Here is a 72089-nt window from a genome sequence, read left to right on the forward strand (position 1 = left end):
TTCTTATCCGGCTGGAACAGAGCTCCTTACTGACACAGCTAAGGTCTGTCGCCGTTTTGCATCATATCTAAGGGATTCCTCTGTTCGGGCCGAGGAAGTCTGATTTCATGATGATGTGAAAAGTTTCACTTGTCATGGAGTTCTTTCTGTTTCATTACTGATTTTTGTGGAATTTGTTTTTTCTTTTTTCATTCTTAGTTATATAAAGCAGCGTTGGGCAATGTTTTTGAAGAGGAAGAATGGGGACCAATCGAATGGTGCGTCCTGGCTAAACATTTTGAACGCCAAGGGAAATCACCATATGCATATCATTCTGTAAGTTAATGATATCATAATTTTGCTATTCCCAATTTTACATTTTATACGAGTTTGTAATGCCTTATTTGTTTTATACTTAATGCCATAGCAATTTTCTCTTCCTTTCATACATAGAGCAAAATCCCTTATTTTGAGGCTACTGGTTCCAGCATGTAAATCGTTCAGATGCTAGATTTCTATATGACATTAGAGAAAGGGTGTTGCAAACTACTCATGTCTATAAAGGTCTAGGATGTTTGAAACCCGCATTTTGCATTTCTTAAGATAAGGAGAGAAAAAACACTAGGTGATTTCTTCCCATCTTCCGAAGCCTTGGCGTGCATAATTCCTGATACTTGTGCTGTTGGGAGATAACATGTACCTGGTGAAATAATTGAGGTGCGCACAAGTTGGTCTAGACACCACCATCATAAATAAAGAAAAGGAGAATGAAACTTATTATCCCAGCTTATCAAATTAAGAGGAAGCTGCACTAAGTTGTCCCATTAAGTATAGTCATAGACTAAAATCTTAATAGCTCATCGTGTATTCCACATTGGAATCTGGAAAGTTACATAATGACGTGAACTAATCCTGTAGAGTAGGATTTGCTTACTATGTTCTATCTCAATGTCTAAGTTTTTATACATAAACGTATAAGCACACCTCTAATCTTATTTTTTTCATTTGCATGACGGTCAAGCAATACATGGCACACCTCGTTTCTCATGGACAGCTAGATGGGAGTGGCTAGCGAGAGCGCATGCAGTAGCAGCAAACACCTCCTTTACTGACGAGTCAACACCTCTCATCTACATCTTGAGCAGCCTTAAATCAATGCTTGAAGTAAATTATGCAGCTGCGGCTTTGTTAGTAACTTCTTACGCCCTGACATTTATTGGCTTTACGGAACACATTTTATACAATCCAAAGATGCTGAAAATGTTATACTTTGAATACTCTTAAATCAAGATTCATATTAGCGGATCTTTTTGTAATTGAAACTTCCCTAATTTCTGCTCCTTTTATAAATTGAGGGTGGTTATTCCTTCACTGCCAGTTTGGTTTAGAAAATAAAATTCTGCTCGTTTTACTTTCCATGATATCTGCCATTTTAGGCATCGTCCATGCAGAATTTATATGATATCATTCGCTGAGGTTTTTTCTTTTATTTTCCTAGACTAGATGGTTTTTCTGCAACTGCATAATTTTGGTCTATATTGATAGACCAAAATAGCCCTACAATATTAAACAGAAGAACTCACAGGGAAAAAACATAATTGTAATAACTTATTTTTTAAACTACAATAACTTCTATGTTTATTTTTTTAAAATATTTAAGATTTTAAAATTAATACAATCTTGTCCATTGAATTCTTATTAAAAATATATAGGAAGGTTTAATAAAATCAATTTCGTAAGAATTCTCCATATTGGCAATACATTACAACTCTATAATATTCAATACCAAGAAAAAATAGTAATGTTAAACGGACTGCATAAAGCGTTAAAATTGAGAAAACAAATCCTCACGATAATATATAATTATTTTATATTTCAATTGCTTTCCTATTAATAATATTTTTTATTGTTAATTTTTCATGCAATATTTAAAAATATACCCAATTATTAAAGAAGAACTAAGAAAATTTTTAAGAATATAAATGTGTGAGAAAGAGAAAAAAAAAAGTTTGGTAAGAGTCAATACCACTAATGATTTTGCAAACATAAAGATCTAAAAGTGGAATATCGATCTTTTTTCTATTTGAAAATAAAATTTATGGTGGATAAAATTATAATTACGGTTAAATATTCAAACATGAGATGAACTAATATTTATAATCCGAATCAAAAGAAAATAAATTATTTTTATGTTAAACACAAATAATCAAATCTTTCAATTAATTATTTAGCAAGAGAATCCAATTAAAATCATTTTTTAAACTCATCATATAAGAAATTATATTTCAAGTTAAAAAAAATCTTAGGGTACATAAATTTATTCCATAAAAAGAGTGTTAGATATTAAAAAATTAGATCACAAAGTAAAAAAGATTAGTATAATATTAAGAAGGTCATACAAGTGTTTGAGGAAGCACAATGAAAGCTAAATCCTAAACAAGAATAAGCTTTCAAGGTCGAAAACGAAGAAGAGCATATAATAAAAGATGATTTGGTTTTTCTAGAACACTTGGCTATCAACCCCAACGGTAATAGTAGTGTATTTAATAAGAAAAATATTTTCATCATTAGATTAAAACACAATTTGTGAAATTACATGATAGAAATTAAAGAGCTATCTTAGTTAGCAAAAATAAATATGTTGATCAACTAAATAAAAGGTCGATTGCTAAGTTTTATGGTAAAAATAAAATATTTTTCAGTTTTGACTTAGCAAAAGATAATACCAACAATTACTACCAAGAAGAATACTTAAATACTTTAATACCAAATGGCCTTCTACCCTACATCTTTGCTGCCAAGTTCATTATTTCTTACATATGTTAGTGTCATCATATATATAATAGACTAAATTAAAATTGATCTTCCATTGCATATAGGTTGATTTTGAAGAAAAAATATGACTGTCATGCTATTGAAAACTCTGCTGAATAGCTTATGTGATAGTACATATATGGTATGTAGAAGTTTTGACAATAACGTCATACATGCAGAACTTACGATACCGGTCAATGTGCTTTTAAGTATGTGTTTATTCCCGAATTCAACTTTCGTCTTCCGAAACTAAAAAATATCCTTTTAAATTTGTGTGAAAATAATTTTCAGTATGTTTATGTTTTGTAGTTATAATAAATAAAGCACATGAACAAACATCCTAAATATTAGAGTATATTTACAACAATATATTTTCTTATACGAATAACTATATGTTGCACTTTCAAGAGAGATATCAATATCGATAATAAAAGTTCTGGTTAAAGAAGAGCAACCAAAGCATTAGAAGAAAACATACACAAAAAAATATTATCTATAAAGATGTGTTTGGTAAGATACCATCACATTAGATACCTTTAAACTACAATACATAATTATCTACTTAACATGACTAAAAATTGATCATTTGTATCAGTTCTGATGATGTCCTTTCATTTTGAATTCACATATTATGCTAATGCAATAATATTTTTTGGCATTTAGATGATTGTTGTATTATTATATATAAAATTTATCTCATTAATTAAATTTTATTGTTCCTTCACATAAATAAATATTTAAACTATCATGTGTCATTATTAACGTGCAACACACGTTTATAGATACTAGTTATTATAAAAGTACGGAGGCTAAAAAGCTAAGTGTTGATTGATCAAAATATCTCTAAATTTAATAGACTTTTATACCCTTAATTATTTGTGTTAATTTTCATAAGTCATAAAATTGGGACAAAAAGGAAAATCCAAAACATTAAGACAAAGTGTTGTAATAGAATTGGGATCACGTTAAAGTCTAAAGAGTCCAATCCTAGCTCCTATAGTGTATCAATGTCACATGAGTCTATTTGGTTAAGGTTTGTAGAAATATTTGTCTTTATGGCTGAACGGCAGCGTGTCTTTACTCCTTGTAATTAATTATGAATCTGATATTTCTCAAGTATAGTTCTCTTCTGTGTATTCTTTGTTTCGTGAATGAGAAACTCTCTCATTGAACAGTTCGAATCAAGTGTTTCCACTCTATCTTTTAACAATATTTCAAAAACAGAGAAATATATCAATCTATACTCTATTTTTTATGTAACATGTGTTGTGCCTTTTTTGCTCTAAACCTTTAAACTAATCAAGATCTGAATCTAACAGTTTGACAAAAGACATCATAAGCAAGACACCAACTATTCAAGAAAATAAGTCATAGAATAGAAACATCAAAAAGAGATGCACTATCAGCGACTTCTGGAATAGTCTCATGGACGTGGTAGAAGGTGAAAATCTACCTTTTTTTTTAAAACATTGGATTCAGACATTAAAAAAAGTCTTTGGTATGGAAAAGTCATTTTTCATACAAATATTTTGATGAAATATTTTAGTACTAAAAATAAAAAACAATGTCCAACTGTTAGTTAAAGCAAGTAATATGGAGTTAAAAGTTATAGTTATAAGAAAAATAACTTCCGTCCATAAGTGAGAAAATTCAATTTCCCATTTTAAATGAAAAATATTTTCTATGATAGAAAATGACTTCTGTTATACTAAATACACTAGTATTAGAATCTGCGCGATGCGCAGTTAATATTAAAGAATATTAATTATTTAAAATTATCATTTATATTTTTAGTGTATTATATTACGTCGTAAATAAAATTTTAACTGACATTTACTTCTCGGTACAATATTCATTAACTAAACTCTTGAAATATTTTTTGTATTTTGAAGTTTATTCAATTGTTCTCAGTAATTGGCAATTTTTTATTATAGCTAATTTTATTTTTTCTTATTTTTGTTTTTTTATTTTAAAATAATTTTAAAACTTCAACTTGAAACTACTCCCCAATTTGAATGCACTATAACTGATTATAAGATATCTTATTTATTAATTCAAATAAATAGAGTAACCAACCAATTAATTCAAAATTTAAAATTCAAAAGGTTTTTTAGTTAGAAAGGTAGTTTGTTTTGTCCTAATGCTACTTGGCTTTTTGTGGTTATGCCACTTGTCTTAATATTGTGCTTTTACCTCTCCTTTTATTATATATAGATAAGCATGTAATTTCATAATTCTACGAGTTGGTTCTTTATTAGATCTCATGCATGATTACAACAGTTCATCATTTTAAGTAAGTTATACAGTCAAACATCTCTATAATAGCATCGTTTGTTCCGAAATATTTTGACTTTTATAGTGAATAGTTATTATACACCTATAACAGCATTTGGCATTTGAATATATTTTGGTTGTTATAGACAAAAATTATCCAAAATATAATATATTTTTTTTCTTTTTTAATATTACATATAAAGGTAAAAAAATATATAAATTCAAAATCTCAAAAGATATGAATATTTCACGAATTAAATGCTAAAGAAATCTAATACATTATTAAAAAAATTCATAACTAAACGTATAAATATTTAAACTCTAAGGCACACAATTAAATCTTTCAAGATTGATGGAAGAACTCCATAATTATAGCTTGTTTCGTAGATTTCAGTCTCTTACTAGCGGTATAATGCTTGAATCGGCGAAGATTTGCATCCAAACTTTCAGCAAAAGGATATCCAATTATTTTTCCTTGAAGGCAATCTAAAAGCTTAACAATTGAATCTTTTAAGTATCTTTTGGCATTTTTCTCATGAAAAATATATCATTTGAATATCTTCAAAAAAACATAATAATAATGTGCATATTTTCATGGAATGTACTGTTATCTTTAAGATATATATTTCCATTATAAGTTTTATATTAAAGTTATACAATATTTGATTAAAATATTTAGAATTATTATTAATAATAATCTTAGAAAATCTACATGGCTGTTATAGAGGGGTAATTTTACAAAGAGTGTACTGTCATAAAGATGGTTGTTGCTGTTATAAGTAGAAAGTTGTTATAGAGAGGTAAAATATAACATAAAAAATCGATTCTGAGATAAACTATGCTTTTATAGTGAATGACTGTTATATAGAGATACTGTTATAGAGAGGTTTCACGGTAGTAAGTGGTCTTTTATTCTTGTTCTAAAATTCTCGCATTTGTTGTGGAAGCTATTAAGGGGGAGTTGGAAACTATATGTCCATTGAGCACATTTTACATGACACAATTAGCATTAAAAAAATGATTAGCCAATGTAGGAGTTGAAATGGGAAGATAATTTAATGGTTTCACAAAAAAAAAAAAAAAATCAGTATTAGGTAAGATATATACGACCACATTATATATTTGTACACTATAAATTAAATATAAAAGTTATCTAAGTAACTTAACTAAATTTGATCATTTATGCTGAGGTTCAAGTGATATACAATAATTGTATACTAATATCACTACCGGTCTTAGGGGAGGGTACTTAAGGGGAGGATAAGGGTACTTAGAGGTATTTTTAAATTAAAAATTTAAAAAGTTAATATATATTTAAATACACATAAACTTTACGGAATGAAATAAATTCAAAGCTATGAAGTGCCTTTTATTTTATTTAATACAATGTAAATATTAGATTTCTAATACAAGTGATAGTTATTGGTTTTTCGCCCGAAATTGATAGCACGTGTTCTTCTGCATCCCTGCTGTCTTCGGTAGATAGTATTTCATTATAGGCATCGTTGTCTTGTTGAATTATTCCTGAAAGGCCAAAGTTTCTTCTTTCCGCTTTAATCTAATATTTCAACGAGTCTTCATTTTCTTCGTCATCGCAAACATCATTTCTAACAGTTGTTCTAGGAGAATCTTGAAAAGCAGGATTATACGTTTCTTGTATTTAATGAATAAATCTAGACTGGTTAGGATTTGTTTCAAAACGGAGACCCATTACCCTTAGTCAATCTATTAAATACTTTTTTTTATCAATTTAGGAGCCATTTTTAATAATAAATAATTAAAATAACAACAAATAGCAACACAAGTATAATAAAAATAAATGTGAACCTTAATAATAATGCTAGAACGTTAATTACAATTAGAGTGAGATAGAAATAGAGAATTAGAGAGATATGAGAGTTTTGTGTGAAAATTAAAAGAATGAAATGGGATATTTATAGTTTTAAAATAGGGCCAAAGGTATATTTTAATAAACTCAAGGGTTAAAAATATAAATTAGGGGATAGGGGATGATAGGAGGCTAGAGAGGCAAAAATAGCCGTTTTTGGCTATTGCCAACGATTATTTTAAAAAAATAATAGTTGGCTAACGGAAAAAGAAGAAGCTATTATTTAAAATAAAATGAAAATGTTAAGGGTATCGGTTTGGTACCAGTACCGATACCGATTCGGTATCTTAAGAGGGTACCAACCAGACCGGTTCTATTGGTACTTTTTCCGGTACCCTCCCACTCCCCCTTCCTTTTGCCTAAATCCCCTGCCCCTACCCTCCAACAGACCGGGACGGAGCGGTACTGGTACCGGTACAAACAGAATCGGTTCCGGATACTCCTATCCCCTTAGACAACCCTAGACACTAATAGGAGGATGACAAAAAGAAATTTTGACAACATAAAGATTCTTTTAAATTAGTAGTGAGTTTTAATCTGTAATTGCAGGTTAGTTATTATCTTTTATTAAATTAGAATTAATACTTATAAAAGATTTACATGTAATTATCAATAAAGTAACTCGATTGTATCTTATACCACCTAAGTGCATAAAACTTAAATGCCATAAAAATAGATTAATTTACCGATCCTTCAATTTCTGGGCAGTGCTTTTCTCGAGTTAATTTAATTCTTTCTGTTTTTCTCTCTTTCTTTTTATTCTTTTTTTTTTTCCCTTTCAAAATACCGTTATCACCGCCAAAATTTCGTTACTTTGTCAGTTATCTTCTGTTCGGTTTTTGCATTACATGACAGTTAAATATATTCCTTCTCTACAAAAGGAACATATCCATAAATTCAGTTTTACTCTCTCCCGCTTCGTCTCTTTTCTGCATTTCTCACTTCTTTCTCTCTTTTCTGCATTTTTCGTTCTTTAATCCGATTTAGTAAGGCATTGCTGTGATAATGGACGACGAACAGAAACAAAATCTGTGAGTTGATACGTATTTTCTACATTAACTTTTTTCTTTTCTCTTCATTTGGGATTAATGCAGTTTCTTGCTCTGTATCCTAACTCTGTTTTCTGATCTTTTCTTGGTTTTCAGTGTTAAGAAGAGAATGCATAATACTGAAGCTAATGTTGATCAGTCAAATATTGGTTAGTCTTCCTTTTTAATAAATGTTAGTAATTTGAATTTGCTTTAATGGAAACTGGCTATTTCTTGAATGGGGCACTGTTGTTTCTTGAAATTTATCAATATTTTCGATCAATTTGGTGATTGCTATATATGAAATGTACATCATGTTGTTCCTGATAGTTTTGCAAATGAAATGAGGTCACTTTCTTTAATTTCTGCACACGTTCTTGAAAATGAAGTCATTTTCATTTTCTACCGCAAACAACCTCTCTACCTTCAAAATAGTGTTTGTTGTTATTATACACGTTCTTGAAAAGTTTGGTCATTATTGTTTTAGAAAGATATGAACAACTAAATTGCTACTTCAGTAACAATTTCTTTGTCATATTACTGTTTGAAGATTTCCTAAAATATTCTTTTGAAACTCAATGTCTTTCTTATTCTGAACCCCTGCCATTTTCTTTTTCATTAGAATGGAGGTCTAGCTCGCGAATATCATGTTATTAATTGGAACAACGTGTTTGTTTTGATAATTAAACTATAGAATCATGATTAATAATATTATCGGTGATATTGTTTCAGTTATATATGATCCTCGAGAGGGCTTTCTGCCCGTGTGGTGGCATAATGTCTATGGGACTCGCAGCACTGCTATGGTATTACCTGAGGAAAATTTTCTTAAAAGTTTACACTTAGATTATTTTGATTTGTATGCAATGTTGTTAATATTTCTTAAGTTATATTTCATGTTAGATAATTGTGATTTGAATGCAATGTTGTTAAAAAATTTCAGGTTATACAGAATGCGACACCTAACAACTCTCCTGCAGTGGCCTCCTATGGTCCTAACACTGTGGTATCTATTGTATCTTAAGTTATTTTCATGTTTCCACTTAGATAATTGTGCCGTGGAAACAGCTTCTTACAAAAAAACAGGATAAGACTGCGTACAATAGACCATTTGTGGTCCGGCCCTTCCTCGGACCCCGTGTATAATAGGAGCTTAGTGCACCGGACTGCCTTGCCACTTAGATAATTGTGAAGTGAATCTAGTGTTGTTAATATTTTTAGGCTACACAGACTGTGCAGAATGTGGCACCTTCCTATGATCCTATGCCAAGAACATCTGATGCAGGTTTGTTTGCATATTTGACATTTTGTTTTTAGAATCCTTTTCTCTTGATAATGTCTAACATATGAAGTCACCTATGTAGTTAGAATTTGTATATTTTGACACACCAATACATTAAAAAGAATCTCTATTGATTTCCAATGGAGTAAATACATGTTGACATAGCTAGACTTATTTGAACATAAAAATACCACTTTAAAGATTGAACTACAGACACATTCTTGTCTGGCTATTAATTTGGGACTATTCAATTGTTCAATCATATTTGGATGTATGTGGATCCCTATCCTGGTGATTAGCAAAGTAATAAAGGGAATTTCTTCATGTATTTGGAATCACGATAACAATGTTGGGTATCACTCTTTCCTTGAGCAGAGGGTCTATCGGAAACAGACTCTCTGACTTCTCAAAGTAGGGTAAGGTCTGCGTACACACTATCCTCGCCAGACCCAACTCATGAGATTACACTGAGTTTGTTGTTGTTCTTGTCGTTGTATAACAATTAATGTTGGATTTTGCTGATCTATGAAAGTATAGTACAATTTTTGTTACTTGTTTAGTATCAAACTAATAAGTACGGATATTCTGTTGTTAGGCACTTCCAACCAATCCAGAAATATGCAGACAAAACCAACTCTTAATCCCCCTATAGCTAATCCAAAAACTTGTGATGCAGGTTTGTTTAATTATTTCAAACTTTAACATTTTGTTTTTAGAATCATTAACTGTTTTAGTGATAAAGTAATACTAACTGATATTCTTGTTGTTGTTTTAGGATCTTGAATGCACCTACTGATCTACCAGTTGACATGACATGGATTGAGCATTTCACTATTTACTGATCCAATTGAGCATTTCACTGCCTTGTTACTCAGGATTTATTGTTGAATACTTTCTTAAGCTTGTCCTGTAGAAAAACTTTTAGTACAAAAAATTTCTTAAGCAACATCTCAGGCCTATCACTATAAATACATACAAATTTTTTGGATATTATCATCTCATATACGTAACACTATGAAACCGTGGATTCTGGCAATACCGTGTAAGTAAGTAAGTAAGTAAGTATGTACGTACGTATGTGTGTGTATGTGTGTGCATGTATGTGTGTGTGTGTTTTTTAATCACAAAGAAGGAAATGATAAAATGCACGTTGAATCTCTTATAATTAACATATTAGCATTTCTTCCCTAGTACAATCAAACTTCGCTATAACAGCCTCGTTTGTTCCGATATTTTTTGATTGCTATAGTAAAGTTTGTTATAGACGACATATATTATAACATAACATAAATATCGGTCCGAAAAATATTTGACTTTTATAGTGAATAACTGTTATATAGAGACATTATAGAGAATTTTTACTGTATTAAGAAAATAGTGAGCTGTATATTTATATTTTCCATCACTTTTTCATCTTTTTCTATTGCATTATTTCAAAAATTGACCTTTAAAATTTTGATAGTACGCATAACTTTTAGATGGTGAAAATTAAAAATTATAGGTAGTCAAAACATAGACCCCATTAATGATAAAAGTATATTTTTCAAGCAAATATCTATATAAACTAACATATATATAATAGTTTAAATATTTATTTTGGGAGAAATGTGTACATCAAATAAAACTTTGAATTACTTTATCAAATTAGACATGTACGTGCCTAATTTGTACGCCTACGTACAATAAATGGAAGAATGCAATAAGAGAATTGTTTGATTTATATAAGGTAAAATCTTAGTCGATTTTAAAATCCTAAATATTAGTATTTCTTACCTAGTTCAATAACGAAAAATTTAGTTGATTTTAAAGTCATAAATATTAGGAAATTAACTTAAATATAATTTTGTCCAATGTAAAATCTATTTAAAAGGGTAAAAAAGGCAAACGATATTTCGTTAAGGGGTTTCGTGTTTTTAATATAGTATAAATAGATATAGAACTTGTGGTACAATTAGGTAACCACATTTACAACAGTAAAAACCTAAATTATAACAGTAAAATTATTATTATTATTCTATCAGTATTATCAAGGGAAATTTCCAACCCAGAAAAGGGTACCAGAATTTCAAGACCAACATCTCCTTTTTTTCTCTCTTAGCTTTTAATTGAACATTGCTTTACCGGTCAAACCTCTCTATAACAGCCTCATTTATTCCAATATTTTTTGGCTACTATAGTGAGGTATTATTATAGAAAATATATACAGTCAGACCTCTCTATAACAGCATCCCTATATAACAACACTTCCCTATAAAAGCCAAGCTTTTTCGGAACCAATTTTTATGTTATGTTATAATATATGTTCTCTATAACAGCACTTCGCTATAACATCCAAAAATATTCGGAACAAACGAGGTTGTTATAGAGAGGTTTGACTGTATTAGTATAATATAACATACAAATCGGTTCCAAGAAAAACTTAGTTTTATAGTGAATTAACTGTTATATATGGATATTGTTATAGAGAGGTATGATAGTACTATGTGAGCTATACAAACACATGAACTTGGGTGAAAGGAAATATATGACCAATTCCTAAGTGCTTGAACTAGACATAAGAGCCAATTTCTGTTTCTGTAAAACTGAGAAGTTCAATTCAGAACTTCTTCAGAAACAGATGATACTTAACAAGTTAACTTTCAACTGAAGAAAGAAGGGGAAAAGTGTGAACATACATCATAAAAGTAGCTCAATTAGTTATGCTCATTGCATCTGAACCACAGCACAAAAATACTAGAAAATGTTGTTACAGAAAAGAAAACAAATGGGATCGAACGAATTATGTAGTAACCATGTTATAGCTAAACTGTTTACCGTTCACATTACAACCAACCATGATTCTAAAGGAGTACATACGCAATTGCATTACAATCAGTGTCACTTACCAGAAAATATAGCAAAAACTTGTCCATCCAGAATTAAAATATTCAAGCATACAAAGCTGCTGGCTTGTTCGATGATCTACTAATCCCATTTTGATATGGCTTGCAGGTTGTATCCTGAGGGAAATGCAGGTATTACGGTAAAAGCAGCAAATTCTACAGTGTCCTATTATCATGCGCACCTTTTATTCTCCTATATTTGCAATTTATGAGCAAAATACAACTGAAAAATACCACCTCCGGTCCATATTATCTGCCTTCTAAGGTTTAGCATATACAATAAGCAAAGACATTTAATAACTTTAATCATAAGAATATTTAGAAATGTTCATGTAGAAGCTCCTCTTTCATCTGCGGATAGACTTCTTTGGATCTTATCTTAAACTATCATTTATCTCTTAAGCGCCTCACTTAATTAAATCTACACTAATTAGAACAGTAAGAGTGGATTTGGAACCAAAAAGATTAATCAATGCTTCTCGTTTTGTTTAAAGCATCAAATATTCGTTTCTTGGGGCACGATGGAGTACTATCAAAGGAAAAAAATATACACAAGATTTTAATCCATCTGCCTAGCCTTCATCCTTCCCCATAAGGAGAAGATCCTGCCCCATAAGGAGGAGAAGAGGGGAACAAAGAGGGGACAAGTAGGATATTTAACAAGTTAAAAAATAAATAGGAGCATTTCAAATATCAATTTTCAAGTCGAGCTTTGAAGAGCTCGCATTTTTCTTATGTATTGTTCGTTCAAACAAAGAAAAATAATAGAAGTCTTTTCTATTTGGAAGTGTGTTAGGTATAATTCCTATACTTTGGCTGAGTTATTCGTAACTGCGTATTTACAACACATGCTTTAAAAGTTCAATTAATTTAGATTGAGGCACAGTTGAATGATTAATTGATTTTTTTTTTTTTTTTTGAAAGTTATAGTATACAGATCAGAAAACACTTACCTCGCAATCCCATATGGCCCCAACACATTTGGAAAAACTAATACTAGAACTTCTTAGCATGCAACGTTCGGTATTCTTTGGTGTACAATGGCCAGTCTCCCTATGACCTTCAACTGTATTAGCAGTGTCCAATTTCTTTGGTGTACAATGGCTAGTCTCTCTTTGACCTTCGACTGTATTAGCAGCATCCATTTTCTTGACCTTAGGGGAACTCGGGGGGCTTGGAAGGCATCTATGAGCCACAGCAGCTACAACTTGCCTTTCAAAATCACTATTCTTGTCAGTTTCCTCATCTATTGAAGCACAGACTCGCTCTCTGCATAATTTATGAGGCTATTCAGGTAAGACAGATTCATTAAACTATTTACTATATAAAACAGAAGAGAACATCAAGGACATTTCACCTGGGCAAGGAGGCATATCGTCTTGGAAAGAGAGTACTTCCACCTCTACCACTGTGTCCCTCGAGATGGTCAAATTGTTGTTTGAAGCAATCAACCCCGCTAAAAATGTAGTTTTTCAATTAGCATAATAATTCAATATGAAAGGCAGTGCAATCACCAGAAACAGGGAGGACTTCAGAAGCAAAAAGTAGGCGAATTGTGAGAAGACTTCTAAGTAAAAGGAGAAAGCACAGGAAACCTCAGATATTTAAGTCCCGTGATTCCTGTTTTCGAGAAGGATTTAGGTCCCATGATTCTGAAGGTAAGTACTATGAATCACTTCACTATCCTTGTTAGACTTGATTAACCCTTTCCCCTAGACTAAGTAATGCATAAACAAATTACTTGATTTGTCCATCACTCCTTTTAAGTATTAAAAGTCAGATCATGATAGCGATACCCAAAAAATGTAGCAGCTTTACAAATGTCAGTGGACAAACATTATTGTTACCTCCAAAAGTAAAGCAAATTTCATTATTGAATTGATTGATCTTGCCAAATGACCAGTCATCTTTGAAACTCAACTAGGATAGAAATTCTATGGTCAACCTCAAGAGGTTCTTTAGTCAAACTCTTCAAAAAGAGAAAGAAGCTATTTCCTTTCAGATCATGACTAAGGTATAATCACCATATTTACTGGTACAAATCTTTAGGAGAAATTACCTTAAAATGGTAACCAATAGTCTTACACATAGTATATTGTCGTCCTAACTCCCAACTGTTTCAGACTATACTCAAGTAAGGGTTTAACAACTTAAGTAACAGTTTTTACATGCATACAAGGTATGCAGATGTGATTAAATGCAGGCTATGCTTGATGTTGATCATAGAAAAGGTTGGTAATGCACCCCTAATTGGAAAAGATATGTGTTATGTGCTTTGGATCCAAGGAATGATAGAATTTGGGATTCATTCCCAAATTCGCATTTGCTCATCAGCGAAGCTTCATTGTGCCAAAACAACTTGTAGATGTAGCAGTAGATGGCAGATGCTACAATAGCTGAAACTCTATCAGTGTTAAAAACTAAAAATACACAGTTTCAAGCATGAATCTTTGGTCTACGGCCTATATCACTTGCAGATATGGCAATTCACTGGATATATAAGGGGAAAGATCACATCCTTACCACGATTTGTGTAAGTGATAACTCGATCACTATCCAGTACTTTAATTATCTGCAATGGCAGTATTCTAATAACTTCATTTTATGCAATGACATTATTAGCCATTCATTCAACACGCTGAATATTTTTCTCTAACGAGTCACAATTATTCCATAAGTCCATTCCATCTACATATCACAACAAAAGGTCAAACCTTGTGCCGAATGAAATCAGAATCTAGAAACACTTGTGACTCTCATTAGCAGCAGATTTCTCCTTTCGTATCACCATGAAGTATCCATTAATCAGATTATATGCATCAAGCATCAGGTGGATATGAATTGCCAATGTAAGAATAACATGTTAAGTTTGCAAATGAAGAATAAATTTTATATGAGAACATTAGTACGCAATGATGCAGACTGAAGGATATGAAAGTAGAATCATTGACTTCTAATATAGGTCTGTCAGTCCTTCTCCTAAAAGGTTCAACTAAGTTTTAATTGGAAGTACAAATACACAGATCATGAATTTCTAGTTAATGCATAATAGCATATAGGTGTTACAATAAGTTTAGAGGAAACTGTTTTTTTAGGTGGGGTGGGGGGTGGACACAAATTTCACCAAGACTATGATGAAATGAGTTAAATCATCAGAAAAAATGGTGTTCGAGCCATAGCTAGCAAGAAATTAATATATACTATTTAGAGAAAAAAGTTTGCAGTACCTTGGATACATAAAGTGAGTGTGATCATTGCCATGAAGATACTCCTTCAGCATCTGAGGGTGATATTCCAGAATCTGTGCAGTTGAGAACAATGTACGCTGTTAAGTAGTAGAAGAAGGTGCAAATGAAGGTCAAGAAAAGATGAGATTGATTGTTAACTCATATACCTCCCGGTAGATGAGCTCTCTAATATCCTCTTTTCCAAGTTTTCTTCGATCAAAGTCGAACTCAAATTTCGAAATAGTCTGAGATGATGGTTCCTGTTCCTTGTTTGCCAAACCACGGAAATATGGATGTGCTAGCGCCTGAGGGGATTAATGAATTGCTAGTATTAGGACAAGATAAGTAATATACAAACTAAAAACAAATGCTTAATGACACTGTTACATCCTACCTCTTCAGCAGAAGGGCGATCTTTTGGATCAAATGCAATCAAACGCTCAAGTAACCTTAGAGCTAGTGGATCAATGTGCGGGAATTTCTCTGAGAGAGGGATAGGTGCCTTCCTCTTCATGCTGCTTAAATATCTCCTTGCTTTTTCATTTTTAATCTGCAGATATCAGGAAAATTGGAAACAAAATATATTCAAGATTTGTTACTAGATAATATGTTTATCAACTGTAACAGATGGATAGAAAGAACAAACCCTTGAAATGGCTTCAGTGGACGGCGAACCAAGTAAATCAGTTATGACATCCAATTGGTGAACCGCATTCTTCCCCGGAAATAATGGTTTTCCTGTAAGCATTTCTGCAAATATACATCCTATACTCCAGATATCAACTGCTGGGGTGTACTGCAATTAAGTCTTTTGTCTTAGAATTTGTACAAATTTCTGAAAGATCGTTTGCAATAATAAAGTTATCACAAGTGTAAAACAATGATGGCTTACCCACCATCTCCTTAGGCATATGTTAAGTTCAAATTAGACCACCAAAACCTAATGTTCGTCGGCACAGTCTAACCATGATTAAAATCTTGTCAAGTGTGCTATCCACCAGTACAGTTTTCATAAAAACTGATCTTTTCCCTTTGCTTGGAAGAGTAAACTTGTCAAAAACACAGAAAAGCATATAAAAGAGGATATTTCCATTCCAATCTCCCAAGGTCACACTTTCCAATGAGCCTAGCTTCCTATTTCCTCTCTCCCTACATTCACAAAATTTCCGTTTTGGGAGATCCCAAAATTTTGACATACTTAAATTAATAGGTGTTCTATATGATTGTTATTTCTTTTAAGCAATTCAAATTAATCAATGATGTGATATTCTCCATCAGACCACTCTGTCAACTATGTCCTTAAATGGGTAAAAACAATCAAGTAGAAACAGGGCAATTCTAAGGGATTAAAGCAGTACCAATATCAACAAACTTAAGCAGTAAGCATCACATTTGATAGAACTAAAGAGACAGAATTTTTGTTTTATCAATAAGTGTCTAACTTTCCAGAATTTTGTTCGTTTGAAGAGGACGAATGAACACTAAAGTCTAAAATTATTCACTTTATTTCTCTATCAACCAATGCTAGCAATAGAAAACTGAGAGATGAAACTGATACAAGGTAGAGTGGGTATGTCTGTGACCTACAAATTTGGATATGGTAGACAGATACTACTACCAACTAAGTTGCTCGGACACGGGTGCGGGTATCCGACATCTAAAGGTCGGATCCTTCGAGATGTAAATTCTAAGATTCGGGGATATGGATCCTAGTACCGATACGGGTGCGGGGATCCGGCTAAAAATAATTCAAAAATATAAAAATATCTCTAAATTATGAGAAATTTTGTGGAATACTTATGTATAGCATGTAAAGTGTAGATTTCTTTTTTATTTTCAAGTTGTAAATAAGTAAAGGATTGATTTCCTAGATAAAATATGTTATTTTCTTCAAATTTACCCTAGTTTTGGTTTTGATTTCGGGAATCAAGTTGTATCTCGTCTCGAATTTTTTCGTCCGCGGTGGTCAAAGCACCAAAAATTGTTTGACCAGATCCGGTACGGATCCCATACCCACACCCATACTAGTGTCGTGTCGACACGGGTGCGGCATCTAAACTGCCATGTCGGAGCAACTTAGACTACCAATTAATATAGAGATATAAAAGAGAGGCAAAGACATCAAGAGATTCCTACTTGACCAAGAAGTTTGCAACTCTTCTTTTTATAGTAGTCCTGCATCCCCCATCAGTTTACGGAAAAGATAAAAATGAAAAGCATTGAACTACCTACATGCTATTCAGAGGTGAATCATTAAAAACAGTGAGGAGAGAGGATCTCTTTTTTCATAACCAGAGAGTTACAGCCTCACATCTACTATTATGGACAAACTATAAAATATATATCATTTTGGTCTCTGCAAATAGCAATTGCTAGGTAACATAACAGTAAAACCCTGGATGTCTTCATATCATTTTTGCTTAGAGAACATAAAATCGAGTATAACATCAGAAAATAGAGTAAGAGGAAGCATTGGATAAAAGTATTTTGCCTTAAACAGTTGAAAAGGGATTTCTATAATGGTATGGCATCTTGATGCATCAATTCCAACAATTAAGTGAACATTACACTCTCAAAATGACTTAACATAAAATAACAGACTTAAAAATGAAGATTGCAAACAAGAAATGAGGAAGCTAAGGAACAATGACACTAGTTCATTAGATGATGAACATTGGAAAGCAAAATCCCATGCTAAGTAAAGAAGTTTCACAATATGAAATTTAAGTTTCCAATTTTAACATAAGAACACGCACCTGTAGCAATCAGATGTATACAGAGTGACAAATAAATGTATAGAAACATGCATATTTACCTGTATAAAATCATACTTACTTTGGAGAAAAAGGAACCACAAAGTTCTGGAGCACGGTACCAACGAGTTGCCACGTAATCCTTTAGAGAAAAAGCATGAAGCATTTTACTTGGAATTACAGGGGTAACAAATTAACAACTTAAAGAACTGTGTTGGTTAATAATTTTCTATATTATAGTGATGTACAGAAAAGAAGAGAGAAGAGCATTCCATCTTTGAAAGCACAAAGAATCGGGCACTTCTATCACAGGTTACTGACTTAACACTTCACTGTCAGACTCAAATATTTTGAGTGGCTATTTAAGTAAAGATAGACAAAGAAAACGTTAGAGTAGAGAGATGAAGCATACAGTCCAGAAAACAGCAGATGGGGTATCGCCAAGTGATACCCGAGCAAGCCCAAAATCACAAATTTTCAGCTTGCAATCTGCATTTGCTAGAATGTTCTTTGGCTTCAAATCTCGATGGAACACGTTTGCTGTTAAATCAACAAATGTGAGAATGAGTCATCATATGTAAAAAGAGAAAAGGTCTTCAATTTACCAGAAAACAGAAAGAGAAAATCACAACCTGTATGCATATACTTTAAACCTCGAAGAAGCTGATACATAAAGAATTGATAATGTTCAGGAGTGAGACTGTCATTTGCTTTAATTACATGTTGAAGGTCACATTCCATCAACTCAAAGACAACATATATATCCTTGAATTCCCTCGGACATGGAGGCAACAATATATGCTTTATTTCTACAATATCTGGGTGCCGAAGCAACCGAAGGAGCTTTATTTCTCTAAGGATGCGGGTGGCTTCCGAAGCATGCTCAAAAACATCATTGATCTTCTTTATTGCTACCTTTTCTCCGGTATGAGTATCAATTGCTGCTGCAACAACTCCATAACTTCCCTTTCCAACAACCTCTTGGATTTCATATTGATGGGCTTCACCATATTCAGTGAAGAATTCTTTGAAATCCATCACCTGCAGATTTATGAGATACTATTAGAATCTAAGTTGCTCGGAATCGCGTGCGGGCGTCCGATATGGGTGCGGATCTAGAAGTGGGATCCTTCATGATCTAAATTTTAAGATTTGGGGGTATGGATTCAGGTATGGTTACGGGTGCGCGGATTCGGCTAAAAATATTCAAATATCTAAAAATAGAGTTATAAAATTTGTCTAAATTATGAGAGATTATGTGAAAAACTTACAAGGTATTGACATAACAATTTCTATATACAAGGTGTTCCATTTACTTCACTTTCTCTGTAGCTTTTGTTTTGATTTAAGAAATCATTTTATATGTCCGGAATTTCTCCATCGAGTTTGGTCAAAGTACCATAAATCGGTTGACCAGATCTGGTGGATCCCACACCACACCCACGTCGTGTCGACACAGGTGAGCAACTTAGATTAGAATTCCTCTTTAGACAAACAGGCAAGGTCCATAAAAGATGCAGAAGGATATCAATATCTCACACTTTCTGTATAACTATAAAAATAAGTCTGGAGCGAAATCTTCTCCTTTTCCTCTTGTAACTATGATCTAAATGCCAAGCTCTACCCCACACATTAAACAACATATATTTTTGCAGTGCAACAAATCTAATTTTACAGTATATTCTTACACTGTGTCACAAAAGTACATGGAACAGATAGAAGCTAAGGATATGACATGGATCGTAGGAGCATTCCGGATACAAAACCAGGTGCTATGCTAAAAAAATAACTGAGTTCAGGATTTAGAGATTGAGCCGAGGGTCTATCGGAAACAACTTCTCTATCTTTATAAGGTAGGGGTAAGTTCTGCGTACACACTACCCTCCCCAGACCCCATTTATGGGAATACACTGGGGTTTTTGTTGTTGTTTGTAGTTCAGGATTTAGAGAACATGAAAGTAAACTAGCTTCTGATATGAATGGAATCTTTTAAGGAATTTAGAGAACTTTTGGGGAATTCATGTGTATGGATAGCGAGTGAACAAATGCGACTTCAGTAGCTACATTGATACACTACAAATCAATTCAAACATATCCTCCTCGCTTCGGCACCCCCAACCAACAAGAAAAAGAAAGAAAAACTAAATGATGACGAAGAAGAATAAGAAAAGTTACCATTGTTTTGGTACTTAGACTTGTAAAGAAGATGGATGCCGTTTAAATCACTTTCAAGACCTGCAATGCATCAAATGAAATTAAGAACTAAATAACAATTAAGTACTCCAGTTGCTAATTACTCACTGATTAAAAAACCTGAGTGCTAATACAACAGATATCTCTAAATATCAGCTAATTAATCTTTTTAATGAGCAAAAATTCCAACCATAAACATTTCTATTTTATTCAACCACATTCCAAATATTCAGAATATAGTCAACAAGAAAATAAAACTAGAATCATGAATCAAATGATACCTCTGTAAATCATCCAACTGCATTAAAAATGAACAAGTAATTCTAATATATATACACATAAATCAAAACAAAATTAACAAGCAAAAACATAGAAAGATTAGATCTTGAATGAAAGAATTCACCTCTATAATAGGTCTCTGAAGAGAGCTAAAAACAGCTTATTAATTTGATACTCCTTTTCCAAGTTCCAAGCTTTAAGGGATTGACAATTATATATGTATTACTTATAATTCCAGGAAAAGGTACAAGTCTACAGAAATGAACAGGTAAAACCAACCCCAGTTGAAAACGTTTTATATTTATGGCAAGTTGATTAAAGAAATATTAAAAATAAAAGTTGAAGAAAAAGCCAAGATTGAATATGTCAGCTGTCTTTATCAAAAATCTTTCCCCACTAGCTGCTTTTTTAAAAGAAAAGAAATAAATAAATGGGCTTTAGAGTGAGGGGAGGAGGTGTTTAGATTTAAATAAAAAAAACATGGGGAGAAATAAACAACGAAATGGGCGTACATACATCGTTCACCACCCAATCCAGCATATAAATACGTAGTGATGTTTTGGTTGAACGGATAAAGGATATTAACTTCCGTAATAAAATACGTATTTTGTGTTTGATTAAATTATTAATTTTAGAATTATTTATACAATCAGAGTTCAATTGTAGAATATACAAAGTTGGACCGAGGATATCTCATGGATTAACTATTTTATATTTTATATGGGATAAGCTAATTCAACAGTTTTGTATAAAAAAAGATGGGCAAATATATAGACGGCCCTTTAAACTTGGCTCCAGTTTTCATTTTGACACATTAATTTAGCGTTTTTTCTATTGAACACTTTAATTCTATTTTGGTGTATACCATTTAAACACAACACATGTCCGGCCAAAGGAGCGTTATGTCCACACATGATAAACGCGTGAATGTTATTAATATTTGCTTAGGTGGATATTCTAACGGTAAAAATAAAATATACCCGTTAGACCCACTTTAAAACACCCGATTTTCCCATTTTTTCTCTCAAGAATGCCCTAAATCTTCTTTCGTCTTCTTCCCTTGCAAATTCGTCATTTCCCCCTTCTACTGAAGCTTAGGTGACCAAGCTTGAATCTTGATCTGATTTCTTCCTCATCTTTCTCGTTTATCAGTTCCATATCACAAAAATCAATAACTTCTCGCAATGGAATAAAAATTTGCCACTGTGGATTTAATGCGCCACTGACTATATCATGGTCATCTGCAAATCCAGGTCGCCGATTTTATGGTTTTATATTGGTAAGTCGATCGTATTGTTTTTGTTAGACCCTTGAATTTCTTAATAAAGAAATTTGTTTTTAATTTTTTTTTTGCCGCATTTCTTTTTGAATTTTGTAGGGTCGAGGTGGCTGCAAATATTTCAGATGGCATGATGATGAAATGCCTGACCAAGCTAAGAGGGTTATACGGGGTCTGTTGAAGAGAGTCGAAAGAACTAAGAAAACAGTTGCGCGGTTGAAGTGGTTATTTGTTGTGGTGGTGGTGCTGTTTCTATGGATTTGGCTTTGGTGATGCTGGTGGTTTGAAGAACAATGTAGTATTTTTATGATATGCTGGTGTTAATAGTGTTGTAGTTGCTGCTATTAGTTCAAGAAAAATGTAATATGTTGGAAGTAGGTACTAGGAATTTGGCCTTTTGTTAATGTATACTATCTTGTTATGAATGAAATGAAAATGACCAATTTTTAATGCAAATTTAAGTTCAGCTGCACTTCCATAATGTGTTATGAATGAAATGCAAATTCATATTTATGAATTGAAAACATAACTGCCTAAACATTCTATTGCATAATGTGATGGACTAGCATTACATCCAAGCTCAAAAATAAAGCATTATTTTGGTCTATAAATTATAAAAAAACAGAGCATTATTTTCTCAAATATATAACTGCCCAAACTAGTAAACTCTAATAGAGCATAACTTCCTAAACAAAAAACTGGTAGTGACATCTTAGATAACATAAATAAAAACTGGTCTGCTTCACAGTGTAGATGCAGCTGAACTTGTTTGACTTGAAGAACCTTTTTTCCTTGCTGCACTCATTTGCTGAAGTTGTGAACTTGTCACTGCATTTCTTCCTTTAAACTTCAATTCGGGGGGCTTAAATCCAATGTCTATGTTAGTTGCAGATGTATCCTTGAATGTCTCACCTGATATGACTCTCTTAGATGATATACCAGGCTGTAAAATATAATGAATTAGTAAAAAATAAAATAATTCCAGCCCACAAAACTGCATTATAATAAACTATACACCCTTACATTCAGGATAGTAGTTCCAGTCATAATGTCAGTGAAAATCCTAAAACCAGTATGCCTTGGCCTTTTATGTCCAATGGTTGCTGCATTAGTCGAGCCTCCTCCTAGTATAGTTCCTCTTCTTTTTCCCCTACATAGTCCATGGCCTCTTCTTCTTCCTCTTCCTCTTCCTCTTCCTCTACCAATCCCAGTTGATTGGTTGTTGCTTTGTCTTTTGACAACACTTGTATCTTCACATATAGAGGATGGATTGCTTTGTTGAGATGGTATTTCCTGAGATGATCTTGGTGGAGGTGGTGGCATATTTTGACTTTGTTGAGTAGCACTTCTTGGAACATGCTGACAGAAGTAAAAGAAAAGAATATCAGAATTGTAAAAAAAGAATGTAAAGACAGAATTATAAATATCAGAACTTACCCCTTTCCTGCATCCAGATTTGTTGTGTCCAGTTTGTTGGCAGTTTGAACAAGTCATCTTTACCCTTTTCTTTGATAGTTTATCATGCTTTTTTCTTGGTTCATCCTTGGCTTTTCTCCTATATCTCTTTGGTCTACCTGGCATAGGTTTAGGTTCCGGGGGCTCTATAGATGGATTTGTTGAATCCGACCACATCTTCATATTGGGAATTGGTTGAATGAAATGCTAGTAAGCTTTAAGGAAACTTTTTTTCCTATACCAGTGGGCAACATAATCATCTGGGTCCATTTCTGTATCATAGAATGCACACACTGCATGTTGACATGGAATGCCCCTCAACATCCATGATCTACAAGTACATGTCATGGTCCTAAAATCAACAATGAATCTGTACACACCTTCATCAACTTCAAACCCATGTTCTGCATTCCAAATAACCTTACACCTCCTAGAAAGGGTTTTGTTCTCTTCCAGTATCATCCTAGCCATTGGTGCAATGTCAGTAACCCAAGTCTCAGCAAACCTCCTCATTTCAATGGTCATATTCATGGTTTTATGTCTAATTTCTTCCAACATAGTTATAACAGACTTGTGCCTAGGACATACAATCCAAGAATTGAATGTTTCACACATGTTATTCTCAATGACATCGCACTTTGAATCTTCTCTAAAGTATGCCCTACACCAATACTCTTTATCATACTTCAACAAGTTTTCACATATCTTATAACCAAGCTTATTCATTGCTTCCAGTTCTTCCTTGAATTTTACTTCATAAGATGCTTTGGCATATCTCCAGAATTGTTTCCTCCTTTCTTCACCTCTCCAGTTCTTGGACCAGTTAGACCAAATGTGTCTAGCACACATTCTGTGTTCTTCCATTGGTAGTAATTCTCTTATAGTTGGTACTAGTCCCTACAAAAAATAGTAATAACTGTTAGTGGACAGTATATATAAAGCAGGAAAAATAAAAATTAAAAGTTGATTATAACTTTACCTTTTGCATATCTGACATAACAGTTAAGCCAACACCATCTCCCAACTGTAAATCTGCAAACAAATATGTGATGAACTTGCTCCAGGATTGTTTTGTCTCTTGATCAACTACAGCCCATGCAATAGGAAACATTTGATTGTTCCCATTTCTACCAGCTGCAACAAGTAACTCACCCTTGCAGATTCCCTTTAGAAAATATCCATCAAATCCTATAATCCTTCTACACCCTTCTAACCATCCTTTTTTTAAAACATCTAAACATAGATAGAAGTAGACAAACAGATTCTTGTTAGGAATAGTCTCACTATCTGTTCTGATCCAGCATGAACTCCCAGGATTTGTTTGCTTAATAATATCAGCATAATCAGCAAGTCTGTTAAATTCCATCCTCCAGCCACCCATGAATTGACTTATCACCCTACACTCCTTCCAACATACAAACCTAACTTATCTCTGACCAAATCCTGAATCTCCCCACAACTTAATATCTGGCTGGAAAATAATCCTATCTTTATACTTATTGGCAATGTACTTAGAAGTACATAATTTGTTCTTATTTTTGGTGTTGCACTTATGAGCTGGATGATACTTCTTCACAATAAAGTCACATGAATCTCCATAATTGCTTGCATACAATTCCCAGTTACACTTGACTCCTTTACACTTACCTCTAACCCTATCCTTTTCATTAGGCCTAATTGTTAGTTGCACTTTGTTCTCCACAGCATATGAGACTACTACTTTTCTAAACTCTACAGCATTTTCAAATACCATACCAAGCTCAAAAATAGCAAGGTAACAGTCAGGGTCAAACCTTACCTTTTTGAGGTAAGTCAATACCTCGTTCAGCTAAAACATCTAACTCATCTGTGCTATCATCACTTCCAATATCAGAACTGGTGTAGTAGTCTCCATCCCCTCCTAATTTTCCAGCAAACCTGTCCTCCTTAAATGGTCTGCCAATATCCTCAAAGCCTTTATCTATTCCAGCTTCTCCCAGAATAATCTCTTCAGTTGGAGTAGGTTTCTTTCTTTGTTTCTTCTGTTTTTTCTTCTTTCTTCTTTCATGCCTTAATGAAGTGAGCTCTTCATTCACATCACTATCATCTTCATCAGGAATGTTATCTAATTCAGACTCACTACTTGACAGATCTGATGCCAAACTAGCATCTATGTTTGTTGTTTCTTCAGCCCCTTGTAAATTCTCACCTGCAACCACAACATCAGCTAAATTTTTCTCTATAACAGTAGATGTTGCCCTAACCTCTTTATTTAATATATTTTTACTTGGTTCAACAACTTCTGGCCCACATAAAAGGCCACATGGGACAGTCTCATCAAGCAACACAGGCTCATTAACTACATGCTTAATATACAAATCTAAATGATCAAGATGATTAAGGTGACAAACTATATTATACAGTTGTTCATCATTTTCAATCAAGACAACGTCATTAGATTTAGGATTAATTAAATAAAAACCCTCTACCTCAACATAACTCATATCCTTTGTGTAGGACAAAAGCTCAAAAAGAGAAAAGTGGTCCTTGTCTATCATGTGACGATCCTCACCCCTCTTTCCTACATATCTCGGGACAGGATCCTTGACAATATGTCCACCATGGTGAAAATCAACAAGAATATATTCATCTGCAGACATGTCTAGACCCTCAAAACTTCAGTCACGACTAACTCCAGTCACGACCAGCTCCAGTTACGACCAACTCCACTCACCGCCACGGTCAAAAGAAGCAAATGATTACCCGTATTAGTAATATAATGGCCAAATAGTTGACAGACAGTTGAATCTAACTCAAAATCATGAAGATTCCACCGGGAATCGGTCTCAATGTAGTTTATTAGGGTTTATTAGGCTAAAGAAAGGGGATTTTGGGCGGAAGATTGATTAAGTGAGGCGAGGTATGTGGGTAAGGTAAAAACAAAATTTTTTATCCGACCTGGATAAATAAACACGTGTCAGACTATTTTTGGTATGTTATTCCACGTGGGAAGCGTTTAAAAACACGCGCTTAAGTTTTTATAGCCCGGTCATGCATTGTGTTTAAATGGTATAGTCCAAAGTACAGTTAAAGTGTTCAATAGAAAAAGAGCTAAGTTAAGGTGTCAAAATAAAAATTGGAGCCAAGTTTAAGGGGCCGTATACCTATTTGGCCAAAAACAATCTACCATTAGCTAATACCCATAACTAAGTACAAGATAAATACAATCTCATATTCTATCCCATGATTCTTGTACCGGTAACCAAATGATCCTTAATTGAGGTATTTTTATAAGATGTTCGGTGTGAGATAATATTCGGATTTACTAATTTCAAGATAAAACACTAAAATGACAAAGACGCTCTCCTCGAAAACTCTTCTGTTAAAGTTTTATAAAGAGAGTCAAGGTTAAACTTAACATATAGAATTATCCCAATTTATAAAATAAAAAAAAAATGCCCATTTTATATTATAGTTAGTATGTCTTATTTTTAGTCAATAAAATGAGTGAGAATCATAAGCTCTTACGTTCAAATTCTAGCAGAATAAAAAATACTAAGTTATTTTTTTTTCATTTGTTCAAGTCTTGGGGGATAAAGTTATCTTGTATCTATTAATAGTGGGAAGTGACAGGTATTCCGTGAAATTAATCAAGGTACGAACACGACGATTATTAAAAAAGTAATAAATTTAGATCTATTAATTAATTTTATTTTTACATATTAAAATTTCAACAATTTAAATTTAGTAGTTATAACTTATTACAAACCAAACGATCCGGGTGCACCTATATTTTTATTTATCAAAAAAATCGAAAAAATAAATAAAAATGGAAAATTGATGAATAATGAAAGAATAGAATCCGATGCATGGCTTAAACTAGAAGACAAGAGTTGTAAATTGAATGTGTAAACAGTGGAACCTCCGACACCTTAAATTGCGAGCCTTATCTTATCTCCCCCTTTTTATCTGTGTTCACAATCACACCTAAAGTTCAGTGTATTAAGCTCTCATTATATACGTGGTTCGAAAAAAGATCGGATCATAAAAGTCTATCGTACGCAATTTTATCCTGTATTTATATAAGAGGCTATTTTTACAGCTCAAACCCGTAACCTCCTGGTCACATAACAACAACTTTATCAGTTACGCCAACATTCTCCCCTTTGTCCACAACCACAACTTCCCCAAAATAACAAGTTGTTGAATCAACTGACCTAAGCTTAAGCTCCTCTAGTTCTGGAAATAATATGCTTTGTTTCTATTTAAACTAGGTAATTTGATCCGATATAAAGTTTTTTTAAAAAAATTTAAAATTTGTGATTTTAAAAAATTAAGGGATATAAGTTTTGTGAATCATGATATTTGTGTGGTTATAAAAGTTTCTCATTAATGATAAAATGGATAAAATAAAAAGTTTAAAGTTAAATTATTTCGAATTGTAAAAATATATTATTCTTTTATAAACGGACTAATAAGAAATGCGTGTCATTTAAATTGAAACACATGGAGTATAAGGAAGGAGAAAGGAAAGTCTGCTAATCTTAAGAATAACGCGTCAAATACAATTTTTGTATTAATAACCTATAGAATAGGCAGATCAACCGCAGCCATTACAGTGATATATGCAAGTTGGTATTATGATTAATAATTTTAAGTTTTATGCACTTAAAAAATGTTTAGCCAATCATATTAATTAAACATCCATAACAACATAGTAACTCTTTTCTTTTTCTTATCCATCTGGTATTCCAAAATTATTGGTTAAACTAATTAAAATTAGTGCCGCGTAAGATTTATTTGAGAGGGAAGTACTCACTATCAAGGGTTTCTCCATTTTCAGAGCTCAAATCAGAAACATGATTAAGGATAAAAGGTTTTTTGTCCATCCCACTATACTCCTTGTGATAACTGAGTAATTCTTTATAAAGTTATTGAATGAAAACTTGAGAAAAATAGTAAGGTACGTATTATAACTAATTAAATTACAATAATATATACTAAAAATAATAATAGTACTTATAAGTTAAATTATTTTAGTTGGTAAGTAGAATTACGTCTTCAAATCTAGCAAAATTTGTAAATAATTGAATAATAAAGCCAAAATTTTGTCAATCCGATCAAACTTATAAATACTTTAGCAAGATAGATAAAATAAAAATTGTACTAAAGTTATGCCAAGCCAATATGACTTGTGAACAAGGCAAATGTCGCCAATAATCTGATAAGATTTATGAATAGTTTAACAAAATATGTAGATTGAAATTATTATGCTTCGTCGGTATAGCTTGTGAGTTGTGAGAGGATATGATTTTTATTTTTGCTAGCAGATATGAATCTAGGATTTAAATTTTATGGGTAACTTTTAAAGTTATTTGTATTGAATTAATTATATTTTTAAAGTTATTAATTCATATTTACTATTTGTTGTAATTTTAGTAGATTTCTATACGTAAAATTATGCTCCATATCAAAAATTATGAATTCAATTGAGTCTGTCATGTAATGCTACATCCGCCCCTACTTGGTACTGTAACACCGAGGTTAGTTTTGCATAAATTTTTTAAACGGAGACAAAGATTAAATTGCGGACACAAATCATCCTATTCGTGCAAATCTCCTAAAATTAAATATATTAGTAACCATTATACTTTAAATGGATAATTTCTATATAAGAGAAAGAGATACAAGAGAATTCTCAATATCTATTGCATTAAGATGTGGGGATACTTTCATAGAGTTCTCCAGTTGACAGCTATATTGAGTTCAGATGCAGATGAAAGGTCGAATTCTCAACTTGATATCGGTAAGAAGCCTACAAAAAATGTGTTTTTCTATTTTGTTTTTTCTCTCGGTGTTCAGAATTCATTTCGGAATCCTGATTAATCCTGAATCGTGCCGCATGACAGCTATATTGAGTTCAGATGCAGATGAAGGGTCGAATTCTTGACTTGGTATCACTAAAAAGATTTATTTTGGAGTCCTGATTAATGTTGAATCATGCCGCATAAAATCAATTAAAAGGGAAAGTTCTCCTTATTTGGTCTTTTTCATTCCCAAAATTCAAACCTAAAACCTATAATTAAGTGTATAAAAATTCTATTCATTCAAATACAACCCTTGCGTAATTAAAAATAATGGGTTCACTACAGCTAATCTCATGCTACTGAGATCAAGTTTCCTAAAATGCTAAGCCTAGTTGAAAGAAGTCTGGTAATCTCTACACTATCTATTTGGAGCCAAGAGGGGTTTTTTTTTTTCTAAAGTCAAATCGAGCTCGAGATAAATTTTTGACGTTTATTCTTCTGCATGCGATTACACCTTTAAAAATATGAAATTCATAATAAATTGTTTGATTAAGAAGAACATATATATTAAGAAACTATCGAATTAAATGCAATTAATTAATTGTTTACCCGAAAAATGGATAGAGTTGAATTTATACGCAGTTCTGAGTATATGTGGCGTAACTTGACACAAAATGTAAGAATCAATAGAAATGTAAATATAGATTGGAGAGAATGCGAAATAGGTAAGGTTATCAGGAACAAAGAGTCTTGGGATTCAACAAATAGAATCAATGTAAGAAATCTGAATGAACAATTCTTTACTGTACAAGAATATAACACTTTTATTACAATGTAAGCCTAAAAAACTTGTCCTACAGAAATAGTAACCAAGCCCTTTTATAGTGGAAGGATTTGGCTCTAAGTATAATAAAATAAACATTCAGTGGAAGACCCATGATAAGTCAGCTTTTCCATAATTTCTGCCAAGATTCTCTCTAGTGAGATTGCAACGGCTTTTGTCTGCGAGCTCGATCTTGCTTAGAACCCTCGATTTTGGTTTGAGCTTGATTTTGGCTCGAACTCATAATCTTGGTTCGAGCCCGATCCTGGCTCGAGCCCTCGAATTGATTCGAGGTCAATGTCGGTTGGTATCTGGATTATCAGCATGGTAGATCTACTCTGCATCATGGTTTGATTTTGATTCGAGCTCGGTAATGATATCGAACTTGACACGGATCGGCCTCCCCAGGTTCGAGGATAGTTTGTTCCACCTTCGGGATCTCACTTTGATAAATAATCGTTTGAACTCGATCGAATGTGCTAAGGCCGAAACCTATTTCGACCGTATACAGATAGTCCCCTCGTTTCTCAGAAAGAATGTGGCGAGAAACGATATGATTTTTTAACAGCTCGATCGGATTATATCCTATCGTTTCCGTCGGGTTCGACCATAACGCATCTGGTAGTTGTCCCGTCGGTTTAGTCTTTCAAGGCATTTAACGCATGTCAAGCGGTGGTCGGCCACTGTTATATTGAACCGCCATCGCTTGGACCTATAAATAACCCTTTCTTTTATCTTTTACCATTTTTACATCTTCTATCTTTCAAATTTCCCAAGTTCTTCTTCGTACTCTCCATCTTACCAATAAATCTGTGATTTCTTTCCGCAAAAATCCCTCTTTAATTCTACTAAATCTTTGTCCCTTTCTTCTACTCCCCACCTTTGAATTCTAAAATGGCGAAAACATCACAAACCATTCCTCATAAAGAGAAAGCTCCATCTTTACAGTATGCCGCCGATGAGACACCGGCAGAACCACGGCCTGAGGAGTGTGTTCCCGGGGCGTGTGTCCTTACTTCATATTTTAAGGTCGATAAAGGTTCATCGGTTCCTGGCCGGTGTGAGCCTGTATCGAGGAACATGTGTTCGATAACCGAAAAGCACCTCGAACAGCTAAAGAAAGATTGCAATTGGGGTGAGAAAGAAATAATAATTCCTACGCCTGACGAAGATATCACTTCTTACGTGAAAGGGTTTTTGAATGTGTATACTTACCCTTTCACTTTGGGTCCCTTTGATTCCGTTATTATTGACTTCTGTCGACAATACCAAGTAACCCTAGGCCAAGTCCATCCCTCTTTGTGGCGGATCGTTATCCTGATCCGATATTTTGCGAGCAAGATCGAAGGGATGTCGTTCACCCTCGATCATCTTATCCGATTGTACCATCCTTGACTTTTTTGAGGGGGGTTCATAAAACTCCAGCGTCGGGCTACCAAGGCTCTGTTCTCGAGTATTGACAAGGACAAGGACCGGGGTTGGATGGGCAGGTTCGTTCGAGTAAGGACTTCGGACCTGATCCCGACGGAAAAGATGCCCTTTCCCGAGGAGTGGAATATAAAACGTAAGTGTAATCTTGCTGTTACTTCTATTTTCTTCTTTCATTTATTCTCTCATCGACACTCCCCCCCTTTGTTTTTTGATATAGCGGTTCCCTGGATGCCCGGAGCAATCCCCGATCTCAAGAACTGGGTACGAGCCCTTGTTTCGACCTCCACATATGCCGAGCGCTCATGGCGTGATTTGTCAAAGGGTCGGTGGGAGGCCAAAAATCACGGTAAACTCATTTCTCAGACTCTTTGATGATCCGAACGAGGTGGTTTTCAAAATATTTTATTAAGGTTTTCCATATGCAGGTTTGGGTAAAGACGCGGTTTTGAGAACCTTGTCCAATGAGGAGGAAATTTCGGCCTCTGTCCCAAAGCCGGTGAAGGAAAATAAAAGGAAAAGAGCCTCGGTTCCCAAAGATCCAAAACCAAAGAAGAGGACGGCTCTTGAGCCGAACAAGAATGTCATCCCTTTGACCGTGGAATCCGTTCAGCGTCTAAGGGATGAAGATGAAGAAGCAGAAGAAGAGAACGATGAGTTCGCGCTGGCGATCCGAACGAAGAGAACCACCGATGCATCGCTGGCTGGATCGATGATGCTCCATGAGGCTCTGCCTCGAACTGAAGGTATACCGGAGAAGGATTCGGGTATAGTCCCCGAACTATCGGATATCGAAGACGCATCTCATCGGAGTCAACCGACAGGGGATATGACCGAAGAGGCCCTCGAACCCCTTCGAACCGAGGAGGACACTTCAGGCGATTCATTTGGGGCAGTAGCAATCGAGGATTCGCCTACCTTTCCCGCCTTTTCCGCAGGGGTGATTCGGGAAGCTCAAGCTCTGGGAGCCCTCGATCTAGACAGGCCTCACGATGAAGAAGATCCCTTTCGTGACCTGTTTACCGGCATTGAGGATGTTGCCGGTGCTGGTGATGAATCGGATCTTTTTCACGGATTGCGGCAAGCTTTGAATCAGGTGAGCTTTTAAAATTATTTTGTCGGTACTATCTTTATGTTCATTTTTTGTTAACTCCGCTTCTTGTTTCTTTGTAGGCAGCGGCAGTTCATCCAGAACAATGTTCTCGATCCCAGAATGAGATGCATCGATACGCGGCCGACCTTCAACGGGCTACTGACGAAAGGAACTCTCTTAGACTTTCCCTAGGGCAGAGAGAAGATGAAATAAAAGGCCTCCGAGCTGAGCTAGCCAAGGCTTATCGAGATCAGACCGATTTTTCTGAGCAGGTAATGATGCTTTTGAAAGCCTATGGGCTTGATACCGGAACGATAGCTAACATTTCGGTCTCACAGCTGCAGCAAAAAATCGAGATGATCGGGAAGCTTTGTGAGGAGGTCGACGTGATAAGAACGGAGTCTTTGCGGTAGAAAGAAGGTATGGACCACTTTGCTGCGGAAAAAGAGATTGCTCGAGCCCAGTTATCATTGTCCGAAACCCAACTTCAGAAAATGAAGGATAAAGGCCTGGTTCAAGCAAGAAGAATTGAGGAGCTTGAGGCTTGGTTGGCCTTTGTACTTGCCAAGGCCGAATCCGATGTCGAAAAGGCAAAGGCCGATGCGGATGTGCTCGTGGCCGTCTATCGGTCCGATGCTGAAGCTGCCCAAGTCCAGGCAAGAGAGGCAGCTGAGTCCGCCGATATTCGAGCGCATTGGGTCGCCGAACTTGCTAAGTGCTGATCTAGAAGGGAAACTCTCGAGGAGATCCATGCTCGTGGCTTCGATCTCGCTGAAGAGATAAATATGGCCAAAGAACTCGAAGCTGATGCTGAAGCTCTGGTTTCTGATGGCGATGACGATGACGATGGGAGCAAGAGTGGATCCGAAAATGGGGGGCTGATAAAGAAGAGATCGCTCCTGACCGAGAAGTTTAGTTCTTAGTGTTTACGTTATAATGCAGATAAATTTGTATATAGACATATCTCCCTTTTTGCCGACTTGCTTCCGTTTTTGTTTCCTGTCTTGTGAGGACTTTACTCACGCCTTATGAATATTTTCACAATGATTTAAATAACTGGATCAGATTTGGACTTCGTAGCCTCTGCAATCGAGCGAGCACTTACTGAAACTTGGAGCGATATAGCCTTTAGGCTTATTAGTTGTCAATGGTTCGATTTTGAAGAAACATAGCCCGCAGGCGTAATGGTCGAGTGAGTGTTTGCTCGAACCCGAAATAAAAATAGCCCGTAGGCTTAATGGAGTGATCAATTCAAACTCGAAGTAGTGTAGCCCGTAGGCGTAATGGTCGAGTGAATGTTAGCTCGAACTCGAAATAAAAGTAGCCCGTAGGCTTAATGGTCGAGTGAGTGTGCTCGAACTCGAAATAAAAATAGCCCGTAGGCTTAGTCGAGTGAATGATTCAAACTCGAAATAGTGTAGCCCGTAGGCGTAATGGTCGAGTGAGTGTTAGCTCGAACTCGAAATAAAAGTAGTCCGTAGGCTTAATGGTCGAGTGAGTGTTTGCTCGAACTCGAAATAAAAATAGCCCGTAGGCTTAGTCGAATGAATGATTCAAACTCGAAGTAGTGTATCCCGTAGGCGTAATGGTCGAGTGAGTGTTAGCTCGAACTCGAAATAAAAGTAGCTCGTAGGCTTAATGGTCGAGTGAGTATTTGCTCGAACTCGAAATAAAAATAGCCGTAGCCTTAGTCAAGTGAATGATTCAAACTCAAAGTAGTGTAGCCCGTAGGAGTAATGGTCGATTGAGTGTTAGCTCGAACTTGAAATAAAAGTAGCCCGTAGGCTTAATGGTCGAGTGAGTGTTTTCGAACTCGAAATAAAAATAGCCCGTAGGCTTAGTCGAGTGAATGATTCAAACTCGAAGTAGTGTAGCCCGTAGGCATAATGGTCGAGTGAGTGTTAGCTCGAACTCGAAATAAAAAGAGCCCGTAGGCATAGTCGAGTGAATGATTCAAACTCGAAGTAGTATAGCCCGTAGGCATAATGGTCGAGTTTATCTTATTTCTGATTGCATAATAAATCTCAAAATAGAGGAATTTTCCTTGTATATAATAAGCCGATAAAGAAGAGAACTTTCTTCGCACGTTATTACACGCCTGGGTTCGGGCCAATCTATATGAGCATGGTTCGCTTCGACCATTTGGCTCTTACAATTTTTCCTATTGGAACCCTGTTGTTGTGAAATAACTTCCTTGCGAGGCTCGAATATTGTTATAAATGTTGTACGATCAATGGTTGCCTCATTAAAAACCTTGCCGAAAAACCCATTTGGGATAAAACCGGTCTAAGGGAAAAAGAGTGCAACACGTGCTTTCAAGCGAGAGAGCCATCTTAGCCCTTGTTCGGACTTCTGCAGGGGTCAGTTTTGAGATATAAATGAATATGGAAAGGTTGTACTTTAGCAATAGTACCGTTTTAGATGTGATACATTCCAGCTGCTTGATAGCTTTTTGCCGTTTATAATGCCGAGCCTGTACGATCCCTTTCCGATGTTCTCGAGCACCTGATATGGTCCTTCCCAATTCGGTCCTAGTTTTCCTTCGTTCGGATTTCGGGTATTGATGGTAATTTTTCTTAACACTAAGTCCCCAGACTTGAAATGGCGGAGCTTGGTTCTTCAGTTATAATATCTTTAGATTCGCTGCTTTTGGGCGGCCAATTGGACGAGAGCAGCTTCTCGTCTTTCGTCCGATAGTTCGAGGCTGGTATTTATAGCCTCGTTATTTGATTCTTCCATCGCGAATCAAAATATGGTACTGGGTTCACCAACTTCGACTGGTATCAATGCTTCGGACCCATATACTAAGGAGAATGGGGTCGCCCCTATACTGGATTTTGACGTCATCCGATATGCCCAAAGGACTTCGGGCAAGGATTTCTCTCCATTTCCCTTTAGCGTCGTTCAACCTCTTCTTTAAGTTTTGAATGACAGATTTGTTCGTTGATTCGGCCTGTCCATTCCCACTGGGGTGGTATGGCGTCGATAGTATCCTTCTTATCTTGTGGTCTTCGAGGAATCTCGTTACTTTGGTGCCAACGAATTGTTTTCCGTTGTCACACACTATTTTGGCGGGTATCCCGAATCGGCATATGATATGATCCCAAATAAAGTCTATAACTTCTTTCTCTCTTATTTTTTCGAACGCCTGCGCTTCAACCCATTTAGAAAAATAGTCAGTCATAAATAAAATGAATTTGGCTTTACCTGGGGTCGATGGCAGAGGGCCGATGATATCCATTCCCCACTTCATGAACGACCATGGAGATAGGACTGAGTGGAGTTGCTCTCCGGGTTGGTGGATCATCGGTGCAAATCTTTGACATTTGTCACACTTACGAACAAATTCCTTCGCATCTTTGCCCATATCGATCCAATAATACCCTGCTCTGATTATTTTTCGAACTAATGTATCGGCTCCAGAGTGATTCCCGCAAGTACCCTCGTGCACTTCCCGTAGGATATAATTGGTATCTACCGGACCCAAGCATACTGCCAATGGTCCATCGAACGTTCTTCGGTACAGCATTCCGTCCGAAGCCAACGTGAATCGAGCAGCTTTAGTCCATAGGGTTCTGGAATCTTTAGGGTCCGATGGGAGTTTTCCGCTCTTCTAGTATTCAATATACTTGTTTCTCCAATCCCAGGTTAAGCTTGTAGAATTTATTTCAGCGTGACCTTCTTCGATTACCGATCTCGAAAGTTGAACAACATTCCCCGAGCCCGAATCATCTACCTCGACCGACGACCCCAAATTTGCAAGCGCATCGACCTCATTATTCTGTTCCCTCGGTACATGCCGTAAAGTCCATCATTTGAAATGGTGCAAAGTGACAAGCAGTTTATCTAAATACCTTTGCATTCTACCTTCTCGAACTTTGAAGGTTTTGTTTACTTGACTCACCACCAGCAAGGAGTCGCAATTGGCTTCAATGACTTCTGTTCCCAAGTTTCTAGCTAGCTCGAGACCTGCAATCATGACTTCATATTCGGCCTCATTGTTAGTCAACCTGATAGTTTTAATAGATTGCCTAATAGTACTACCCGTGGGTGGTTTCAAAACTATGCCCAGCCCGGACCCTTTTACGTTCGAAGCCCCGTCCGTAAAAAGGATCCATACCCTTGATGATGTACCCGATTTCAACAGTTCTTTTTCGACTTCGGGTACGAGGGTTGGCGTGAAATTGGCCACGAAGTCTGCTAAAATTTGAGACTTGATGGCCGTACGGGGTTGATATTCGATATCGTACCCACTGAGTTCAATGGCCCATTTGGCCAGTCGGCCTGATAACTCGGGTTTGTGCAAAATATTACGAAGCGGGTAAGTGGTTAACACACATATGGGATGACATTGAAAGTACGTCCTTAACTTTCTTGAGGCGCTTATCAGTGCAAGTGCCAATTTTTCTAGGAGCGGATATCTAGTTTCCGCTTCTCCTAAGGTTCAACTCGTATAATAAACGGGGAATTGCGTACCTTGCTCCTCTCGAACTAGGACACCACTTACGGTGACTTCCGATACTGCCAAGAACAAACAAAATTTTTCGTTTGTTTTTGGAGTGTGAAGTAGTGGTGGGCTTGATAGATATTGCTTTAGTTCCTCTAATGTTTGTTGGCACTCCGGGGTCCAAGCAAAATCTTTCTTCTTTTTGAGTAGAGAGAAGAATTTGTGACTTCGGTCAGATGATCTTGAGATGAATCGGCTTAAGGCTGTAATCCGACCCGTTAGCCTTTGTACGGCCTTCACGCTGTCCACAACGACGATGTCTTCGATGGCCTTGATTTTATGGGGGTTAATCTCTATTCCCCGATGTGACACCATGAAGCCGAGGAACTTGCCCGAACCGACCCCGAAAGCACATTTCTCGGGGTTGAGCTTCATGTTGTATTTCCTTAAAATCTCAAACGTTTCCTGGAAATGAGACAAATGGTCCTCTGCGCGCAGGGACTTAACTAACATGTCATCAATATAAACTTCTATTGATTTTCCTATTTGTTCTTCGAACATTTTATTTACTAGGCGTTGGTAAGTAGCCCCTGCGTTTTTTAGCGCGAAGGGCATCATATTATAACAATACGTTCCATATTTGGTGACAAATAAAGTCTTTTCCTGGTCCTCTGGGTTCATCTGGATTTGATTATACCCGAAATAAGCATCGAGAAAAGTGAGGATCTCGTGGCCGGTCGTGGCATCGATTATGCGATCGATGTTGGGCAGCGGAAAGGAATCTTTGGGGAACGCTTTGTTCAAATCCTTATAGTCCACACACATTCTAAGTTTGTTCCCTTTTTTAGGGACTACAACTACGTTGGCTAGCCATTCGGGATATTTCACCTCCCGAATGGACCCTACTTTGAGAAGCTTGGTTACCTCGCTTTTTATGAACGCGTGCTTTTTCTCGGACCGGGGTCTTCTCTTTTGCTTCACCGGTCTGAACCTGGGGTCCAAACTTAGCCGATCGTTATGTCCGGCGGGATACCTGTTATATCTAAATGGGACCAGGCAAAACAATCGATGTTATCGATAAGAAATTGAACGAGTTTCTTCCTGAGTTCGGGGCTCAACCCCGTTCCCAAGTATACCTTTCACTCGGGCCAGTGTTCGATTAATATGACTTGCTCTAGTTCCTCAATTGTTGATTTGGTGGCATCGGAGTCATCGGGAATCATGAAAGATCGGGGGACCCTTTGATCATCATCCTCTTCGATCTTCTGGTTGTCTGGCTGGGTCGAAGCCGATGTCTGTGATTGCTATTTGGTGTCCCGTTCTCCTTCCGAGCCCGATCCTTTTATCGGCGAAAGTGAGGACATTGGTTTAGCTTCGTCGACGGTGAACATTTCCTTTGTGGCTGGCTATTCTCCGTACACCGTTTTGACACCTCCCGATGTCGGGAATTTGAGGGCCTAGTGTAGGGTCGAAGGTACAGCTCTCATGTTGTGGATCCATGGCCTTCCGAAAAGGGCATTATATCTCATATCGCCTTCGATCACATAAAACTTTATTTCCTGGATGGTTTCGGCCACGTTTATTGGTAGGATTATCTCATCCTTGGTGGTTTCGCATGCCATATTGAACCCATTCAGGACCAGAGTTGCGGCTACGATCTGATCCTGTAGGCCGAGCTGCTCTACTACCTTCAATCAGATGATGTTGGCCGAGCTACCTGGATCGATTAACACACGCTTAATTTTAGTTTTATTCATGAGTACGGATATTACCAGTGCGTCGTTATGAGGTTGGATGACCCCTTCTGCATCTTCATCATCAAAGGACAAAGTCCCCATAGGTGCGTAATTTTGAGTCCGAGATCGCTTTTCCCTCACAATCGATGTTTTAGTGCGTTTAAGTACTGGTCCCTGAGGGGTATCGATGCCGCTGATGATCATGTGGATGACGTGCTGCGGTTCTTCTTGCTCATTTTGCTTGCTGAAATCCCTGCTTTTAAAATGGTTCTTTGCCCTATCACTTAGAAATTCCCGAAGGTGCCCTTTGTTAAACAAGCGAGCTATTTCCTCCCTTAGTTGCTTACAATCTTCCGTTATGTGGCCATGGGTACCATGATATTCGCACGTTTGATTGGGATTTCTTCGGGTAGGATCGGTCTGCATGGGTCGAGGCCATTTAGTGTCTTTGGTGCGTCCGATGGCTGACACGAGAGCGGATGCACCAACACTGAAGTTATATTCTAATAATCGAGGTGCTTCTATAGGATCAGCATATTTATCAAAGCCGCTCTTACTCATAAGCCCCCGAGAATTTTGTCCTCGATCGATCCTTCGACTATTCCAAACTGCATTGCATGCTAAACCGTTGTTCACCCGATCTGCGATATACGGTCGATATCGGTCTCTGTTCGACCTTTATTCTCTGTCGATCTCCTTTTGATTTTTAGTAACTGTCCTGTTCTGATGAACGGGTCCTTATCGAGATCCCAACTGATCATCCTCGACCCTAATTTTCGATTGGTATCGTTTATGTACATCTGGCCACATTATCGCCGGATACTCGATCAAATTTTGTTTTAGCCGATGTGATGCTGTCGAACTAAGCTCGTTCAACCCTTGGGTGAAAGCTTGTACGGCCCAATCGTCTGTGACCGAGGGTAATTCCATGCGTTCCATTTGAAATCAGGATACGAATTCCCTCAGCATTTCATCCTCCCTTTGCTTTACTTTGAAGAGGTCTGATTTCCTTGTTGCAACCTTTATGGCACCAGCATGTGCCTTTACGAACGAATTTGCTAACATGGCAAAAAAATTGATGGAATTCGGTGGTAAATTGTGGTACGAGATCATCGCTCCCTTCGAGAGGGTCTCCCCCAACTTTTTCAACAACACAGATTCGATCTCATCGTCTTCCAAATCGTTGCCTTTTATGGCACATGTGTAAGAGGTGACATGTTCATTAGGATCGGTCGTACCGTTGTATTTTGGAATTTCGGGCATACGGAATATTTTGGGGATTGGCTTCGGTACCGCACTCGACGGAAAAGGCTTTTGTATGAATGTTTTCGAATCAAGCCCCTTTATCATTGGTGGAGCCCCCGATATTTGATCGACCCCTGGCATTGTACGTTTCCACCCTCTTGTCGTTGGCTTCGACTTGTTTTGTGAGTTCCTCGAGTAATTTAATAATTCCGGAAGTAGTCCCCGATTCTTGCTCGTTAGATTTCACTATGGCGGGCTCTGTTCTGGGGGTGACTTCCCGAAGTGGATTGGAATCCGGCTTGCTTTGTGCACGAGTTTGGCTTTGTAGCTGAGCTATCGCTACTTGTTGGGCTTGTAGCATCTCGAAGATCATACGTAAGCTGGCCCCGATTTCTCCCGTGTTTTGGGTATCTCGGGCTACAGATCGAGTACCGCCCTGAATGCTTCTTTCCGGTTCGGAGCGCTGATTTGCCTCCAAAGCTATTTGTGAATTGACATCCAGTGGTATTTCGGCTCGAATTTCGGGTACTTCGATTTGAGCCTCGGTGCCATCTTGAAGGCCGGCTTCGTAATCGATTGGTGAAGCCATTTGATTGGTAGTTATTCGCAGCTGATCCGAAATTCAAGATGTTTTCGGAAATGAGTGCAAGGCACAATGGCGTGTTTTTTCAGATTTGTATCAAATAACCACTGTTATCCTCGGGCCCACGGTGAGCGCCAAACTGTTTACCCGAAAAATGGATAGAGTTGAATTTATACGCAGTTCTGAGGATATGTGGCGTAACTTGACACAAAATATAAGGATTAATAGAAATGTAAATATAGATTGGAGAGAATGCGAAATAGGTAAGGTTATCAGGAACAAAGAGTCTTGGGATTCAACAAATAGAATCAATGTAAGAAATCTGAATGAACAATTCTTTACTGCAGAAAAATATAGCACTCTTATTACAATGTAAGCCTGAAAAACTTGTTCTACAGAAATAGTAACCAAGCCCTTTTATAGTGAAGGGATTCGGCTCTAAGCATAATAAAATAAACATCCAGTGGAAGACCCATGATAAGTCAGTTTTTTCATAATTTCTACCAAGATTCTCTCTAGTGGGATTGCAACAGCTTTTGTCTGCGAGCTCGATCTTGCTTAGAACCCTCGCTTTTGGTTTGAGCTTGATTTCGGCTCAAACTCATGATCTTGGTTCGAGCCCGATCCTGGCTCGAGCCCTCGAATTGATTCGAGGTCAATGTCGGTTGGTATCTGGATTATCAGCATGGTAGATCTACTCTGCATCATGGTTTGATTTTGATTCGAGCTCGGTAATGATATCGAACTTGACACGGATCGGCCTCCCCAGGTTCGAGGATAGTTTGTTCCACCTTCTGGATCTCACTTTGATAAATAATCGTTTGAACTCGATCGAACGTACTAAGGTCGAAACCTATTTCGACCATATACATTAATATGAATTATTAGTTTAAATAAGAAAAATTGTTTGTACATATTAACTTTGATGGAACTGAACTTTGGCAGGTTGAATCGAAGGGAAACAAGCTTTAATCAAAAATCAAAATCGAACTGAGCTAAAGTACAGATTTTTGAATTGAGCTTTAATAAAAAAAAACTGTTTCACATTTTTGAATATCAAAATCTAGAAAAAGGTAAGAAGTAATCTAATAAATAAACAGATTTCTCCAATATTACTTTTTTTAAATCAGTATACCCCTTTTCCTTTGAATTAAGTAGGGATGGACACGCAAATAAGCATGAAAAAGTCAAAGACGGAAGAAAATTAAGGGGGTTTCGATTAAAAAAAAGTGATTTTTTTTCAAGAGAAGTAACAGTAACAGTAACAATAAAAATGATAATATTTATTTTAAATTTTTGATGGTAATGGAAATCATCATTATTTCTATGATTATTCCGTTGAACTGTATTTAATTGAAAAAGGTGCTTACATTCAGTGCATTTACTATACATTGGCAAGTAGTTAAATACAATGTTTTTTTTAATGGATGGTGACCTCCCCATTGCTATACTTGGTTCAAATGTCTCGTCATTTTGGTAAACTCCTTTATTTATTTATTTTTTTGCTTTTGTTTAGTTGGGAATAAATGAAGATAATTGTATATTTATTAGCTAATCCAAACTGCATACTGGAAAATTAACATAAGTAAAAAATTAAAATTAAAAGGTCCACCCATGAATCATGAACATGACATTATCTCAAGAAGACCATGTTATAAGAAATTCAAGCTTCAACAGTATAATAACTGTAAGAAAATAATCTTTATCTTTTAAGTATCAAGAAAATGTCCAGGTTGATAGTATGTATAGGAAAAAAATCCAAGTAAATCACTAAAAACTCCATCTTACTTCAATAAACCTTAAACAATCAAAGTCTTCTTTCTTCCAACTATAGAACAAAATTAAAAAGAAAAGAGAACTTCAAGCGATTAATAAATAATGTTATAGCTTCTTTCAAGTATGTGTGACACTCAAGTTATTAGCTTGAATTACTATATTGTACCTCTACTGTGCAGGGCCAAGTTTGAAAACATAAGAGAACTACAAGCAACTACTGTTATTCACTAACATTTGAACTTCTGGGATTTATCTCAATTTATACCATTAATCATCTTAAGATTCAAGGAATTGCAATTCTCACTTTACTGTGTCTTCCTAGGCCTTCCTAGACTTCGACCATTTTGTTTCTTCTTTGACTTCTTAGATACTCCCAACTTCTTCAAAATTGTAGTACCTGGTTTGGCCCCGTCATCATTGCCCTTGGAGATCCTCCCACGACGCTTTTGTATTTGTTGCTTGAAGTGCACCTCATGCTGAGGATCATTCGAACATAATACCTCCTCATTTGTTCTTTTATCAGGCAACACCTCCTCATTTGTTGCCAGAGCCGAAACTGTACTAGTACCTAATTTGGCCTCATCCTCCTTGTACTTAGGAGGCCTCCGACGAAGCTGACGTTTTGGTTGCTCCAAGTGCACCTCATGCTGAGGATCAGTCAAATTCAACGCCTCCTCACTTGTTGCCAATGCCAAAGGTTCTTCCAATTGTACTAAATGTTTATCTGCTGAGGCACAGAATGGCAATGGTTTAACTTCAGAGGTACTTACTGATTTAGGTTCAGATCGGTCTCTGCTCCAGCGCTTCAGTTGTCTTTGTTCACGATCAGTTTGAGATGACATCTCAATCGACACTGCCTCAAATCCTATAGAATCATCATCCGCGTTGAGCTTCTCCAGGGTAGATGTCCCTTCTTCCAGCTGCTGCTTCTTTTCAGATGATGGTTCAACCATTGCAAGTACAGTCTCGTGAGATTCTTCCATCTTTGACAGTTCTATCAGCTGCTGCGCCTCTCTTTTGTCTAAACTCCCGTGAGTATCTGGAGTTATCATTTCATTTAGCAGAGCTCCTGTCTTCTTACTGAGGTCACAAGGTTTATCTACCTGCTGCTTAATTTCAAGTGAATTCTCTTGCTCTAGATGTTTCAAGGCAAACAAATCTGTCGATGATGCGGGTTGAGTTATGATCGCTTTTAGCTGAGTTCTTGTCCTTTTTCTCCGAATGGGCAGCTGCTTGGGTTCTGATGAGCTCTTCTCTTGCTCTAGCTGTTTCGAGGCAAATAGTTGAGTTCTGGACCCTTTTTTTAGCTGACTTCTTGTCAGTCTTCTCGGAACGGACAGCTGCTGCTTGGGTTCTGATGGTGCTAACTGCACTTGCCTTGTGCCTCCGTCTGATATATGCTGCTCCCGCTGCTGACATTGCAAAGTCAAAACTAGTGGTTCATTTTGAGTTACTGTTCCTATCCTTCGCGCGTTGTTGATATTCTTCAATTGCTGCAAAGCATCGTGCTTTTTTTGCTGATTCTTAGTCTTCAACAAATCCTCAGCAACAAGCTCATCTTCTAGCCTCTCAGTTTGTTGATTCTGGTTTAAGGACAATACAGTTGCTGATGACATAGATCCATCATTGGTGTGTTGATACTCCCTCTGCTGCTTTAGACGCTCTTTAGACTGTTTTGATGCATCAGACAAGTCATCAATTCTAGGTTCAACAGAATCTTCCTTCGCGGAGTCCAAACCAACTGATGCAGAGTTATTTGCTGTGGCATCCTCCACAACCACAAACTCAAAACCTGGAGGTGCTTGAGGACTTAATATTTGAGGCAGGTTATCTTCAGGTTGTTCAGTTTCCAGTGAATATAAACTACATATGTCAGCTGTTTCCTCAACTCCGCTGAGACTAAGCTTCGGTTGCTGCAATTTCACATCATCTAAATGCTCAGATCCTGCCTTACTACGTACACCACTCTCACTAGAAACAAAAGATTGCAGTGGTCCTTCAAACTGTTGCTTCCCTTTCTGTTTATGTAATCTGATCTTTAGACCTCCTTTGGGAAGTACTTTATTTCCGGTTACACCATTTTGCCTTGCACTTAATTGCCCTTCTTCTTTATCTGTGTTCGGTTCATAATGATGCCCATTCAACTCCCTGCGTATTCCATTTTGTTGCCCATGATTGACTACATTTTGTTGCTCATCCAACTTGTTCTTCTCTTCTTTAACAACTTTTACATCATCATGCTTTTTCTCTTCCTTTTCCTTGCGCCGCCGCTTCTTTGGTTTAATCTCCCAATCCCACCTTCCCTTCCTCTTCTTGTACTTCCTCTTGCTTTTTGCTTTTGGATTCAAGCTATTGTTGCCACTACCAGCAAGCAAAAAGCGCCCTCCTCCGTCAACCATAAGAATTTCACCATTTTCAGACAGCTTCTGTAGATAATGTTTCAGCAGGAACATATGAGCCACTGGCAAATTGTCATATTCTTCCTTGATAAACTTAGATATTGAGTCTTCACTCGAACCTCCTTCTTCATCCAATTCCTGCAACGCCCTTTGAATCATCTATAACAATAAGAAAACATTTGATTAGACCATAAAGGAAAATCTTCAACTATGTGGAAACTGAGGATTCAAAACTATTCACTGTTACTCCTTAAGAGATGAATGGGAAGAAGAGAAATTGCTTATCAACTCTCCGAGATCTGAACTTGCGTTGCTACTTTGATTAATCAAGCTCTTAATTAAGAGAAAAACTTTCAAAAGCAAATCTTTTTGGCTAGTGTTTGAGGAAGATATTAACATTATAATAACAAAAGAAATCTCACTTTTCCAGATGATACATATGAATCCAATAGCATGAAATGAATAGGATTGATAAGAATCTGACAAACACGCATTAACAAAAATGAGTAACTATTTCCTTTTTTTCAAAAGAGTAATAATATAGTCTTGAGACAAAAGCCCCAACAAACAATCATGGAAAAAATTCTCTGATATCTGGACTCATACACATAGGCAGGCTAACTATCCCAGCATTCAAAATAAAAACTAAAATCCAAGAATTCATTTTTTTCAGCAGATACACATTGATAAATATTGTCCAACTATTCACCAAACTTAATAATACAGACACGCAAACCCCCACCCATATATACATCTCATACACTGGAACCCCTACCCATCATTAAGTAAAACAAGACAATGTATTTTTACAAAGGAAATCAGAACTCGCTTCGGTGCTAAAATCCCAGAACTTGGGCACCCCAAATTTACTACTCGTCCTTAAGTAGCTACAGTTTCAATAGCTTAATAACTTGGGTCATCTAGCCCTAGGGCTTTGGTCTAGTGGTATGAGCGACCTTCTAATGTGTGGGTTAGGTACCGGTCACAAGCTCCATCCGAACCACAGACAAAAGTCCGGTATTTAACGGAAGAAGGACATAGAGGCGGCCCCATCAGTGGAGGAGCTAGAAATTCACACCTACGACTTGAACATGTGACCTCAAGCAATTTTTGAACCTCTTTACTACTACACTATAATCTTTTTCTATGTCAAGGGGATTGAATAGTTCATATATAATCACGTATAATTTTTCACAACCTCTGGCCCCATTATTCACCGAGTTTCAAACCACGCACCACGGATTGCTTGGTTATTAAAAAAAATTGAGTCATCTAAAGAGGTAATCCCTCCTCCAATTGACCCCTTCTTTTTTCCCCGGGGCCAGCCTGCACACACCTTGACTAATTGCGCACCTCGACTAATTCCACGGGATACATGATACCTCCCACCGGCAGAAGGTATCAGGTAACTCTATCCCACTAGCAACAAGTACCAGGTAACTCTATCCACCAACACTTACACATATGGGACCTGGGATTTGAACTTGAGACCTCATGATTCTCAATCCGACCACCTTGGATGCCTTCTTTATAAATCATTGACAGATTACCATTTTTTCTTTTTTCTGTCTCTAATTCTATAAATAATTAAGTTCACAAATACTTTCATAAAAGATTGCAGTAAAACATTGTACCCACTGACTAAAAATCATGAAATAATCACATATTAGTATGAAAAAAAAAACTTACCCAAGAATAAGGAGGATGATCAGGGGTAGTATTTAGAGAAGAAAGGAAATGGGAAAGGCGTTGTTGAAGAATGTAGTTCTGGGTCGGTGATAATGGCCCATTTGGTTCACTGTTTGACAGTTTCAATATGGCTTCTCTCAATTTGTCCATGCCTACTGCTTTCTTCCACACATTGTTGTCGCTACAAAAAGTAGGGTTTTTGGAAGTGATTTGATGAGTAATTGACAGATCCATAACTTGTGGGATTCGGTTTGTTTGGAATTCTAGACAAGTTTTATTTGGTCCTGTACAATTGGAAATATTCCTTGTGTTTTTATTGCCTTTTTAGGGAAACAATTCTTTAACATCGCCACGTTTTTGTATGCTATTACCAACACTAACGCATCACAATTAATTAGGGCATTTTTAGACGGTGTCGATTCGTTTAAACAAATGTCAATATTACTTCAATTTCCTTAGCAATATTTCAATTTTTAACATATGTTTTATTTTACGTCTGACCGAAACAATAAGGTCTTAAAACTTTCAGTATGCGATTAAATTTAATTAATACTACACCTACAATTAAAGAATATTTTAAAATATCAGTGTAATCTTTTTCATCATATCAATGTAATTTAAAGTAAGTAAATTACTTACTTTGTTTTTTAATTACTTATTCACCCTTACTATAAACAGGTACTTGTAGTGTTTATACTTCACAAGCCTGTTAAAGACAACTTAGGGGGGAAATTTGCTCAATTATTTCTGTTATTTAAAACCAAAAAGGCACTTGCTATTATCAACAAACATTTTAAGTTGTAATGACAGAGAAGCATGTAATGCAGATCAGTAAATCTCCTTATCTTGGAATTCTCAAGTTCCAAAAGAATATAAAATAATCAGATTTAACAATTTTGAACAAGTGCATGATAGTTTCAGAAAAGGTAAAAGGAACACTCTGAAATCATGATATTTTTTTAATCTTATCCAAATATATACTCCTATTAACTATAAAGAAGCCTGAAATCATATAGTATCAGTCAAGAAAATAGCATGACAATACAGATACAACAGAAAATAGTAACAACTAGGCCTCAATTCCAAGCAAATTAGGGTCACCTATACGAAGATATAGATAAAAAGGAAAAAAAAAACAAGTTTTCTCAGTACTATTATTAGATAAAAAAAGGTAGCATACCCAAGCAAAAGAGGATGATCAAGGGATAGTACAGTCAAACATCTCTATAACAGTCTCGTTTGTTCCGATATTTTTTGGTTTTTATAGTGAATGACTGTTATACACTTATAACCAGAGGCGGAGCCAGAATTTGAAGTTTATGGATTCTGCGTTGTAATTTTTTTAAGTTACTGAGTTCTAAATTGTATATTTATACATATTCAGTGGATATTTTAAGAAAAATATAAAGTATGAATAAAAGTTACTGAGTTCGGCCGAACCCGCTTCCGGTATTGTAGTTCCACCACTGCCTATAACAACATTTGACGTTTAAATATTTTTTGGCTGTTATAGATAAATCTTATCTAAAAATTAATTATTTTTCTTTTTTTAATGTTACATATAAAAGATAAGAAAATTATTCAAATTTAAAATCTCAAAAGATATGCATATTTCACTAAGTAAATATTGAAGAAAGCTAATACATTATTAATAAAATCATAACTAAACGTATAAAGATTTAAACTCTTCATGCACATTTTAAAGCTACTAAGAAAATAAAATCTATCAAAATTGATGGAAGAATTTTGTAATTGTAGCTATTTCGTAGATTGCATTCTCTTACTATCGATATAACACTTGAATTTGCGAAGATAAGTGTCCAAATTTTCAGCAAAAAGATATCCAATGAAAAATGTCATGTGCATATCTTCAAATCTAATGTCTTATGCAAGATAAAAACTTTATTGAAAGGAAAAGATTGTGTCCACATCTTTATATTAATAATTTTAAAGATTCTATATGACTGTTATAAAGAAGTAATTTTACGAAGAGTGTTTTGCTATAAATATGGATATTGTTGTTATTCATTAAAAAAACTATTACGGAAAGGTGAAAATATAACTTAAACAAGTCTGACTGCATCAAGTATACTAGACAAGAATTGAAGATTTAGTAAGATTATGTTACATAGAACGTATGCTAAGAAGCAAAGGAAATTAAGAGAGAGAGAGAGAGAGAGGAGGGACTTAGCTGCGGTGTAAAAGAATTTGTGGGTTGAAGCTGGCTCATGTTCAATTGTTGAGTCTATTTATAGTTTATTACTCCAACAATTGTTTTTTTTATGGTAACTTTTCATATGTTTTTTAAAATATTGTGGAGTATTTTTTATATGATTTTTAAATATATAAATTTTATTATAAAAAACTTAAAAATTAAGAAATTTGACTCTCGAAGTCCAAAATGTATTATTCTTTTCGGGAAGGAGGGAGTATCACATAATTACTAAAACAGCACTACGTAATAAAGTTGAATTTGTTATGCTTTTGTATTGTATTTGTTCTTGAGAAAATTGTATGAAATGACTACACAGATTAATAAAATATAATTACCATGTTTTGCATGTAACTTCCATTCTCTACAAAATTCTCCACTTAGGCAACAGCCTCAATCAACTCCCAATTGTAGTAGGAGGAGATAGAAATGAAGATTTAGCCTAATGTTCCTTTTTTAATGCCTTTAATATTGGTGCACAAGATGGTTTTGGTGGTACTCGTCAAACTTCCCCTTTTAAGGTTTTCTTGGCTATGCAACAATGATTATTCTTTTTCTATAATTATGGTGTCCAAGCGAGTTTTTGCACACGTATGACATATTCAACAGGATATTTGCTATCTCCCACCATCCCACCACCAACAAGTACCAGGTAAATCTATCCACTAAGGTTTAGATAGATGAGAAGGAATCACCTAGCGTATTTATCTCCGATAGCATTTGATATGAAACCTCAGGTTCTCAATCTATTTTATTGACCACTAGGGCCACATGAAACGGTGATTATGTGATTTTGATTACCTTACTTACAAAATTGACAACTTCTTGATTAGTTGTATAGTTTTAAAGAACTCATTTTTCAATTTGACCATAATAACATATTCTTCAACTCATTCATACAAATCTGATTGATGGCCAATCCGTTGCTACTGGTTTTCTTTGTAATGGAGAAACATTTCAAGTGCTAATGCATAGGCTAATTAGTCGCACCAAAAACAGAAGAAAAGGATGCTATTTCTGCAATCTTTACTAGCAAAACAAACAAGTTTACTTTGATGAATAATGCTTTCTGAATATCAATATTTGCCTTAGCAGACAATGCTTGTACAATACTATCACTGCATATCTAGTAAATCTAAGGAGAAAGATATTGTTTAATTAAATTCTTGATCAAACAAAATCAAGTCTTCAGGTTATCATACATGAGTTGGTATTTGGTATTTTATTGTTGTGGAAAGTGAAGCTACTGCTTCTCCAACTGTTAAAAACAGACAATCTGGTCCCATCATATCTTTTGTATCATCAGCTCTCTGTAGTTTTTCCAATACTTCTCCAATTGGATTCACCAACACAAGCTGTGATTCGCAAAATAAGAATAGTTTATAATAACAAAAATTGAATAGAATAAGATAATATAACTAGCTAAAGTGTACTTGCCTCAAGACTCTTCTTTTCAAGTACCATCCTTAGATCTTTAAACAATGAGATTCCACTTGTATCAATAGCACTCACAGCTGAATATTGAAAAAACAATTATGATCAAATTTCAAATTTAATGATGATGATAAGAATTACGTTTAAAAAAGTGAGGATCTAGCCCAACTTGTTTAGGACTGAGGCCTAGTTGTTGTTGTTGTTCAATTTTCAAATAATGTAACAGAAAAAATAGATAATAATAATAATTTTTTTAAAAAAAGAATTGTTGATCCCCCCCCCTCCCCCCCCCCAAAAAAAAATTAGTAAAATATCAAAACTACTCTGAGTAGATATTTTTCTGGAAGAAATGACACCAAATAGCCACTCTAAAAGGCAGTTATTTAGAAATTAGTCGGTGCATTATGATTTTCAGTTTTCCAGTTCAAATTTTCGGGACAAAAATGTCTAGGATTGTCCGGAAGTTAAGATTTTTAGTTTAAAACTTCAGGATAAAATAAATATTGGCTAATTTCTAAATAGCATCGCACTGCCCTGTTTTATGAATCATGTTTGAGTCAACTTACCAGACAAATCAAGGACCACATATCTTAGCTCTGACTGCTTTTTTGTTTCTCCCGACTCATACTCTTCCATCCACCTTGAAATCCTATTGCAATTAAAAATAACAGATAATATTAAATCATACAAAATAAGTATGGAAAAACAAAAGGAAGCAAAATAGGACTTTTTGTACCTTTCTTTGAGATAAGTTGTATTGGCAAAGTTAATTGGAGCTTCAATGCTTAAAATGAGGAAACCAGGTACACTCAAAGCTTCCTTATAATGATCTAAATTCCTATAAATTCTTGTACCAGGTATATTTCCTAACAACACTGTTTTTGGCCTTGTAATTTGCAGCAACACCTTAAATATTGATATTCCAACCTGAAATTCAATATTATAGAAAGGCAAAAAAGGTCAAAAACCATAGGAATACTATAAAAGAAAAAGAAAAAAGGAAAATATATAGTGGAATAGTGAGCTTACTGCAATGGCAAGACCATTCTGGACAGAAATGAAAATGACTCCAAAGAATGCACATAACAAGACAATGAAATCGAACTTATCGATCTTCCAGATTTGATAAGCGGCTGAGATGTCGATTAGGCCAATAACAGCAGTAACGATGATCGCCCCTAGTATAACATTTGGTGTGTATTTGAAGAGTGGCATGAGAAACAGGAGTGTTACCATTATTGTCACTGCCATTACTATGTTTGAAACTGCTGTTTTGCTTCCTGCATTATGATTCACTGCTGACCGCGAAAAACTCGTCCCTGTGTTCCGAGCGCTTCATTTTACTTTGAATTTAATTTCTTTTTGTCAAATTTAATGGATTACAAGTGGTAAAGGGAAGATTATAATACCTGTTGTGACATAGCAGGAGGTAGAGGAACCAACAATATTCATTAATCCAATTGCAATCATCTCTTTGTTTCCATCCACTTGATAGTTTTTTAAAGCAGCAAAAGTCCTTCCAACTGCAATTCCTTCCTGTTTGAACACAATATATGCACAATTACAACATCATATTTATGTCAAAATAGTATGGGCTAGACATTTTTCGCACAGAAACAGAGTTGTTAGAATAAACTTACAGTGAGTGAAAGGATGCCAGTGACAATGCCTGTTTTAATTACAAGCACCAAGTAGCTTCCATGTAAGTGTAACATGTTCCATGAAACAGGGTTTAATCCTTTTTGTAGTTCTCCAATCTACCATTAGTAACAAAAATTTAATAATCGGCAACCATAAAAAGTGTAGATACTATAGTCAAAAAAATAAAGAGAAATATATATTTTTAGTTGTTCCTAAAAATAATAGCCGATAAAATGTATATATTTTTTGTATATATATTTATTATATACATATAACATACATATTTATATACTTTTTGGTTAGCAAATGCAATTAGCTCCGGTCAACTGACCATTTTTGTATTTTGCCCAAAAATAAATTATTACGCGTTACACTTGACTAGCACTAGTTAAACATGTAGACACTTAGTTAGCCTAAGACGTCTAACTTAATATGATTTATTTTAGTTATATTGACAACCATTATTGATATAGTGAATTTATTATTTAGAGAAACTTACAACACTGATGCCATGCTTCTGAGCTTTTAGTGCAAAGACCAGCAGTGTAGAGATAATCACTGATAGAAGAGGAGCTCCAGCTGAAATCCAAAATAATTTTGGTTTTCTTATGCTCTGCATTACAAAAAGTATGGGATATTCATAAGTTATCAATGATAGAATTCCATATATCATGAAGAGACAAAGATGCTATAAAATTTTCAAGAAATTACATATCGGCGAAGCCAAAAATTCCGTTAATTTAATATACATATATAAAAAGTAATTTTTAATTTATATACACAGAATAATTTCTTATATATAGAGTATATTTTTTCGATAAAAGATGTTCAACTGCTCAACCACTCTTCAATTGAGTTACTACATAATAAGTGTGAATTCGATTTTTACTGTCCCTTTTCCCTTCTCCTCCCCGATCTTCCTACGAAATTCTCAGAAAGAAAAAGAACAAAAATACTTACTATGTGTCTGGTCAATAGGAGGAAAACCAAGAAGCAAAATCCCATTAATATTGTTTGCCAAGACCACTGCACAAATACCACATAAACACAGCTGTTAATTATTCATTGAGTTTAACTTATATACATTGACGAATTAAATATTTTTACACTATTGGATCATTTAAATTAAAGAGTGAAAAAGGATTACACTAACCTCATTTGTCCTGTGGAAAACAGAACTTAGAACAGGGATTATTCCCATTTGTTTGGTAAAATTTGTAATACCAAGAAGACTCTTGAGTTGTTGTAGAGACACTATAATGGCAGCTCCAGCCATGAATCCAATCAGTGTTGCTTTTGAGAGAAAATCAATTATAAACCCAAGTCTGCAATTAAAGAAAATGAAAGCAAAAACTCATATATCAAATTAAACATAAGTTCATAACCGATTATCTATCCCTCAATCATTTCCGGTTTTATTTTTGCTAGTAGAGTAACAAATAACGGGTAAAGAGATCTTAAGAATAAAACTATTTCACTTTTTTTTTTTTAAAACAATACAGTCATTTATTACATATTTTTCTTTTCAAATCAGCCCTTACTAATTCAATTAGTGTAGTGTTAATAAATTAAATATTTAAGAGAGATAAATGGTAGTTTAAACAATATATTTACGATTAAGGGTATTAATTTTATTTTTAAGGAATATGCAAAAATTTTAAAAGATAAATAATATATGGACCGAAGGTATAACATATATATTTATGCCTCATTTTGATTTTTCAAGCTTCTACCTCCCTACTTAATGATATTTTTCTTTTTTTTTTGAAACAGAATAGGGAAGAGAGAGATTTCCAAACTTCTTGTCCCCCTTTAATCCTGTTTGGATATATTAACAGTGTAAGCTTATATATGCAAACAGTGTATCTTAATAGTATGTTATAATTATTTACTCTTTTCAACTTATTATATCAGATTTGCTATAAATAATCACTTATAGTTGTGGGTAACTTAATATAATGGTATTAAATAATAATATTATGTCGACGATCGGTACAAAGAAGTTAAAGGGTGTGTTTGGTAAAATAAATTATTTTCTTACTTATTTTCTAGCGTTTGGTTAGGTAGCAGAAAATATTTTTGAAAAATATAGTACTATAATTTAAGCAAATACTATGGAAGACGAAATACGAAATTGGTAAAGGTGAGGGAAGGTGGTAGGTCGGGGTTGCCGGATCGCGAGGGTAGGGGTTGGGAGAGGGATGGATGGCGGGGGTGATGGGGAGAGAGAGGGGTGGGGGTTGGGGTGGGAGTGGGTGGAGATAGATTGGAGAAGGTTGAAAAAGAGTTTTGGAATTTTTTTTTTTTCTCTTTTTGGCTGGGGAAAGTTCACGAGAAAAATATTTAAACCACAAAAATATTCGTTCGCGCAAAACACACCCAAAGTAATTATATTTTCACCTTTTTTAGGCTGAGTGCGCAAGGGGAAGGTATAAAATAGAATAGGAAAGAGAGTGAGATTACCTTAAAAAGCCTAAAGAAGCTTGGAAAAGGCCAGCAAAGAAAGTAGAAGAGAAGGCAAGTTGAAGAAACAAGATTGGATCTTTTGTAGGGGAAACCACTTCTCTTAGCATTGATCCAAGAACAAGTGATGCAATTGAAACTGGACCTACTGCTAGATCCCTTGAACTTCCAAGTACAGCATACACTAGGGGTGGAACAAAACTTGAATCTGCATGGCAAAAAAAAAAAGTAAAAATAAAAAATAAAAGTGAAATTACTCATCTTTTTTTATAACTCCTTCTGTCCCAATTTCTGTGACATATTTTTTTTTTTAGCACATTTTAAAAAGAATGTCACTTTTTTAAATTTAGAAATGATTTAGCTTTAAAATTTAGGACTGAAATATTTAAGGTTTGTTAGACCATAAGTTTTAAAATTTAAGAAAAAGAATTCGTATCAAGTCAAACGGTACAATATAAATTGAGAAGGAGGGAATACAAAAGAAAAAGAAGTATTTACATAGACCAACAATGGGAGGTAAATTAGCTAGCTTTGCATAGCTAATCCCCTGCACAATAACAAATAAAAGAAAAGAAATGAAAAGATTAACAAATTTGCCATGTATAACAAATAATCTTACAAACTTAGAAACTTAATTATATAGAAAAGGATATTTATTAAAGAAAAATATCTACCTGAGGAATGGCTAAACTGGCAATGGTGAGACCAGAAACAATATCAGATTTGAGCAATTTCAAACTGTAATTAGGACCCCATTCTAATATGGGAAAAACATACTGAGCTCCAAGAATTAGTTTCTTTTTCAATGGCTGTCCTTTGAATTGTCTCAAAGGATCATCAGGGAAAAAAGTTTCTTTAAGCCTAGTTTTCAGTTTTTGCAAAGTGGTTTTATGTGGGGGAGGAGCAACTTTGTGAATTTCCATGGCTGACATCTCTATAGTAGTAGTGTCATTTTGTTCCATTATTTGGGCTAAAAATGAAACTGTGTCTGTGGTTTGTTTCAATGGAATTGTAATAATTCCTACTATTTATGTTTCTGTTCCATTTGAAAAAAAACAGACACGTTCAATCAACTTTCAAAAAGACAGCTACAAAACAAATTAGTACTTGTCAATTGTCAACTTGTTTTCTATACCATCTCAAGAAAAGATAAAAAAGAAAAGAAGGGTGAAAATTTTCTTGTGAAATATAACAATAAAAATGTTATAGCTATGTTGAATGACATTTTCTTGATTAACTTTGACTAGCCCTTATATAAATGTATTTTGGACATAAAATCTAAGAGTAATAAAGGTCTGTAGCAAACTAGGAGATATATTGAAAGATTGTAAAAATTTGAAGTGTGTTGACCAGAATTTGATTTACTATCCGAATAAGGAGAAAAAGAATTAAAGTTTGGACAAAATTGGACAATTGGGTCAGATTATGGGATAGGAAAGTAGTAGGTAAAAAAAAAAAAAAAAGAGAATGGGTCAACGGATAAAACTTAAAATTCATGAAATAATTGGAGATTTTTGTTGAATATCATTAAATGGGAGGGTGCACTTCTCTAAAAAGGTTACGAAATTTATGCAAAAATATAGAGAAGGGTTAAAATCATAAATGAAGTATCAATATCAGAGTTGCAGAGAAATGGATTTCAGATAGAGGAAAAGATAGCCGGTTAAAAGATACTAGTTGATTGTCAACAAAAGCAATAACTTGAATAATTATCAGTCAAATATTGTTATCTAATTGTTTATCTTATTTGGAATTTTTAAGTGTAAAAATGTATTACTAATTGTAACTTCAATTTGCCAAACCAAAACGGTATTCATACTATACAAGCAGAGGCAAACTCAGGATTTTAACGCAACAGAGGCATCAATATTCTGCTCAACCAGTGCCCTCTAAAGACCTTTAGTGTTCGGGGCGCCAAGTTATTTAAATTAAATTATTTTCAAGTTTTATATATATATATATATATATATATATATATATATATATATATATATATATATATATATATATATATTTATTAATGTTATACACAAGTCCCTTTCTATATACAAGTACTTATTAAAGCATATTCAGTATTTATATACTCCTATATAATTTTTTTTTAAGTTTGGAAAAGATTGCTCTCTTTTGCATGAAACATCTAGTCCTATATATAGAGAAAGATAAGTTAGGTGTCCTAAGATGGTGGTAGCAGCAAATAAATTTAAGCACAATTACTATATGAAAGTAATATATATAATTAAAGTGTATGCAGGTTGCAACAAAGGTTTTTGTTCTAACAATCTCAATATTTGTTGCTTTAAGATGTAGCAGACAGAATTCCAGCTTCAACTTTCATATATAGAAATGAGATTGGTTAGGGCCTAGAGGAGGGGAAATTGTACTACTTAGTAAAAAGGTTGAATGAGGTTATTTTTGTTTTGTTTTGGCCAAATATATAAGCGCACTTAAATATATATAATTTATTTATGTTTTTGTTTTCTTTTTTCAAGTTTCAATCTAACATTTCAATCAAGACCAACTCGGATTTTTATTAAATTCTCTAAAAATTGGGATATAAACTCCAAAATATATTCTCAATCATTTTGCAACAACACTCAATCCAAATAAATGCAATTTTACTAAACCCGATGTTCGAATTCAAAGTTTCGAACCTTTTTAATGGTTGCCAATGACGAAATTGTTATTTATTTTGAACGGACAATAAATTTACTGATCTTAAAAATCATGGCTATCATAGAATTTATGGGCAGAATAGAAGATCGAGTTAAAGCCATTGGAGATAATCTGAGAACTCTAGAAGACAAAGTGAATGTTTGCTTGAGTTCAACATAATTTCATGTAAAATTACGGATTTGAGTAGAGCAATATTAGGAGTTGAAGAAGACGAAGGTTTAGCAGTGAATTTTGCAAAATATAATTGGAAATTTGGTCATTTTAATGGGGAGAAAAATTGCGGATGAAGGAGAGAGAAAAAATAAAAATAAAATTAGAGTATAATATATTACTTTGTAATATATAAAGTATCGGATATTTATACCCGGTTTAGTTAAACTAAGGCTATTAGGAGTCCTATTTCTAATATAAAAAAAAAACTAAAAAAGGAATTAAAGTCATACTTAACATAGAAAGTCTAGTTTGTCATCAAATGCTTTTTTCTTTAATTTCTCGCCGCTCTTATTTTGCATTTTTGACTCGATGCGAATTTCTCCATCTCTCCTAAACTACGACTGGTTGAAGTCAAAGAAATTGCATATAAGTTGTTGGTTCATACTTCTGTACGTACGAACATACGCATATTGAAAGAATTAAATTAAGGAAAATTTTAATTTGTGTATGTTGTAAAGGATTGCTTATGCAGTTAGTAAGAGTGGTCATGCAGTAAATAAATTTCATGACATGAAATGTGATTATCCTAAGATTCGGTTCAGTTATTTACCTTTGTTTCTATGAAAAAGGGCTTAAAATACTCCTTTACTATGTGAAATAAGATATATTAGCCCTCCGTTAAAAATTTGCCTCTATTCTGCCTTTGCCGTTAATAAATGGGCTTGTATATATCCTCCCTAACGGAACACTCATAAATTCACATGGAATAATATTTTATATATTAAATATCTAAAATCATATATCCCCTAATTAAAAAAGCCACGTGCATTCAAAAAATACCCCACCCCTCACTTTTTCCATACCGCATCCCTGCCCCACCCCCAATCTTGCTGGATAACAACATTAAGAAAGAAAGAAAGAAAGCAAAGTACGTCGGCCATTCAAAGCACCTGGATTTCAACTGAGGAACAAGATTTGAAAAAGGTCGTGAAACCCACACAAAACTATAAACCAAAATGGGTCATAAAGCAAAGCAATAATGAACAGTGAAGCCAAAACAGTGATGGCAACAAGAGACGGGAGAAGGTCTGGAAATGGTTAGCCTGAGACGCTACTCTAACGACGATGAGCGCCGGAATAGCATTGCTAAAGAAGCAAGGCAAACGGCCGCCAATAATTTATCCAGCAAGATTCCGGCAAAAATACGACAACCTTTTTCTTGTTTATCTTCCATTAGATCTAGCAAGCAGAAGTAGATAAAATACAAAAGATGTTAAAGAAAGCTAAAGCATGCCGGAGAGATGTTTCCGGCCAAATCTGAGGTCGCCGATTCACTGTCGATCGGCAGTGTTTTCATCCACAAGAACGACTGAGAATGGAAAGATAGGGGAGTAGCCATGATTGGCCGACCAGACCCGTCGGTGGTCAAATCCGGTGGCTGGCCGGCTAGAAGGAGGGCTGGCAGGCACCTCTGAGAGAGAAAGAGAGAGATAGAGCTCTTGTTTGGGGTGGGGCAGGGGTGCGGTATGGCAAAAAAGAGGGGCGGGGTTATTTTTTTAAATCCAAATGGCTTTTTTTAATTAGGGCATGATTTTAAAATATAAAATATTATTCCACGTGGATTTTCGTTAGTGATGGAAGAAAGCCTATTTGTTAACTGCAAGGGCAGAATAGCGCTAACCGAGGACTAGCCTATCCTATTTCAGGGCATTTTAGGCCATTTTCCATTGTCTCTTTAATAAGAAGCAATTAAAATATAAGTTGAAATTTTCCTTTCCAAATTAAGTATTTTTCTTATATAATATTTTCATGATTGGTAACAGTATAACGAGGCAAAGCCAAGTATAATTTTGTGAGGGCTTTTTTTGCATGAGTCTATTAGTCTTTTAATATGTTAGATGTTATAAATTATGATATATGTATGTCCATGCAAATGGACAAATGGCTATTTAAGGGTTAACAAGTGTCATATAGATATCACCCCTTGATAGTAGCAGAGTCAGAATTTAAAACTTATGTATTCTGAATTTGTCACGGAACTCATAGTTCGTCGTAGTTAGTGGGTTTGCAATTAAATTTTTACATATATTTAATGAATTTACTAATACTAATATTGTATTTAAACAAAACTTGGATCGGACCGAACCTGCATCTAATAGGCTACCTCTACCCCTTAAATAATGTACAATGGCAAAGTGGCATGTACCTTAGACAAGTGTAAGACCAATTAGTACGATAGACAATAAACAAGAAAATAATCGAGATAGAAAAATATTGTAACAATTTATAGTATTTTATTTCAAATAATATGAATGTTACAATCTCTATGAATCCTCTGATTCATCTTTTCAATAGTAAATAAAAGAGCCTTCGAGCTTAATCTTGAATTTTATTTTATTTTAATCGAAGTGCTTGAGGTCTGATCTTGATCTTGACGTATTTTTTTTAATCCAAGGGCTTGCAACTTATTTTTGAATCTTCGCCTTGATCTTTAAATCCTTAGAATACTTGAACGCTTGTAGCTTTTAGAGAAATCTGCAGTGTTTGATCCACGAGCTCTCTCTTGATTCTTGTTATAACTTCTGGTATCTTTTCTGGGTTATGAAGACCGCTATTTATAGTTGTGGGAGAGAGGAGTTATGATAAGAACAACTCTTTCCGACCAATCAAATTGAAGTGTGACATGGCCAGAATATGTCACTTGCACATGTGGCGCGATTTCATTGGCCTTTTAATTTGACTTGGCATGCTATGTCATTTCGACACGTGGCATGATCTTATTGGTTCTTCCGTTTGACTTGGCATGCTACGTCATTTGACATGTGGCAACAAATTGGACCTCTAAGATAATATGACTTCCTAGGCTAAATAAAGTTGGCTCATCATTTATAGCCCAATCAAATGGGCTAGCGCAATGCATTCAGACTATTTATTAAAGGGATTTATTCCTTCTTACACTACATATGAAATTTTATTACCCTCCCTAATTAAGTTTTAACTTAATTACATGGTCATATATAATTTACTAATTATATACAAATTAGTTTTAAATAAGTATCTCTTTATATATGAATTGAATAAGGAATCAGTTATTCTCTCTCTCTCTCTCTCTCTCTTTCTCTCTCTCTCTCTCTCTCTCTCTCTCTCTCTCTCTCTCTCTCTCTCTCTCTCTCTCTCTCTCTCTCTCTCTCTCTCTCTCTCTCTCTCTCTCTCTCTCTCTGCCTAGACCCAATTTTTCTTCCTTCGATATTCTCTACTTTTTATCCTTTCATGTTTTATATGATTTTAATGAAATTCATCAATAGATTTCAGTCATTTTACTATAGAGTTTTAACTTAGCAATTTTCTTTCATGTTGCACGATTGGTGTTCAAATTGAAATTGTCAATCAATAAATTTTGAAGTTGTTTTTTGACTTTCCATAATTGACATCCATTAAAAGGTTTTGAAGCTTTGAATTCGAATTTAGGTTTTCAAAAATCATTATTTGTTTGGATTGGGTGTTGTTGTAAATAATTGGGAATATTGTTTGGAGTTTATATCTCAATTTTGAGGGTGTTTGGTGAAAATTAGACTTGATTTTGGCTGAATTTCATATTGAAACTCGAAGAAGAAGAAGAAGAAGAACAAATGACATATAATATACTTACGAAATTGTATTAAAGTTGTATTATAATTATATGTAAATTATATTTAAGTTGTATTATGTTGTAGTTATATATTTTTTTATTTGAATATTGTATGAAAGTTGAAAAATAATTATATAATATATAAATCATCGTATGAAATTTATATTTAAGTTATAAATACTATCTTTTTACATAAAGTTATTGATTAGTATCAAAATTGTATTAAAAGATAAAATTTTGATTGAAATTTCAGAGAAGAAGAAGAATACATCACATACAAAATTGTCATGACCCGAAATTTTTACCTTCAGGATCGTGATGGCGCCTAACATTTCACTTGCTAGGCAAGCTAACGTTAAAATAATCTTAACTATTTTAAAGCAAATTTAATTAAATAGAAGTCAGATTACTGAAATAAAGTGCGGAAGACCATAAATACCAAATTATCAAAACACATCCCTGAATCTGGTATCACAAGTGCACGAACTACTAGGATAATACAAATAAAGGTTTGAATAAAATTCAAGCTGTTTGAAAGATAAGATACAGCTAAGATAAGATAGAAGGGGACTTCAGAACTGTGGACGCTGTGCAGTTATACATCAAGTCTCCTCTGGGTAGTTGAATCCGAGCAAGTCTATGGTATGCCGCTAGGACCAACTCCAAAATCTGCACAAGAAGTACAGAGTGTAGTATCAGTACAATCGACCCCATGTACTGGTAAGTGCCGAGCCTAACCTCGACGAAGTAGTGACGAGGCTATGACAAGACACGTACATAAATCACATGTACAAGTATATACAAATACAAAGTAATAATAATACAATAAATAACAATTTATAAATTGGGAGGGAACATGCAAAGGGGAATGATATAATAATTTTTGCAGGAGAAGTATCACTTAGCAGCCAAATAATTCCTCAATAATAAAATGAGCAATTGATGATATGAAAATGGCACGGCATCACCCTTCATGCTTTTACTCTCATTTGGCATGGCATTGCCCTTCGTGCTTTTACACTTTCTGAAAATGATGCGGCATCACCCTTCGTGCTTTTACACTCACAAATGGCATGACAACACTGATAACTAGGAGTTTTAGCCTATTATTTGCTCTATTTTGCTTAGGTTTTGGGTCAAAAATGCGTAAAGGTATTCCCGAAAACTAACTTAATATGGTTGCTTGCAGGGTTTGGTCAAAATGAGGCAAAGAAGCCATAATCAACTCATGAAGGAGTCAAACCTGCACGAATCCAAGGTTGAGACTGGAGTGCTGAGAGCAGCAAAAAAGCGCGGCCGCGTAAGGACCACCGCTGAGGCGGCCACTATTACGCGGTCCGCGAAAGTAGATTCAGAGAAGCTGCTTTGAGTACTAAAATCACAGCTAACCACGTTGGAAAGGCGCGACCGCGAAATCTTTGGCGCGGCCTCGAAGGGAATTCCGCTGAGAGTGCATCTTGAGGTTCAGAGACCCTGCAAGTCGGGCTTAACTGAAGAACGCGGTCCGCGTCCAAATTATGCGGCTGCGATGGAAGCACACGCGGACGCGGTTGAAATTATGCGGTCTGTGAAACTAAGCCCAATCCAAGCCCAGCATTGAAGAAACGCAGACCGCGCTCATTATTACGCGACCGCGAAAGCTCAAGCGCTGATGCGGTCAGAATCACGCATCCATGAATCCTCCGCAGGGGCATTTTTGTCCGGAATTTTCAACCTAGTATAAATAGATCCTTTTATCAATTTTAGGTTAAGTTTTGTTTAGGAGAGCACGTGAGCGGTTGGTTTTTCCCTTTTTGGGCAATTTTAGAGTAGATTTACCTTCAAACTTTAGATTTTCATCTTATACTTTAATATTATGGCTTATATTTCATCTTTATCTTTGATTTCTGCTATTATTATGAGTAGCTAGACCCCATAGCTAGGGTTGTGACCCAACCCTAGTGTGGGTATTTAATGGGTCTTGAATTTTAGGGCTTAATTATTTATGGGTTAGTGATATTTAGCCTAATTCATGCTAAAATTGTAGAATTAGTAGTTGCAAACACTGATTCATGCATTTATGACTTAGGCTCTTCTTGAGAAAGAGGGACTAAGTCTAGGAAAATTAGGCTAACAAGAAATTGGGGTGAACTCAAGAGATTGATAGCCCTAATTAAAGGGTTAAACCTAGAGATAGTAATACCCGACTTGAGCCAATTTTACTTGTATTGTATGAACACCCATTTGGGCTTGAGAAAGCCAAATCGGGCAAAGTCACTCAAACTACCAAGAGGTATAGAGTGAGCACTTATGTGTGATGGTTATATCACAACCCCAATTATAACAAGCTTGTTCTAGATTCTTGATACCCATTAGATACTCAGCTAGGTGGAAGTCACTTCCCTAGTGCCTTTTAACACTTGAAAACTTTCACCAAAAATATTGTACTTAGCTTACACTCAGCATACAATAGTATAAAATTAGAATACAATCAATCGCAATAATGTTTGGAAGTGCAATTAGGAACAACACGCACATCTAGATTAGTTAGATACCCAAATCCAAACCAAATTAACTCCCTGTGGAAATCGATCCCGACCTCGTTGGCTAAAACTACATCGACCATTCTCGCTGCTCTATAATGGTGTAGGTTTGGCCTCGATCACTTTTTGGCGCTGTTGCCGGGGAGTTAGACGATGTTGGCTATCTATCTAACTATTTGTGTGTCTTATTTTTCTTTCCTTCTGTTTTTCTAACTTTTGTGTATCAATCGCTTTAGGTACCAAATGGCTCATAATGATGCTCTCGGACATGTTCTTCCGGGGGAGGAGGTAGATAACATTGGTGAGGATAAGGTTAATCTAGAACCTCAAGTCCAAAGAAGAGGCCGCTAGGCTAATGACAACATTCCAAACCCTTCCCCACCTCCTCCACGGGCAGCACACCGGTTGCTACCGAATGAAGGTTACACAAGTGCAATTGTCCCTACTTGGATTCGGGCGGGCAATTTTCAAATTATAAATGTCATGCTGACCCTATTGGAGCAAAGGGGATTTTTCACTGGAGCTCCGCATCAGAGCGCATACAAGTATCTAGAGGGTTTTGTAGACACATGCTGGGGGAGCAAGCAGACGAATGTGTCAGAGGACGCTCTGAGATTGAGACTTTTTCCATTTTCACTTAGAGGGAAAGCTTTGGACTGGATCTAGAGGCTACCCAACCACTCTATACACACGTGGGATGAGTTGGCAGAAAAGTTTATAGCCAAGTGTTTCTCATCGGGTCATATGGCAGCATTGAGGGATGAGATCTTAGCCTTTAAACAAGAACCTAATGAACCCCTACATGAAATCTGGGAGCGATACCGGACAATGGTCAAGGAATGCCCAAACAATGATATGACTGAAGCAATAATTCAGCAGACATTCTATAGGGGCATCAACACAACCAACCAGTATGTGGTGAATCAGCTAGTTGGGGAAATTTTATGAAAATGCCTTATGCCGATGCTTGTGACATACTTGATGAGATGGCTAACACATCCTCAGTTTCGCAAAGTCAGGTAAATGTTCCTCAGGGTGACCCTAGTGTCATCCATCTTCACAAGGAACTTCATGATCATGAACAAGCCATAGCAGAGTTGACAACTACTATGAATCAGTTAGCAAAGGCCCAACTTCAGTAAGTTCAAGGGACAAAGCAAGTAAATGCCATGGAAGGGGTCAACAAGTGCAAAACAATCAAGATCAATATGAGCAAAGTGGTAGTGGTTACAATCAAGACGATTTTTATGATGATCAAAGTGAGGAAGTGTTATATGCCAATAACTACCAAGGTCAACAGAGCAATGCTCCAAATCAACAATGGAGATCGCAAGGGAACATTCACAATTAGGGCAACCAAGGCCAAAGGAATTGGAACAATGGCAATAACAACAACTCTAACAATTGGGGAACAACAATCAGAATTGGGGGAACAACAATAACAATTGGGGAGACAATGGAAACCAAGGGGGTTGGAATAATAATAATCAAGGCAACCGGGGGTCGGGCTTTCAAAGGCCCCCGATGTATCAACAACCCAACAATCCGCCTCCATATTCGTCTCAAGAGCAAAGTTCTTCAAACAATGAGATGAGGCGGATAGAGAGTATGTTCAAACAAATGATGGAAAGGAATGTTTACTCCGATACCCAAATAGCCTCCTATACTACCTCTATTCGCAACTTGGAAGTACAAATGGGTCAAATTTGTCAAGCATTGAATACTCGCCCTAAGAGGGCACTACCAAGTGATACGGTAGTAAACTCGAAGGGTGGGAACAATACATGCCATGCTATGGCGGTGACCACAAGAAACGGTAGAGGTGGAGATGCAAGTACCTTTAATACAAAGAAGATTGTGAGTGATAATGTTGTGTTGTAAGAAGATGATGAGATTCAATCCAATGATGAGAATGTGAATAATGAAGTGAGGATCGATATTGATGACAACATGGAGAGGATTCAAAATGATGTGAACCCGTCTAGGGAACACGTGATAGACATATCGAAAATGGTAGTGCCTAAAGCCAAGGCCCCTTTGCAAAGGCCTCCACCACCGTATCCTTAAAGGCTTGCAAAGCAATATAATGAAAACCAATTCAAGAGGTTTATTGAGATGATGAAAAGTTTGTCAATCAATGTGCCCTTGGTGAAAGCTCTCGAACAAATGTCGGGATATGCCAAGTTCATGAATGACTTGGTAACTAAGAAGAGATCTATGAATTATGACACCATCAAAATGACTCATCAAGTGAGTGCCATTGTGAACTTGATGGCTCCAAAGCTTGAAGATCTCGATGCCTTTACAATTCCATGCATCATTGGTAGCGTCGATTTTGCAAAAGCCTTGTGTGATTTGGGAGCAAGTATTAATTTGATGGCATATTCTGTGTTCAAGACACTAGGTATTGGGCAACCAAGAGCTACTTCCATGAGATTACAAATGGTAGATCAGACAATGAAAAGGCTGCTTGGTATTATTGATGATGTTCTAGTCCAGGTCGTCAAGTTTATTTTGCCTGTTGATTTTGTGATTCTCGACTGTGAAGTCGACTATGAGGTGCCTATAATATTGGGGAGACATTTCCTAGCAACATGGAAGGCATTGGTTGATGTGGAATCATGGAAGCTCACCTTCCGAGTGGGCGATGAAAAATTTGTATTCCACGTGTGCAAATCAATGAGGCAACCAAATAGCAATGAAGTTTGCTCTTTTGTGGATCTTGTGACCGAGGTGATAGTTGATGACACGAGTGCCATGATCAATGTGGAAGACCCTTTAGAAGCTGTATTGTTAAACCATGAGGATGATGGAAGGGAAGGCTTGGTTGAATGTGCAAATGCATTGCAAGGAATGAGATCCTACTCATATGGTCCCGGTAAACTTTCCTTGGACTTGGAAAATCGGAAGACTCCACCAACAAAGCCCTCAATCGAGGAGCCACCAACATTGGAGTTGAAGCCTTTGCCTTCATACCTCAGGTATGAATTCTTAGGCCCTTATTCCACATTACCTGTTATTCTTTTTGCTTTCCTAACTAATGTGCAGGTAGACTCCACCCTTGCGGTGCTTCAAAGAAGGAAAAAGGCAATTGGATGGACTTTGGATGACATTCGGGGTATAAGCCCCGCCTTTTTCATGCACAAAATTATACTAGAGGATGATGCCAAATCCGCAGTGGAACATCAAAGGAGGTTGAACGAGGCTATGCAAGAGGTTGTCAAGAAGGAAATTATCAAGTGGCTTGATGCAGTGGTTGTGTACCCTATTTCGGATAGTTCATGGACTTCACCGGTACAATATGTGCCGAAGAAGGGGGTATGACTGTGGTCACAAATGAGAAAAATGAGTTGATCCCCACTCGTACTGTCACCGGATGGAGGGTATGTATGGACTACAGAAAGCTGAACAAAGTGACCCGCAAAGACTTTCCATTGCCCTTTCTTGATCAAATGTTGGACAAACTTGCCGGGCGTGCCTACTATTGCTTTTTGGATGGGTACTCAGGATACAACCAGATTCTCATTGTACCAGAAGACCAAGAGAAAATCACCTTCACATGTTCTTATGGCACATTTGCATTCTCACAGATGCCGTTTGGTTTGTGTAATGCACCGGCTACCTTTCTGTGGTGTATGATGGCAATATTTATGGATATGGTGGAGGACTTCATCGAAGTGTTCATGGATGATTTTAGTGTTGTGGGGGACTCATTTGAAGAATGCTTGGATAATCTTGACAAAGTGTTGGCCCGATGTGAAGAGACCAACCTAGTGCTTAATTGGGAAAAATGCCACTTTATGGTCGAGAAGGGCATTGTCCTCGGCCATAAGATCTCAAAGAACGGTAATGAAGTGGACAAAGCAAAGATTGAAGTTATTTCAAAACTCCCTCCTCCTACTTTCGTCAAGGGAGCTTTCTTGGGCACGCAGGGTTCTACCGAAGGTTCATCAAGGATTTCTCAAAAGTAATGAACCCCTTGTGTAAGATGCTAGAAAAGGATGCAAAGTTTGTGTTCAATGAAGATTGCATGAAGGATTTTGAGCTTCTCAAGTATAAATTAACAACCACTCCCATCATTACCGCACCCAATTGGAGCTTACCATTTGAGCTCATGTGTGATGCTAGTGACATTGCGGTAGGAGCGGTTTTGGGGTAAAGGGTCAACAAGATATTTCATCTGGTCTATTATGCAAGCAAAATGATGAATGACGCCCAAGTCAATTATACGGTGACCGAGAAAGAGTTATGAGCCATTGTCTTCGCCATGAAAAATTTCAGGCCATATCTCATGGGTGCCAAAGTGATTGTGCACACCGATCACGTGGCACTCCGTTACTTGATGACCAAAAAGGACTCGAAGGCTAGGTTAATGAGATGTGTTATTCTGCTTCAAGAGCTTGACCTTGAAATCATTGATAGAAAAGGAAGTGATAATCAAGTGGCAGACCACTTGTCCCTCTTAGAAGAGGAGGGGAGGTCCCACGACGGCCTCGAAAAGAATGATTTGTTCCCGGATGAACAACTCCTCTCCGTGTCTTTGAATGGTATTCCTTGGTTCGCCGATATGGCTAACTTTCTTGTGACCGGCATTGTCCCGAGTGAGCTCTCTTCTAACCAAAGGAAGAAACTCAAACGGGACAGTTTGGATTATTATTGGGACGAGCCCTATCTTTTCAAGCTTTGCAATGATGGTGTGATCCGGAGATGTGTCCCGGAAGAGGAGCAGATGCATATTCTTGATGCTTGACATTCCTCGCCCTACGGTGGTCATCATGGTGGGGCGAGACCTGCTTCAAAGGTTCTTAGCTGTGGATTTTATTGGCCTACCCTGTATAAAGATGCAAGTGAGCTTGTTAAGAGGTATGATGAATGCCAAAGAGCTGGTGGAATTTCCAAGAAGGATGAAATGCCTCTCACCATTATTCTTAAGATCAATATTTTTGACGTGTGGGGCATAGACTTCATGGGGCCTTTTGTGAGTTCGTGTGGTAACACTTACATTCTAGTTGCTGTTGATTATGTTTCCAAGTGGGTTAAAGTTATGGTTGTTTAACGGGCGGGCTGGGACCGGCTAGACACTAAAAAAAATAGCTCGTCCGTTTAACGTTGCGAGCTGTTAGCGGGCTGAGTTAGCAGGCTGTACTTTTTCGGGTTTATTTTATCCGTCCGGGTTCGGGCTTAACGGGCTGTTAGTGGGCCGTGATTTGTTTTTTTTTTTTAAAGTAAATTTTATTTTTCTTATTCAATGTTATTGATACTTAAGTGTTTGCAAACTTTTAAGGCTTAGAATTAAACTTTGAAGTTTAAAGTTTTAAATTTGAAATTTGAATTTTATAATTTTAAAATTGTAAGTAAGTGGCTACAAAAAATTATTTAATAAGACCAATAGGCAATATGTAAGGATCAAGCTCCGAAGACTTTCATTTGATATTTTTATTGAATAATATATAATACTTCAAATTAAGTTGCAAGTTCTTTTTTGATTTTGTTATTTTTGAACTTGCAAATTAAAAGTTTACAACAATTATAAAAACAAAATAGTACATCACATGCTTTGCATCATTTTTGTAAGTTCATCCATGTCAACATGAGGTTCTCGATTTCCGGCATTGGTTGAATCAGAACCATAAACCATTATATCTCCAATTTCTTGGTGCTCCGCTTAATTGGCCATTTTGATAGAAGGGCTTAAAATAGCACCAATTAGGTAAATATAGGGAATTGGGTAGAAATATTTTTTAAACTTATCTAGCATAGATTCAACAACAGAAGTATATACTTCTTTCTTCTTCAAATTATTTAGTAAAAGAGAAATTTAAGCAATATGAACTAAACCATTTACAAATGTAGGATAATAAGCTCCAGAAAACTCAAGTATAACCACATAAAATTTTTGTAAAAACTTTACAACATCTTCAATGACATCCCAAGTTCTAGATGTTAACAAACGGCTAGGATCGGTACAATGAGAATTAACAACTTCAGTTATAGGTATTCTATATTTATAACAATATTTTAAGAATAAATAAGTATAATTCCACCTAGTAACTATTTCTTCAGACATGAGTCTTGATTTTTAGTCCATAGTGTACACATTTTCCTTTAAATGCATTTAATCTAACACTTCTATTATTTTTTTGAATTACACCAACAACTCTTCTAACTAAAGTGATATCATTTCTAAATAATTTAAGGCCACTCTTCACAATCAAATTATAAATATGACATGCACATCTAACATGAAATATTTCAGGAAGTGGTGGGTGTAGATGCAGTTTTAATATTGTAATAGCAACATTGTTGTTAGAAGCATTATCAAATGACACACACAAAACTTTTTCTGCAAGATTATAAAATATAGCAATTTCATGGATAGTATTACTTATAAATGCACCAGTATGACTTTGATCTTCATCATATTTAAAAGCAATAATACGTTTTTGCATACAAAAATTATCATCTATCCAATAGCATGTAACAGTCAAATAATCATTACCATTTACAACACGACCAATATCAGAAGTAAGATAAATTCTACAAGAAAGACTGACAAACAAATAACGTATATATGTATGATATTGTCCAAAAAGCCTAAATATATCAGCTCTACAAATACTTCTAGGAATACCTTTAAACAAAGGGTTATAAATTCTTTGAATATAAGTAACAAGATATAGTGAAGCAGCAAAACTAAAAGGTAAACAACCTAAAACAATCATTTTAGCTAATTCTTCCCGATCTTTCTTAATATCGTATTTACCCATTAACCCTCCAGTACCCGGGTTAAGTTTTTGTTGCCCATCTTCCTCATCTACTCTCCAATCAAGAGGGTGGTTGTCTACCATGTGCCTACGAAGTTGACCCGTTCCCCCTCCCTTACCGGTCTTATGTTTATAAATATCCTTACAAATTCTACATCTTACATAATTTTTAACTTCTTCTAGTCTGTCATAAAAATTCCAACACTTACTTCTTAATCTTCGATTCTTATTAATAGAGAGGGGAGGCCTACTTGTATTACCACGACTTCCACCCCTAATATTTTGAGTTTGACTAGCATTACCAGGTGTAGCTGGTGGTGTTTCAAGATTATCAGGTGATGGAATATCATCTAAATCATCATCTATACCATAATTATCTTGAAGTCGCTCATAATCTACATTTAAATTTTCAGGTGAACTTTCAGAAATATGTGTAAAGCTATTAGAAGAACAAGCACCACCTCTTGATCTTTTGAAAGTTTTCTTACTACCACCTCTACTAGTACACGCTTTTTTGACTGCTCTAAATATATCCATTATGTAAATTAAATTAATAATTGTAAATAATAAAGTAAATGTACACCAAAGAAGAGAAAGATATAGAACGAGTGTACCGGGATTCCGGATGCCGCACTAAATTTGATATAAAAAATCAAACTTCAATTGATAGATCGATACTTGATAGTTGATACCACACTTCACTTGAATACTTGATATTTGATAATAATAATTTTGTAATGGCTAAACTAAATATTTGATAAAACTTGAAATAATAAGTAATTGAGAATTTAAGAACAATAATCAATAATATCAAGAGAGAATTAGAGTAGTAAGAGAGTGAATTGTGAGGGAAAATGAAGAAAAAGGGGGGCTATTTATAGTTTTTAAAAGGTTAAAATTATAATTTATCAAATACTAGGGGTGTGGGGGCTATTTTCTTAAGGGGGTAGGCCGAAATGGACATTTCTGCAAAAAAGGGCCGTTGTGGCAACAATAAAAAAAAAATAAAAAAAAAAAAAATTAAAAAAAAAACGTTAAAAAATGGGCTGAACCGGGCTGTAGCCCGTTAACAACCCGTTAACGGGCTTAGCGGGTTCTGGTGCACCGGTATCAAAAAACTGTTCGTTTGAAACCCGCTCCCCGCCCAACCCGTCCCAGCCCGCCCCCTACGCTACAGTACCGAGCTGACCCGGGCTAAACCGGGCTATAAACGGGTCATCCCGGCCCGATTAACAGGTATAGTTGAATCTGTAGCTTTGCCCAGTAATAAGGCATGGAGTGTGGTGGCATTCTTAAAGAAAAATATCTTCACAAGGTTTGGCACTCCTAGGGCGATCATCAATGATGAGGGTTCTCATTTCTGCAACAAGGCCTTCGACACTTTATTTTCCAAGTATGGTGTCAATCATAAGGTGTCAACCCCTTATCATCCCTAGGCTAGTGGACAAGTTGAGGTCTCCAACAGGGAGATAAAGAGCATATTATCAAAAACTGTCAATGCAAACTGGACGGATTGGTCAAGGAAACTTAACGATGCTTTGTGGGCTTATAGAACTGCATACAAGACTCCAATTGGTATGTCTCTGTACCGATTGGTATTTGGGAAAGCATGCCATCTTCCGGTTGCGTTAGAGCACAAGGCCATGTGGGCGCTCAAGAAGTTAAACCTTGAATGGGATGTAGCAGCCAATCTCTGGGTAGAGCAACTCAATGAACTTGATGAATTCCGGTTTCATGCCTATTCCAGCTCGTCCTTGTATAAGGACAAGATAAAGTACTTACATGACAAATATGCCCGGAATAAATAATTCAAGGAAGGTGACTTGGTTCTTCTGTTCAACTCTCGGTTACAACTGTTTCCGGGAAAGCTCAAGTCAAAATGGAGTGGCTCTTTTGAGGTGGTGCACGTGACTCCGTTTGGTGCTCTTGACTTGAAAAACAAAAATGGTTAAATCTTCAGAGTTAATGGGCACCGAGTGAAGCATTACCTCGACAAGTTTGATGACAGCCATGTGGTGGCCTTGATCAATTTCCAATGATGTTGGTAACATGCGTCGTGCCACGACGTTAAATCAGGCGCTTCTTGGGAGGCAACCCATGTGTTTTTCTTTCTTTTTTGATTTTCTTCTTAGATCAGGCTTTATTTTGAACTAACTGGTTGTGAGCTTTGTGTAGGAATTGTTTGTGCAGTACAGGACTGTTGCTGGAAAAATTTGCCTAAGTACGGGGAATTACGCGGACCGCGCTCAAATTTTTGC

General features: G+C 35.8%; 4 protein-coding genes across 7 annotated transcripts in view; 1 reads left to right on the forward strand and 3 right to left on the reverse strand.

The window, feature by feature from the left end:
- The window catches only part of LOC107776416 (uncharacterized), a 3089-nt gene extending 1739 nt beyond the window's left edge, over positions 1-1350 (forward strand). For both annotated transcript variants that reach the window (XM_016596309.2, XM_016596308.2), the window contains exons 3-5: positions 1-43; positions 199-315; positions 1001-1350. The exon at positions 1-43 is cut by the window's left edge and continues 39 nt beyond it. In XM_016596309.2, coding sequence (XP_016451795.1) covers positions 1-43; positions 199-315; positions 1001-1051 — 211 coding nt within the window. In that variant the 3' untranslated portion in view covers positions 1052-1350. The remainder of the gene's footprint in view (positions 44-198; positions 316-1000) is intronic.
- A 10680-nt stretch (positions 1351-12030) lies between these two features.
- LOC107776417 (mitogen-activated protein kinase 9-like) lies at positions 12031-20916 on the reverse strand. The gene is made up of 12 exons (XM_075226824.1): positions 20724-20916; positions 20303-20362; positions 18760-19168; positions 18540-18667; positions 18210-18269; positions 16021-16170; positions 15769-15924; positions 15542-15679; positions 15375-15448; positions 13505-13603; positions 13101-13416; positions 12031-12264 (listed from the first exon to the last, which is right to left on the reverse strand). The coding sequence occupies exons 2-12, from the start codon at positions 20303-20305 to the stop codon at positions 12193-12195; spliced, it is 1605 nt and encodes a 534-aa protein (XP_075082925.1). The 5' UTR covers positions 20306-20362; positions 20724-20916; the 3' UTR covers positions 12031-12192.
- Positions 20917-42335: 21419 nt separating this feature from the next.
- On the reverse strand, positions 42336-46665 carry LOC107826290 (uncharacterized). Its single transcript, XM_016653251.2, has 2 exons — positions 46339-46665; positions 42336-44808 (listed from the first exon to the last, which is right to left on the reverse strand). The coding sequence occupies exons 1-2, from the start codon at positions 46570-46572 to the stop codon at positions 42556-42558; spliced, it is 2487 nt and encodes an 828-aa protein (XP_016508737.1). The 5' UTR covers positions 46573-46665; the 3' UTR covers positions 42336-42555.
- A 2910-nt stretch (positions 46666-49575) lies between these two features.
- LOC107773201 (putative sulfate transporter 3.3) lies at positions 49576-55103 on the reverse strand. 3 transcript variants are annotated; one of them, XM_075226828.1, is made up of 13 exons: positions 54763-55103; positions 54587-54635; positions 54089-54296; positions 52779-52950; positions 52586-52651; positions 52125-52238; positions 51625-51741; positions 51394-51520; positions 51014-51264; positions 50721-50911; positions 50551-50633; positions 49988-50064; positions 49576-49905 (listed from the first exon to the last, which is right to left on the reverse strand). In XM_075226828.1, exons 1-13 carry the CDS (start codon positions 55048-55050, stop codon positions 49747-49749), a joined length of 1902 nt encoding a protein of 633 aa, XP_075082929.1. In that variant the 5' UTR covers positions 55051-55103; the 3' UTR covers positions 49576-49746. The 3 variants fall into 3 exon arrangements, with proteins under 3 accessions (XP_075082929.1, XP_075082927.1, XP_075082926.1); XM_075226826.1 differs by having other exon boundaries at positions 51014-51279; XM_075226825.1 differs by having other exon boundaries at positions 51014-51303.
- Between the last annotated feature and the right edge of the window lie 16986 nt (positions 55104-72089).

This window comes from Nicotiana tabacum, chromosome 12 (assembly GCF_000715075.1).
Source record: "Nicotiana tabacum cultivar K326 chromosome 12, ASM71507v2, whole genome shotgun sequence".
Taxonomy (NCBI): Eukaryota; Viridiplantae; Streptophyta; class Magnoliopsida; order Solanales; family Solanaceae; genus Nicotiana; species Nicotiana tabacum.

What these genes read in the sequence shown, in the direction of transcription:
- LOC107826290 (XM_016653251.2), bottom strand. Translation starts at nt 46,572, where the DNA reads ATGGATCTGTCAATTACTCATCAAATCACTTCCAAAAACCCTACTTTT. An exon ending in ATCATCCTCCTTATTCTTGG is followed by an intron (nt 44,809 to 46,338) that starts GTAAGTTTTTTT and finishes TTATTGTTATAG; the next exon opens with ATGATTCAAAGGGCGTTGCA.
- LOC107773201 (XM_075226825.1), bottom strand. Translation starts at nt 55,050, where the DNA reads ATGGAACAAAATGACACTACTACTATAGAGATGTCAGCCATGGAAATT. An exon ending in GCTTCTTTAGGCTTTTTAAG is followed by an intron (nt 52,951 to 54,088) that starts GTAATCTCACTC and finishes CTTTAATTGCAG; the next exon opens with ACTTGGGTTTATAATTGATT. An exon ending in CTGGCATCCTTTCACTCACT is followed by an intron (nt 51,521 to 51,624) that starts GTAAGTTTATTC and finishes GTGTTCAAACAG; the next exon opens with GAAGGAATTGCAGTTGGAAG.
- LOC107776417 (XM_075226824.1), bottom strand. An exon ending in CATCTGCTGTTTTCTGGACT is followed by an intron (nt 18,270 to 18,539) that starts GTATGCTTCATC and finishes TTTTCTCTAAAG; the next exon opens with GATTACGTGGCAACTCGTTG. An exon ending in CCACTGAAGCCATTTCAAGG is followed by an intron (nt 15,925 to 16,020) that starts GTTTGTTCTTTC and finishes TGATATCTGCAG; the next exon opens with ATTAAAAATGAAAAAGCAAG.